Here is a 72,089-nt window from a genome sequence, read left to right as displayed (position 1 = left end):
TACTCTTATTCAGTATGACATGAGATTCTTTTGGAAATGTCCTTCATGCCATGAGAATGTAGTAACAAGAGTTACCTTCCATTCTGGACTTCTTACTTGGCTTTTATGTATTGCAATTATTTATTTAAATTATATTAAATATTATAAAAAAAATTACAAGTCAATTTTCATAAATTATAAAACGTCTTTAAACAAAGTCTGCAAACTACAAGGCTCTTATAACAGCAATCAGCTAAGTGCTAAACATGGTTACATGATGTGGATTGCAGACAGAGCTGTAGCTAGCTCTTTATGCTCCTGAGGCGAGAACAGAAAATGACAGCGATCAGCTAAGTGCTAAACATTGTTACATGATGTGTATTGCAGACAGAGCTGTAGCTAGCTCTTTATGCTCCTGAGGCAAGAACAGAAAAGAACAGTGATCAGCTAAGTGCTAAACATTGTTAAATGATGTGCACTACAGACAGAGCTGTAGCTAGATGAGATGAGAACAGAATATTGTGCCCCCCATTTTGGCTTGGGGCACCCCTTGTAAAAAAAAAAATTAGGGGGACACCCTTATATAATCAGAGCCATTCTCTTTTTTTTTTTCTTCCCCATCTGGCACAGGACATCATGGAACCTGCAACACAAACATATTAGTATTTGGCTCTGCACTTTTCCAGGATTATCCTCCCCTTTTCCCCACAAATGACTCCAGCCTCCTCCAAACACAATGCCACCAGCCTTCCCACAACACACAAGAGGGGGAATTTATTAAAACCTGTGCAGAGGAAAAGTTGCCCAGTTGTCCATAGCAACCAACCAGCTTGCGTCTTTCATTTTTAACAAGGCCTTTGCTAAATAAAATAAGAAATCTGATTAGTTGCTATGGGCAACTGGGCAACTTTTCCTTTTCACAGGTTTTGAAAAAACTCCCCCAATGTTTCCAGTCACACTCAAAAGCCACCAGCCCCCCCCCCCCACCCGCGCCACAAGCACACACTATGCCACCTGCATTACCCCACACAGTGACAGAGGGGTGTACATGGGAGACAGTGGTGTAGAGGGGTATACATGGGTGACAGAGGAGTGTACGGGGTAATTGTGGGGGTGTACAGGGGTGACAGACGGTGTAGAGGGGTGATAGAAGGGTGTACGGGATAACAGAGGGGTGTCCAGGGGTCACAGAGAGGTTACAAGGGGTGACAGAGAGGGGTAGAGGAGTGAAAGAAGGGTAGGGGTGCACTACCTGAAGCTGAGTAGACCTCTGTCAGTGCTGCCCCTGCTCCTTCCCTCAATCCACATCATTCTGCTGAGGGACCAGGGAGAATACAGAGCTGCCCCACAGGAGAGGGAGGATACACGAGGATTGGAGCTGCAGCATCACCCGTCCCGGCACTGCACACAGACTTCCCTCCCGCCTGGCCTGCACGCCTGTGACTCACAGGTGCGCAGGCCTGGGCAGAAAATTCAAAAAATGTTAGTGCTATATTTCCCACCAGAGTGTCCTGGCACCCTGGTTGGGAATCAATGCCTCAGTGTAATGTGTGCTGGACCCCCCTTGCACCCCCTTGCAACAGCGCACCGTAGGCGATCGACTCACTCACCTCATCAGAGCTACAGCCCTGTGAAAAAAGTGCTATCAAAAAAGAGGTAGTATTATATGTGAAAAGGTCATCAAGGGTGGATTTAAAAGGGGGGCAGTTTAAGTTGTAGAAATTTCTGCAACAGTCCGTTCCATAAACCTGAGTGAGGGTAACTCTGAGGACAATGCACTCCAGTATGCTTAAAACAGTATTAGTCTACAACACCAGCAGGTGTGTATTTTTGGCTGGCCTTTCACAGTATCTAGGCCCTTAAGAGTTTAACAGGAACAAAAAAAGTACACCACTGAGATGTACGTATGTGGTATGCACTTATAAGGGGAGGACAATGCACTACAGTATGCTTAAAAAAGTATTTGTGTACAACACCAGCAGTACACAGCAGTGCTGCAGCACACAGTCACTGTGTACTACACCCAAAATTCTCACTCAATCTCACTCCCTTCCCTATCAGTGCTTCTAGGTAAGATTTGGGCTTGAGGTGAATCGCTGCTGTTCTGTGCAACACACTGTACAACACACTGCTCTCTGTCCCTCTCTGTAATAGAACAAATCTTCCTGAAATTTGTAACGAATTTGGATTTGTCAGATTCGATTCACTCATCCCTAGTCACAACCTAACAACATACATAAAAATTAAAGGGTCAAAATACATTGCAAATTATGCTACAAAAAACTAACTAAGCTAAACTAAGATAATGCATGTTTAAAGTGTTAGTATAATTTACTGTATATGTAGATGTCATTTATTAGTATAATAGAAAAGTACTTAAATAGATTCTGGTTAACTATAGCAACTTTCGTAATGTAACATTCAAAGGAATGTTTTACCATTTAAAGGTCGTGTTCACACAGCAGATAAACATCTTTGGTGTTTTTACAGACCAAAATCTTTGCTTTAATTAAAATACAATCTTCAAGGCAGCAATAGGAAAGAAAAACACATAGCACTAACCATTAGATAACAGCTATTCTTCAATCTTTTATTTCATAGTAGAAGCCCCGATGAAACATCCAGTTCAGTGGAAAGGACATACAACAGGTGTACATGGGCGTAAAAGGAGGCAACAGTCTGTTTCGTGTAAACAGAAGCTTTTTCCAGGCAAATTCCGGAAGAAGATTTAAGTTTACTTTATCTCTATTCATTACACATTTGAGAAGCCCAGAAAGTATAAAAAGCTGTGTCATTAATAAGTAGTTATTCTTGTTTTTTGGTAGGAATAGATACAGACAGTGCAGTGCCTGGTCTTTATGTACTAAACAGCAAATTATTTATGAACGCAGCAAAATGTTCTATTTTGAATTGGAATTTTAAAATTCTATATTGAAGGAGAAAAATGTAATTAAAAAGGTAAATGTGTGTGATATAACAGTTTAAAGTCTACAACATTGTTGCAGTGTAAGGATACACTTTTAAGACACCCGTATAACTCTCTAGTCTGCAATTCGATAGACTGCTCACTTTAGCAACGTGCTACAAAGTTGCTGGGAGTTTTAAAAGTGAATTATGTTACCACAACAAGCTTGCAGTTACACTTTTAATACTAAATTATAAAGACAATTTGAAAACACAATTAAAATGATTATATTGCATGGTTTCTGTGAGCCCAATGAGCTCTAAGAAAAATCTGCAAGCATGTATGCATTATAATAAGCTATTGGAAAAAAACAAATCATGAAAGTTACCTTTTTTTACATTTATAAATTAAGAGCTCAGGAAAATAATAACTATTTTACCACAGAACAGATTGTAAATCTGATCAGAATGTCTACAGATCCTGCCTCTTGTAAAAGACAGTTCATATTGACCATCTCCTTCTCTGACGCTAGTCTTATATTATTGTTGTGTTATGTCAGTAGGGTAATGGGAAATTGGAACTAATGGGATTAATTAAAGCTCTGAAAAATACATTTAGATTCAGAACATTAATTGATGCCGAGAGGCTATATACTCGAATACCCCAGGCTCTAATGGTTCAGGTAACAGGCGAATTCCTGCAAGCTGCAGTTAAAAGTAAAAGCTAAATCAATTTTGTTACAGAAGAGTTAAACATGGTACTAAGCAACAAATGTTTTCTTTGTGATAGGGAATGGTATTCCTAAGTGGCAGGCACAGCGATGGGCACGCCAGTGGCGAGAACATTTGCTAATCTATTTCTTGCAGCACTTGAACAACGGATGATATCTAATCCAAATAATCAATTTGTTAAATATCTCAGACTCTACACTCGGTTTGTGGATGATATTTTTATCTCACCGGAGGTTGATGAAGATGAATTGAATGCATTCCTAAACTATCTAAATAGTAAAAACCAAATGAATATGCACTTTACAAGTAAATTGAGTGAAACTGGAATTTTTGGATGTAGAAGTGGAAGGTCTAGGGGAGGGGTAATTACAAACGGATTCTGGAAACCAATGGCCACAAATTCATACTGCAATTTCAGAGCTATCACCCGTTCCATATGAAAAAGTCACTACCATATAGTAAATTTGTAAGGATCAAGAAAATAAATAGCGATTTTTGAAGCTCAAGCTGAAGAATCAACTAAGCGTTTCCTCCAGCGAGATTATCCAAGAGATTTATTATTATGAGCTTTGGAAAAAGTCAGAGAATCACAAATAGAAGATTAGATTTTTAAAAGAAACTGAAAAAAGAAAAAAGTTTGTACGAAGAATAAAAATAGAAGATTTGTATTTTCCTTTTAATTTAGCCCAGTATTCAATGTAATAAAGAAAGCACTTTATAAAAATTGGCATATCCTGGAAAGGGATCCTGTCCTACAAGATGCTGCAAGGCAAAAACCATTAATCACTTTCTGATGGAGTAAAAATTTTAGAAACATGCTGGTTTCATCCTCATTCTCATCAAAATGCAAAACAGAGAATTGGTAAGTGGATAATGAACTTACCAGCAACTTCAGATGTGGCTCCTGTTCACATTGTGCACAGATGAGAAAGGAAGCATTTATCAGGCTGGGCGGAACAGAAATCACTGTGAAAGAATTCATCAACTGCCACTCTGAATGGACGGTCTATGCAATATTATGTCCATGTGACAGATTTTACATAAACTCTACTAAAGGATGCCCATTCTCTAGGTTTAGATAACACAAATGTTCTCTTACAACAGTCTAGGATCAGCAAGATTAATCAATCATATGAAAAACCATCACAATAGCGATGGAAATCTTCTTACCTTTTTCGGACTAGAAAAGGGTTACCATGGGAGGAGGAGACAGAGAAAGGAAATCTGCGGCAGAAAGAAGCTCAATGGATCCTGCGCACAGAAGCACTTAGAATCATAAGACTGAATGACCGCAATTAATTAACAGTATTTCTGTGAACTATATGAAACTACCCCTGAAGGCATATATACTTTATTGAACTTTTATGGTGCTGCAAGGTTTTTATAAATTTATTCTTGTATGGAAGTTTCATCCCCTCCCCATAGATGCGTCAATAGAAATGAGCGAATTTTTAAAAAATTCGATTCGGCCGATTCGCCGAATTTTCTGAAAAAATTTGGTTCGGTCCGAATTTATAAACGGCAAATCGCTATTAAAAACAGCTATTTCTTGCCTACAGAGAGCTTCAGTAGGGGTGTAGAACACTTTGCCTTGCTGTAACATGCATAGGATGTGTGCTGGGTTAGTGAAATAATACTGTTATTCAGTGTGACATGCAGATTAGAGGCGTCGCTATTAGAATCACTGTCTCAGAACGGAACAATGACAGACCCTGGAGTATCAGTATAAGGAGAACATATAGTGGAATAATGACAATACGTGGAGGTGGCAAAAGCATGAGGAGACCATGTAGCTTCAAAAGGGGTGTAGAACACTTTGCCTTGTCCTAACACGCATAAGGAGTGTGCTGTGTTAAACAATACTGTTATTCAGTATGACATGCTGATTACAGGCGTCACTATTACAATTCCTGCTGCAGAGCGTCTGGATGTGGCAGCAGGGAGACCATATGTTGTCAAAATTGAAGAGAATAAAGATAATTTTCAATGTAATTTTTATTTACTTTAATTTGAATTTATTTACATTTTTTGAGTACCCATTCTGGTGAGCATCGAGCTGGTGGTCCTCCGCCAGTCGGGATACTACCTGTTCCAGCCCCTGCCTCTCAGAGCCCCCCTGACTGTAAAAGTGTGAATGTTTCATTTAATCAGTTATGGTTCATTGTTATCGCTCTATATATTTTTGAAATTTAAATTTAAGATTTAACAACAAAATGTGTGGTTACAAAAGACCAAATACAACAAGGAGTCACATGTCACATGTCAGCACAATGACAGAGCCTAGAGGTGGCAGCAGCATGAGGAGACAATAATCTGGCAGAATGAGACAGCCTGGAATTGGCGGCAGCATGAAGAGACAATATAGTGGCTGAATGACATGGCCTCGAGTTGGCTGCCATAGGGCTTTACAATCCCTAAAATTAAAAGATTAATTTTCAAATTTAAATTGAAGATTTATGGTAGCTAGAGCTTCCATAAAAATGTATAGGTAATGTCCCAGCAGCATGAGGAGACCATATAGTGGCTTAATGACATAGCCTGGAGGTGACAGCAGCATGAGGAGACCACATAGTGGCTGAATGACACAGCCTGGAGTTGGTGGCAGAATGAGGAGGAGACAGGTCTTTACAATCCCTAAAACTAAAAGAAGAATTTTCAAATTTAAATCGAGGAGTTATGGTAGCTACTGCTACCATAAAAATGCTTAGGTAATGTCCCAGCAGCATGAGGAGACCATTTAGTGGCTGAATGACACAGCCTGGAGTTGGCGGCAGCATGAGGAGACCATAGGGCCTCACAATCCCTAAGATAAAAATATGTATTTTCACATTTATATAGAAGATTTATGGTTGCTAGTGCTATCATAAAAATGTTTAGGTAATGTCCCAGCAGCATGAGGAGACCATATAGTGGCTGAATGACACAACCAGGAGCTGGCGGCAGCACGAGGAGACCATATAGTGGCTGAATGACACGGCCTGGAGTTGGCAGCACCATTAGGAGGAGACCATAGGGCTTTGCAATCCCTAAATTAAAAGATGAATTTTTAAATTTAAATTGAAGATTTATGGTAGCTAGTGCTCCACATTTTTCATGGACAGACGAGTTCTCCTTGGGGTGACCATGGCCCTGGCTGCACTAAACACCCACTCTGATGGCACACTACTGGCCGGGCAGGACAGTTTTTCCAGGGCAAACTATGCTAGTTGCGGCCACAAATCAAGTTTGGCTGCCCAGAAGTCCAGTGGTTCTTGTTGGCATGGGCATGTCAAGGTATGTCCTGCTCCAGGTCCACCTGCTGCTGATGAGTTGCTTCACTATGCGGATGAAGAAAGGTGCTCATCAGAGACTGTAGACTCAGGCTGCTGCTGATAGAGCTGGTACTGTTCCTGCCACGCCACCCCTCCCCAGAAGCCATGGCAGTGAAAAGTGAGCGCAGAGTGCCCCCCAAGTCAGACCTGCAAGAAGATGGATGATGGTACCTATAGGCATCAGCCAACTGATTTCATAGGATGTCTCTGTAGTAGGCCAGTTTGTCCTCCAACTCAGTGGGTGTAAAAAAGGCCCCATTTTGTGCTGGAAGCGAGGGTCCAATAAGCTGGAGAGCCAGAAGTCATCCGCTACCGAATGGCGACAATTCGGCCATCACTATGCAAACAATTGAGCATGCATCATGCCATTTGTGCAAGTGACTCGGAGGGACTCCCTGCCTCTATCTCCACTGCATACTGCCACGGTATGTCTGGGTCCTCTGTCTTGCCTTCCTCATAACCCTCTAGCTCCTCTGGCTGCTCCTGCTCCTCCTTTCCTTTCAGATAACTAGAAAAACTGTCCATTTCATGATACCTAAACTGTGCTCCACTGTGTCCCTCCCCCTCCTCCAGTTCAGCCCCCACAGAGCTCATGTGGCCATGAGATATAGGCACCACATCTCCAGTGCCCTGACCAGCCATCATTTCATACTTGTTTTGTAGGAAATGAAGCAGTGGAATGATGCAGTTCATCCCATAATCCTGGCGACTGACTAATATTGTGGATTCCTCAAAGGTACTGAGCAAAAGGCCGGTGTCACGTTTGGGCTGCCACTGGTTGACATTGAAGTTAAACAGGGGAGTCCCTCTATCCGCTTGGATCATCAAGAAATCAGTGATGGCTTTTCTCTGTTAGTATAGTCTGTCCAACATATGGAGGGTGGAATTCCAACATGTGGCAATGTTGCAAATCAGACTGTGTTGGGGGGATACCGTTCTGACACTGCAGCTCAAGGAGGGTGTGCTGTGTGGTGTACGAGTGGCTGTAGTGCATGCAAAGTTTCCTTTCCATTGTCAGGATGTCTTGCAAATGGGGGGAACCGCTTGACAACCAGATTGAACACGTGTGCCATGCAGGGCGCATGGCTCAGCCTTCCTTGTCGCAGCACAGACAAGATGTTCTTCCCGTTGTCAGTCCCCATGGTTCCCATTTCCAGTTTTCGTGGAGTAAGCCATGCTCCAATTTCTTTATCAATGACTTTTAGCAGTTACTCTCATGTGTGACTCTTTTCGCCAAGGCAAACCATGTGAAGAACAGCGTGAAACCGCTGTGCCCTGCACACATGGTATGCTGAAGGGGCACTGAGACTTGTCCATGCAGTGGAGTCAGAGGACACAGTAGAGGATGAGGAGGCGGAGTTGCACACTGTCACAGGACCAACGGCCTGAGAGCATGGAGGAGGAAGCAGCGTGACCTGTCCAAGTTGGTGTTGTGGCTGTGCAGGAATCACATTCACCCAGTGGGCCGTAAAGGACATGCATTGTCCCTGACCATAGTTACAGCTCCAGACGTCGGCGCTGCCGTGCACTTTGGTACACACTGACAGGCTCAAAGACTGGCCCACCTTCTTTTCCACAAAATTGTGCAGGGCTGGTACTGCCTTCTTCGCAAAGAAATAACGTCTTGGGACTACATGCAGAGCCATAGCACTGTATTGAGGAATCATGTCGCCCGCCCCTCGGGCCACGATCGGCACGCGCTCTCCAGCAAGCCGAAACGTATCCCTTATCCTTAGGATAGGGGATAAGTTGTTCTACACTGGACTTCTCCTTTAACATTAAAACAAGGCTGCATCTTAAAAGGGTTAATTTATAGTATAGTACAATAATGGAATGTGAGGATTAAAACGGGATTATTGATGTACTGGGTTTGTCAGGTAAATCTGAAAGAAAACATGCAGAAGCAGTGAGGAGGAGTGAACTTACAAATCATGGGGCCCCAGGTAAAAAAGGATGATGGGGTCAGGGGCATCATTACTAATGAGAAGGCTGCTGCTGCGGAACATGTTGGTCTTCTCGTTGGCTAAAGCTGGTAGCAGAAAATCTCAAGATCCAACTTGTGAAGGGGAGACCGGCTCCCACCAAGTCTTAGGGGGAGTTAATCACTCATTTTACCAAAAAATACATGGCAAAGCCAAAAAATAATTATTTGTGGTGCAACAATTGGATGGCATAGAGGAAGGTAAGAGACCTCCGGCACTTGTATTTGTGCACCTTTAAATGCTGAAAATTTGATCACGGCATCTAAAGTGTTAATGCTGGACAATGGCAGTTACGCCGATGTCTGGCATTAGCGTTAAATCAGCTAATCATTGACATTGAAACTAGCACAGCTCCTAAGCTTGTAGTGTCCTCCAAGAAGTTAAAAAAGATATGCGATGATAAAAACAAACTAAATAAATTGCATTACAAATAATGAATGCAAAATGTAGTACGATTACTTCACGTTTGAGCAATTACACTGTCATGAATTATATCACCAAATATCTGCGGCAGCTTCACTGTCGCTGACTGTAGGCTCTCTCACATATGAGGGCTTGTTTTTTTGCACCACTAATTGCACTGCACTTTATGGTCTATGGGGAAGATTTATCAAAACCTGTGCAGAGGAAAAATTTTGCAGATTTCCATAGCAACCAGATTGCCAATCTTTTCAAATAAAGGTTCTGAAAAATAAAAGAAGCAATCTAATTGGTTGCTATGGGAAACTTGTCAACTTTTACTCTGCACAGGACTTGAAAAATTAATTAACAAAAATAAAGAAAATAAATATACTTATTTACATTTCTTAATACTTTTTCTTAATGCTGCTGGTGCCAGTTTCCTATCCTCTGGTGCAGTCTTCTTCCTGCTTCTGTGGACAGATTAGTCACACTACCACTTAGCAATTCGCCTGCTGAAATTATGTTCTGTTTCAGCTGGTGATAAGCTGACTGGCCATGGGGTGTATTGGGCCCTGACACCAGGAAGAAGTACCAGCAGTACAATCCTTTTGCTGCACAACCCCTTTAACTCTTTGTCTGCCCCAGCCTGCTGTGTGTCAGATGATGTGGCCTCCACTAAGCAAAGAGTTAGGAAAGTTCCTCCTGGGTAATTATGGGGGTGATGGGCAGTGACCCCCCTCCCCCCCCCCCCTTAAACAGACGGCCACACTAGACATACAACAGGCAGACAAAATGGGTTAATTAGTTAAGTAAAATGGAGAGAAGCAAAATGAACTTAATGTAAGCACATTTTGCCAGAGCTCAATTATGGTGTAAAAATAGGTGTGACAGGCAGGATGGGCATAAAATGTACCAGGACTAATAGCTGTATATGTCAGCTAAGAGAAGGAATAAGTGTCAGACACAGCATTTTCCAACCAGTGTACCTCCAATACTACAACTTCCAGCATTCCCAGACAGCAAAAGGCTGGTTGGACATGCTGGTAGTCGTAGTGTTTCAACAGCTAAAGGTCTCAATGTTTCCTTGTTAGTCTGAGTATATTTTAAGACCAAACATCAGCTTCTAGTAAACCTTTACTCGGCAACCTGACAATCCTAAGAAGACTTATACTTACCAGCACCTGTTGCTCCGGCTTTGGTCCCGTCCCCTCGTCTTGATTGATGACTCGTGTCACTTCTCTGCTCCATCTGCTTAGGGAGCAGAGCGATGACGCAATCAAGCCAACGGGGAGGGGCCACAGCTGGAGCAATGGGGAGCAACGGGTGCTGGTAAGCATAAGTCCCCGCCCAGGGGACTACTTGTGGGGTGGCCGGGAGGGATTTCATAACTTAATATCTTCACCATCCCTGGGGCCAAAAACATCCCCCGGGGATGGTGAGGATAACAATTTTAGCATATATATAACACATTGTCAAGCGTTAAATATGCTAATATCTGCTGATTGGTTCCCTTTAAGTCATTTGTTTGGGTAGAGACAAGTATCTACAAGCATTTTGCTTTCCTAACATGACTCCATTTACTGGACCGGGGTTTTTTAGATTTTTACACTTTCGTTTTTTGCTCCTTGCCTTTAAAAATCATAACTCTTTCAATTTTGCACCTAAAAATCCATATGATTGCTTATTTTTTGCGCCACCAATTCTACTTTGTAATGACATCAGTCATTTTGCCCAAAAATCTACGGTGAAACGGAAAAAAAAATCATTGTGAGACAAAATTGAAAAAAAAAATGCTGTTTTGTAACTTTTGGGGGCTTCCGTTTCTAGGTAGCAAATTTTTCGGTAAAAATTACACCTTATCTTTATTCTGTAGGTTCATACGATTAAAATGATACCCTACTTATATAGGTTTGATTTTGTTGTACATCTGGAAAAAATCATAACTTCATGCAGGGAAATTAATACGTTTAAAATTGTCATCTTCTGACCCCTATAACTTTTTTATTTTTCCGCGTATGGGGCAGTATGAGGGCTAATTTTTGGCGCCGTGATCTGAAGTTTTTAACGGTACCATTGCATTGATAGGACTTATTGATCGCTTTTTATTCATTTTTTCATGATATAAAAAGTGACCAAAAATGCACTATTTTGGGCTTTGGAATTTTTTTTATAAATTCTGACATTTACGCACGCGGCGATACCATATATGTTTTTTTTTTTTTTTTATTTACACTGGTTTTTTTTTTTAGGGGAAAAGGGGGGTGATTCAAACTTTTAATAGGTGAGGGGTTAAATGATCTTTATTCACTTTTTTTTCCACTTTTTTTTTGCAATGTTATTGCTCCCATAGGGACCTATAACACTGCACACACTGATCTTTTACATTGATCACTGGTTTCTCATAGGAAACCAGTGATTGATGATTCTGCCGCTTGACTGCTCATGCCTGGATCTCAGGCACTGAGCAGTCATTCGGCGATCGGACAGGTAGGGACCCTCCGGCTGTCCTGTAAGCTGTTCGGGATGGCGTGATTTCACCGCGGCTATCCCAAACAGCCCACTGAGCTAACCGGCACTTTTTACTTTCACTTTTAGCCGTGTGGCTCAGCTTTGAGCGCACGGCTAAAGGGATAATAGCACGCGGCACCGCGATCAGTGCCGCGCGATATTAGCGGCGGGTCCCGGCTTCCCTATGATGCCGGGCCCGCCGTGATATGATGTGGGGTCACCGTGGGACCCTGCGTTATATCACGGGAGCGCGACGAAGGACGTACTCATACGTCCTTGGTCCTTAAGAGGTTAAAGTGGTACTCCAATGGAAAACTATTTTTTTTAATCAACTGGTGGTAGAAAGTTAAACAGATTTGTAAATTACTTCTATTTAAAAATCTTAATCCTTCCAGGACTTATCAGCTGCTAAATGCTACATAGGAAGTTGAATAGTTATTTTCTTTCTGTCCACAGTGCTCTCTGCTGACACCTTTGTCCATGTCAGGAACTGTCCAGAGCATTAGAGGTTTGCTATGGGGATTGGCTCCCACTCTGGACAGTTCCTGACATGGACAGAGTTGTCAGCAAAGAGCACTGTGGCCAGACAGAAAAGAACTATACAACTTCCTCTGGAGCGCTGGAAGGATTAAGATTTATAAATAGAAGTAATTTACAAATATGTTAACATTTTTTGGTTGGTTGGTTAGTTGGTTTAAAAAAAATATATAGTTTTCCACTGGAGTACCCCTTTAACTTGACAGCAGAGCCACAGTGGGGAAATAAATAGTGAGGCACTTACTCCGTCAACCCTGGTGTGGTCACATGACATTGCATGGTTACGTGATGTTTGCTACCCAGGCAGTCTCTGTGCCCAAATTAAAAGGTCAGACATTTAGGTGAGTGGGGACACTGGGGGTGGTGTGTGTGGGGGGGGGGGGGGTGGAGGAGGTTGTTGTCGTCAAGGTCATTTTTTGTTGTTATGCCCCTACATTGAAGATAGCAATTTTGCACAGAGAGTCATACAGCCTACGGCAGGTCCTGATTAGAGGTAGACCGGGGAGTTTTGTTTAGCCTCTGTGGCCATGGTATCCCATCATAACTCTACAGTCTCTCATACAGTCAAAATTGTTCACCCCTTAGTAAACCATTCTTCTGAAAAGGAAGAGCATAGGTTTTACCCTCTTACAAGTAAAACTAAGTGTGGAGTTAAAACTTTTTCAGCTTTTAATTACTTTTATTGTCTGAAAAGTTGAACAATCCCTAAGTATGTGGATGGTGAAATAAATGTTGCACTTTCTTTGTTGTATTTAAAAAATGTAACAAAAATACATTTAATGAAATAAAAATAGCGCCATTAGTTAACTGGCGTATCTCCAGGTTTAGGTAATACGTTGTTCCCAGAGGTTGAGTGCTACAGTATTTAAGCAATCCATGCTTTGTTCTGTTGTCATTCTGTGGCCCCCAAGTACTGATATATATATATTCCTATTTTATGTAGTAATTAGTAGGAATACATTACCAAAGAGCCATAATATAGATCATGCCCTTTTTGTAAAACTGTGCAGTTGAACCTCAAGCTAACCAAGCTGTAAGTATATTTTTTTCAGCAAAAATGTAATTTCTTAATAGTTCTTATGCATAATCTACAGTATATCACTACATTCTGTAATTTAGATTTTAAGTCATATTTTTTTAACAATATAGATTATTGAGGTTACTTGCAAATGTAATTTACAAATAGATTAGCATTTATCATATAATTACTGAAAAATAAGTGAATAATATGGTAAAACAAGTAGTGAAATGCTTTAAAAACTTAAACATAAAATGTTGCACAAAAAAAAATTATAGTAATCTAAAATATCAGTGGAAGCAGTATGTAACTGCAAAATGGATGTAGTCTCATTAGTGTGCTCCTTCGATGTGAGGTCTGATGCCCTGAAAGTTTGTAAAACAACCATGTAAGTGCCGTTACATTCTTCTAAGCTGAACTATTGTTTAACTAAAAATACAAAATGTTTTTTTCACATGTATTTACTGCATAAATGTTTTTATGATAGTTAAAGCTTTTCCCTCAGGCTGCGTTCACACGTTCAGGTTTTTTAATTGCAATTATTGAATATAAAGGCAGGAATGAATCTGAAAAGAAAAGACGTCTCAATGATTCCTTTGTGTGTGTCATCTGTTCCAGAATTTGATGTCAAAAATTGCAATTAAACACCTGAATGTGTGAACAGTGCCTTAGGCCTATATATGGTCCATATTTCACATCAAAATCTGCATGCGTTACAGGCAGATTTTGCCTCGGATTGTGCAGTGTTTTCCATGTAAATTTCACTACTATGACATAGTAAGAACTAACAATAACAACAGTAGTATTCTCTGATATCTATGCAGGTTATAAAAACTCCAACCATCTGCAGATTTGCAACAGAGAATCTCCACTTAAAGTCTACAGCAAATGTGCTGCATCTGGGCCCAGCCAAAGAGGGACACAGATAAAAACAGGTTTCAAGGACAAGGACTCTTGTCAATAGACTTTGTCTGGTATTCACAAAGCTGCAATTTCTAACCTCTTTCATCCCAATAATGTTTTTCAATAGGATGTACCATGGCTTTATGATTGATGATGTCTAACTTTTACAACCACCACTGATCCCGAGAGTGAAGGGGACACAGTGTTGGTATATCGGTGCATCCCCTTTACTCTTTTTCCTTTCACAACAACCTGCTGCACAAGGAATTGCAGCATGGCAGCTTCCATGTGAATGGAGATGGTTGCAGATGCCAGGTGGTTGAGAGTGCAACAACACAGGGGAAGATTTAACGATTGTAAGGCATAAACTTAGTATTTTAGACCTTTAATTCTTAGGATCAATGGATGTCTAATAGGTTGAACTTTAAAGGATAAAACTTTTTTTTTATATATCAACTGGCTCCAGAAAGTTAAACAGATCTGTAAATTACTTCTATTACAAAATATTAATCCTTTCCGTACTTATGAGCTTCTGAAGTTGAGTTGTTCTTTTCTGTCTAAGTGCTCTCTGATGACACGTGTCTCGGGAACAGACCAGTTTAGAAGAAAATCCCCATAGCAAACCTCTTCTAAACTGGGCGTTCCCGAGATACATGTCATCAGAGAGCACTTAGCCAGAAAAGAACAACTCGACTTCAGAATCTCATAAGTACTGAAAGGATTAAGATTTATTAATAGAAGTAATTTACAAATCTGTTTAACTTTCTGGAGCCAGTTGATATATATATATAAAAAAGTTTTTTCCTGGATAACCCCTTTAACCTAACATAAAGTGATCTCATACTTTAACAGTGAGCAAAAACTTTAAAAGATTGGGATCCTACCATATCAGACTGACCATAAACCATGAACAAGAGAGACACTCATCCTTGAAATAAACTAAACTAGTTCTGGACAACTCCTGTGAATCCATATTGTGATCTTTACTTTTTTTTCATAATAAAAACAATAATTATATTAAATATAGAAATAAATAAAACTCATTTCTTTATGTTCATATTTATAGATATCATGAATGCAGCAAATCGCACTAGAGTAAAAGAGTTTATTATTCTTGGATTTTCTGATGTCAAGGAGATCCAATTGGCTTTATTTATAATTTTTTTGGTAATGTACATCCTGACATTCACACAGCATGCAGTTATCATCGTGGTCATCCACATGGATTATCATCTTCATACACCCATGTATTTTTACCTCATTAACCTCTCAGTTTTGGAGATAAGTTATGTAACTGTTACTGTGCCCAATATGTTATCTAACTTGTTGTCAAGTACAAAGACAATTTCCATCAATGGATGTTTTTCCCAGTTGTACATTTTCTTCTTTTTAGGTAGCACAGAATGTTTTTTGTTAACTGCTATGGCATATGATCGCTTTTTGGCTATCTGTAACCCTTTACATTACAATGGAATTATGAATAGAAGAGCTTGCATCACACTAGCTGGAAGTTGTTGGTTGACTGGTTTCCTTTCACCACTTATTCCAACAATTTTTATATTTCGACTTCCTTTCTGTCACTCAAATGTTATAAATCATTTTTTCTGTGACTCGCCCCCACTGCTAAAACTCTCATGTCAAAATATTAACACCATTGAAGTCATTAATTTTATATTGGGTTCAATTATTTTACTAATTACTTTGTTATTGACTATGATTTCCTACATCAACATAATTTCAACCATACTGAAAATCCCAACTGCTGAAGGTCGCAAAAAGGCATTTTCTACTTGTGCTTCCCACCTTATAATTGTATCTATATTTTATGGCACCACTATTTTCACATATGTCAGGCCAAGGACCCTAAATGCATTTAACTTCAACAAAACTGTCTCTCTTATTTATTCTGTCATTACCCCTATGATCAATCCTATCATCTACAGTTTAAGAAATAATGACATAAAGCAGGCTCTGAAAAAAGCATTACATTCAAAATAATTCACAAAATGTAGGGGTCTATATAGAAAGAAATGAGGTGGCCTAATAATATTTATTATTATTAATATTATTATTAGCAGAGGCCTCCAATACCACACCATTTCCTCCCCTTAACATAGAGGAGTGACAAGCAGTCTAACTACTTGTTTACCCTTCATATTTCTCTTACATTCTAATATTTTGTTTCCTACCCCTTATTTACACTTAAGGCGGAATGAAGGAATTTAGAATTTCCTTTCCACTAGAACTGAACTTATCTACATTGGCAAGCTATATAGGATGCCTGCTATTGCTTGTTGTTATGGTTATTTAGGTAGTCCATACTGCTATCATGCTATCATTCATTCACTATATGTGGAGTGGAGTTCGTTAGTTCGTTCATTCATTCATTCATTCAGTCAATCCATCAATTAATTTTAGTATGCAACTAATAGTCAATAATTTTGGCCACCAGCAGAGGCTAGTTATTTTGATTCTGAATTGGAGGTTTAAATAAATTCATGTCTAGATAGGGCTGGTCATCATGATTCTGGGCATACTTTCTTATTGTAATAGACCTCTCTATTGGCGAGATATAAACCTTTTTGTTAATATGCAAATGAGGTTCAAGTGTATTCCCCAACATTGCAAGAGACCATGTAAGGCTAGACCATGTTCTATTTATCCAGTGGCCGTCAGTCAAACAGGGTAGGAGTGCAATTAGGCAGTGGGGTGGTGATAAATAGAAGATGGGTTGAACTTATACAATAGCTTTGTGCGCAGCCACTCTCTTTGGAGGCCTCTACATTTGTAATATTTGTAAAACATCCACAGGTATCTGTTCTTTCAAGTATTAATTTTTCTCACTTTGCTGGGTCTCTTTTGCCTTTTAGTTTCCCTTCCCAGGTTTTATTTATTCCCCCTCAAAGGCATCTCTGCCCTCCTTCCAGTATCATCCACCCAATGTCATTTCCTACCCTGTATCATCTTTCTTCCCCCAAAATGATCTCTCCCCAGTATAGTTTCTCTATTCCCAGTATGATCTCTTCCAGTATCATTTTGCCCATAGAGTATAATCTCTCCCTCAAGTATCATCTCTACATCTTCCCTTCAGTCTTATCTTACTTCCCTGTATCATTTCCCCTTCCAGTATAAGTCACGATATCATCCATCCTTCTTTATATCATCTCTCCCCTTCCCACAGTATCATATTTCACTTATCCCAAGTATTTTTACCAGAATCTAACTCCTTTAGTTTTACAGTATCTCTGTTCATGCACCCTGTGTACAGATCTCACACTCCTAATGCTGGTCCTGGCTGTGTAGTGATATAGCATAACCTTTACATAAAGTAAAAAAAAAAAAAAAAAAGGAAAGCATTTATATGAATTAACTTTTTCAGCAGTATATGCTTCTTATGCTTTTAATTATTCCAGTAGCAAACAGTTAACCCTGTTTTTATTATTTAGATGCATGTAGGGCCATTTCCATTTCTCCCGCTTCTCTTGCCTTAAAAGAGCGCCACCCAACGGATTATAATAGGATCCAATGGGACCCCTGTTGCCAAAATGACGGCCATCAAACTCAAAAACTCTCGACTGGGCGCAACTTTATGACCATGCGTCACATAATGACGCGACCATCGGGAAGGTCGGGCCAGGCAGGACAGGCGCATGCGCACACAGCGACATGGTCAGCAGCGGCAAAATCGCCAATACTGACAATAGTAACACTGACACCTGGTGGAACAAAATAGAAAACATCAATAATACATATGATGGACAATTGTAACTTACAATCACAAAGCACATTGTAGTTTCAGTATAGTGGTCAGAACCCTCAATAACAATATAAATAGAGTAGCATAATACATTATAGGACAGCATGTCTTTACATCTAATATATCATCCAACATGGATTAACTTTTTCAGCAGTATATGCTTCTTATGCTTTTAATTATTCCAGTAGCAAACAGTTAACCCTGTTTTTATTATTTAGATGCATGTAGGGCCATTTCCATTTCTCCCGCTTCTCTTGCCTTAAAAGAGCGCCACCCAACGGATTATAATAGGATCCAATGGGACCCCTGTTGCCAAAATGACGGCCATCAAACTCAAAAACTCTCGACTGGGCGCAACTTTATGACCATGCGTCACATAATGACGCGACCATCGGGAAGGTCGGGCCAGGCAGGACAGGCGCATGCGCACACAGCGACATGGTCAGCAGCGGCAAAATCGCCAATACTGACAATAGTAACACTGACACCTGGTGGAACAAAATAGAAAACATCAATAATACATATGATGGACAATTGTAACTTACAATCACAAAGCACATTGTAGTTTCAGTATAGTGGTCAGAACCCTCAATAACAATATAAATAGAGTAGCATAATACATTATAGGACAGCATGTCTTTACATCTAATATATCATCCAACATGGATATGTAATATGATGATATAGTGAAAAACAGTAAATATATAGAATAAATAGTAATGAAGAATAATAATAATAAAATAGTTTGAGGTTAAATTTTATAGTATGTATGTAAATGGCATACAATTGTATATGAATATACAGAGTACTATATATATATATATATATATATATATATATATATATATATATATATAAAAACAAAGAAGTGGCTGCAGCACCTTCTTTGTTTTTGTAAATTTTTGGACCCAGGACCGGGGTCCCTGAGACTGCCTGCACCCACAGATTGTTTTGTCTCTGAGCGTGCTGCTACATTCCCTTTTTATATATATATATATATATATATATATATATATATATATATATATATATATATTACTCTGTATATTCATATACAAATGTATGCCGTTTACATACATACTATTACATTTTACCTCAAACTATTTTATTGCATCAGTGCAGTGTGTGATGTGACAAAAGAAATGATGGAGTGTGATATACAAACAACAAAGTGGTATTAGGGAGTGCTCTCATTATTGCTTAAAAAAATATCTATAATGGAACCACAACTGATTCCATTGACCCATTACCCCACCAAAAAACAAACCAAAAACCAAACCACTGCAAACATGTGTTACAGCCAAAAATATCCAACAAAAAAGAAAATCAAGCACACTCACCACAAATATTGCTTCATTTGTGCTCTTTATTGAAGTCCATACAGAGACAAGGTGCAGGGAGATGACATAGAAGGATGTTTGTGGGCCCAATTACAATATACTGCAGAAGGATAATAGGACGCAGAGCCTGTGTGTGTGTTACAGCAGAGAAAAGCACAGTCCAACAGCATTTAACATCCTCCTAGTCACATCAGTGTTCTTGTGAACAGAGAGCACTGTTTTTTTCACTGAAAATAATTTTTACTTCAGCTGCAGGCATTAACCTCCCAGTCACTTTCTTTGGCATAGTATTACAGAGAGGGACAGATAGCTGTGTGTTGCCTCATACATTTCAACAAGCTGCCTCAACTTCATAAACCTTAGCAGAGGAGGCAGGAATAATTTTTCAGCAAAATTCAGTGTCTTTGTTCCACAAAAAAATAATCTGCTGGTTATACTAGTCTGTAGACAGTATAATACCCAGCAGTCCATTCCTAATAGTCTTTGACAGAGTGCAATTTTGTGTTTAGTACACAGCTTTTTTTGGCTGCAGCACTGTTGTGTACTGCTGGTGTTTTACAAAAATACGTTTTTTTAAGGGTACTGTAGCGCATTTTTCTGCCCCCATAAGTGCATACCATATAAGTACATCTAAGTAGTGTACTATTTTTTACCTGTTAATCTGTCAAGGGCCTACATACTGTGAATAGAGTTAAGCGGCATAGGCCATATTCGAATTTGCGAATATTCACGAATATATGGACAAATAATCATCATATATTCGCTAAATTCGCATATTCGTAATATTCTCGTTTTATTTCCGCATATGCGAAAATTTGCGTATGCGAACATTAACATATGCGAAAATTAGCATACACAAAAATTAGCAAAAGCGAAAATTTGCATATGCAAATTTCCGCATATGCGGAAATTCGCACGCCAGTCTCACACAATAGGATTAGAGCCTTCTTTACACCACACAAGCTGGAAGCAGAGAGGGAGGATTACTGTGATGTGTACAGTGGAAAAAAAAAATAAGAATATTTGAAATTACAAATATATAGTGCTACATTCGCGAATATTTGCGAATTCGCGAATATGCAATATTCGCGAATAAAATTCGCATTGCGAATATTCGCGAGCAACACTAACTGTGAAAGGACAGACAAAAGTAATCAACGACTGGTGTTTTACAAAAATACAGAGTTTTTAGATGTACTGTAGCGCATTTTTCTGCCCTCATAAGTGCATACCACATACGTGCAACTAAGTAGTGTACTATTTTGTACCTGTTAATCTGTCAAGGGCCTACATGCTGTGAAAGGACAGACAAAAGTAACCACCGGCTGGTGTTTTACAAAACTAAATAGTTTTTAGGCTTACTGTAGTGCATTTTTCTTCCCTCATAAGTGCATACCGCATAGGTACATCTAAGTAGTGTACTGTTTTGTACCTGTTAATCTGTCAAGGGCCTACATACTGTGAAAGGACAGACAAAAGTAATCACTGGCTGGTATTTGACAAAAATACTGAGTTTTTAGGCGTACTGTAGCACATATTTCTTCCCTCATAAGTGCATACCAAATACCTACATCTAAGTAGTGTACTATTTTAAACCCGTTAATCTGTCAAGGGCCTAGATACTGTGAAAGTCCAGGCAAAAGTACTCACCGGCTATTGGTGTACTCAAATACTTTTTTAAGTGTACTGTAGCACATTTTTCTCCCCTCATAAGTGCATACCACATACCAACATCTAAGTAGTGCACTAGTTTGTACTTGTTTATCTGTCAAGGGCATAGATACTGTGAAAGGACAGCCAATAGTACACACCTGCTGCTGTTATAGTATACAAATACTGTTTTAAGCGTAGTGAAGCGTATTGTACTCCCCTCATATATGCAATATGTATGTCAGGCAGAGTAGTGCCAGGATGTGCACAGAGGAGTGGCAGAGGCCTAAATTCATCAGGCGCAGGAAGAGGTCGCAGCAGAGTAGGGGTGTGTGGCAGCCAGAATCGCAGCAAGAGGTCTGAGATCCTGGTGTCAGCTAGCAGTCGTGTCGTGACCAGCAGCCCAGCAGCCGTGATTGATCGGTTCACTTGGTCATCCACTTCATCCCCCCCAGTCAACAGTCGGTGGGTTCCTCAGGGCCGGCGTTAGGGTGGGGAAAACCAGGCAATTGCATAGGGCCCCCAGGGGGCCCCCTGCCGGCTGCTCGGCATAGGCCTAATCAAGCCCGGGGGGATCCGCGGTCACCACTGAGCAGCCCACAAGGGGCCCCCATCACATTCTGGACATCCCTGTGTCCCGAAAAATCTTTTCGGGGCACAAGGATGTCCCTGTTACCTTTCTGCGGTGGCCCCCGCGTTAACTTTAAAAACGCTGGGGCATCCGGGAGTTAGCGCATGCAGGGACGTCACTGACATCCCGTGCGTGCGCCCATAGCAACGGAGGAGCGGAGCTGTGAGGAGGACCAGCTGGCAGCACGTCTCTCTTCAGTGTTCCGACCACCGGTCCTCCGGTCCCGGGACCTACTGGTATGGTCTATACACTGTATATGGCTGAAGGCTGTATGTCTGTGGGGGAACTATACTGCACTTAATGTGGAGAACTATACTGCACCTAATGTGGGGAAACTATACTGCACCTAATGTGGGGGAACTATACTGGACCTAATGTGGGGAACTATACTGCACCTAATGAGGGGAAACTATACTGCACCTAATGTGGGGAACTATACTGCACCTAATGTGGGGAACTATACTGCACCTAATGTGGGGAACTATACTGCACATAATGTGGGGGAACTGTACTGCACCTAATGGGGGGGGGGGGGGACTATACTGCACCTAATGTGGGGGAACTGTACTTTACCTAATGTGGGGAGCTATACTGCACCTAATGTGTAATGTGGGGAACTACACTGCACCTAATATGGGGAACTATACTGCACCTTATGTGGGGAACTATACTGCACCTAATGTGGGAAGCTATACTGCACCTAATGTGGGGGAACTATACTCAGGGCTGCCATCAGAAATTTCAGGGCCCCTCACACAGCTCAAGGCCTGCCCCCCCCCCCACCCCCCCCAGCTGGAAGGGGGAATGCCGTACCCAGAACGAAAGCCGGTGATACACGGAGGAGGTGTGCCGTCCGTGGCTTCCTGCAGGGTACAGACGTGCAGGAGAATGGGCCCCCCTGCGATCTATAACTTATCCCCTAACAGCTATTTTTCACCAGACTACTCCTTTAGCAGAGGGGCCTACCCAAACTATGTGGAAGCAACTATTAACAGAGGGGCCTACCCAAGCTATATAGGGGGCTCCATATAGTTTGGGTAGGCCCCTCTGTTAATAGTTGCCCCCATAGGTGTAGCTAGAAACCACAGGGCCAGATGCAAAAAATTACCTCCGGGCTCCCTACCCCTCCCCCTGCCTGTCCATCCCCCCCCAGGGCCATTTTTTTGGTGGGGGTCCGACTGCTGAGACCCCCACCGATCACCTCGGTGTAAGTGGTTCTCCAGCTGTTGGAAAGCTAAAACTCCCATCATGTCTGGAGAGCCTCTGGCAATGGGAGTTGTAGTTTTGTAACAGCTGGAGAGACACAGATTGGACACAGTTTTACCCATCATTACTGCAGAACTTACAAGTGATTACAGCTCTGATGGGACAGTCAGGAGAATACACAATGATATCACTGACCTGAGTGACGTCTTCTGACTTGAGTGATATCTTCTCTGTTATCTTTTCTTCTTCATCGGGTCCAGAGACCAGGTCTTCCTCCAGCTCCATCGTCTCTGCAGAGTCTGACATTCAGACATCATTGGCTCATAACTTTGTCAGCAGATCCTCATCCTCTGCATGAAGACAGTAATTATTATAACCTTGCCAGAAAGTGTACCCTAAATAAAATACTGCCCCACACTGTACCCTGAATATAATACTGCTATGCACTGTACCCACTAAATATAATACTGCCACACACTGTAACCTGAATATAATACTGCCACACACTGTACCCTGAATGTAATACTGCTATACACTATACCCACTAAATATAATACTGCTTTACACTGTACCCACTAAATATAATACTGCCCCACACTGTACCCTGAATATAATACTGCCATACACTGTACCCACTAATATAATACTGCCCCACACTGTAACCTGAATATAATACTGCCACACACTGTACCCTGAATGTAATACTGCTATACACTATACCCACTAAATATAACACTGCTTTACACTGTACCCACTAAATATAATTCTGCCACACACTGTACCCTGAAAATAATACTGCTATACACTGTACCCACTAAATAAAATCCTGCCACACACTGTACCCTGAATATAATACTGCTGTACACTGTACCCTGAATATAATACTGCTATACACTGTACCCACTAAATATAATCCTGCCACACACTGTACCCTGAATATAATACTGCTTTACACTGTACCCACTAAATAAAATCCTGCCCAACACTGCACCCTGAATATTATACTGCTATACACTGTACCCACTAAATATAATCCTGCCACACACTGTACCCGGAATATAATACTGCTGTACACTGTACCCTGAATATAATACTGCTATACACTGTACCCTGAATATAATCCTGCCCCACACTGTTCCCTGAATATAATACTGCCGCACACTGCACCCTGAATATAATCCTTCCACACACTGTACCCTGAATATAATTCTGCCACACACTGTACCCTGAATATAATCCTGCCCCACACTGTACCCACTGAATATAATCCTGCCACACACTGTACCCTGAATATAATCCTGCCACACACTGTACCCACTGAATATAATCCTGCCACACACTGTACCCTGAATATAATCCTGCCACACACTGTACCCACACACTGTCCTCATCACTACTATAACCCCCCCGCACCTCTCCTCCTCATCCCCATAACCCCCCCTGCACCTCTCATCACCCCCATAACCCCCCCTTCACCTCTCATCACCCCCATAACCCCCCTGCTCCTCTCATCACCCCCATAACCCCCTGCACCTCTCATCACCCCCATAATCCCCCTGCACCTCTCATCACCCCATAACACCCCCCTGCACCTCTCGTGACCCCCATAACACCCCCCTGCACCTCTCGTCACCCTCATAACCCCCCCTGCACCTCTTATCACCCCCATAAACCCCCTGCACCTCTTGTCACCCTATAACCCCCTGCACCTCTCGTCACCCCCCATAACCCCTTGCACCCCTCGTCATCCCCATAACCTCCCTGCACCTCTCGTCACCCCATAACCCCCCTGCACCTCTCGTCACCCCCATAACCCCCTGCACCTCTCGTCACCCCCATAACCCCTTTCTCCTTTTATCAACCCCATAACCCCCCCTGCACCTCTTATCACCCCCATAACCCCCCTGCCCCTTTTATCACCCCCATAACCCCCCTGCACCTTTTATCACCCCCATAACCCCCCTGCACCTTTTATCACCCCCACAACACCCCCTGCACCTTTTATCACCCCAACAACACCCCCCTGCACCTTTATCCCCCATAACATCCCCTGCACCTTTTATCACCCCCATAACCCCCTGCACCTTTTATCACCCCATAACCCCCCTGCAGCTTTTATCACCCCACAACACGCCCCTGCACCTTTTATCACCCCCATAACATCCCCTGTATCTCTTATCAACCCCATAACCCCCCTGCACCTTTTATCACCCCCACAACACCCCCCTGCACCCTTTATAACCCACATAACACCCCCCACCCCCGTGCTTTACTTACCATGCCGGGGATCATTGTAGCGGCATGGGGCTGCAGCTGCTCCGTGCGCTGGACGGTGCAGGGACAGGTCAGGTGATTGGAGTGGACGTGTGTGCCTGCGAGGGGCACGTGATGTCTCTATTCCCATCAGCCCCTGACCTGTCCGGTGTAATGAGAAATTCTGTGTCTTGACAAGTTCTGTGTCCCGGTGAGCAGACACACCCTCCCATCAACCAATCACAGTGCAATCACAGTGTCTGTGCTGATCGGGACACAGAACTTGTCAAGACACAGAATTTCTCATTACACCAGCCCTACTATGATTCTTAAGAGGCCCGTGCCCCAGAAATAGATAATTTCATGTGCGGGCCCCTTGACTATGAGACCCGGTCATAATTCTGGCGGGCACCAAGCGGTCAGTGAGTGACAGTCGCAGTCACTCACTGAAAATCCAATTAAAAAAAAAAAGTCCAGGGACATCCGAGCCCCCTGAAGCTCAGGGCCCCGTACAGATGTAGGGGTTGTACCCCCCTGATGGTGGCCCCGACTATACTGCACCTACTATACTGCACCTAATGTGAGGGAACTATACTGCACCTAATGTGGGGGAACTATACTGCATCTAATATGGGAAACTATACTGCACCTAATGTGGGGAACTATACTGCACCTAATGTGAGGGAACTATACTGCACCTAATGTGGGGGAACTGTACTGCACCTAATGTGGGGGAACTATACTGCACCTAATGTGGGGGAACTATACTGCACCTAATGTGAGGGAACTATACTGCACCTAATGTGAGGGAACTATACTGCACCTAATTTGGGTAACTATACTGCATCTAATGTGGGGAACTGTACTGCACCTAATGTGGGGGAACTGTACTGCACCTAATGTGGGGGAACTGTATTGCACCTAATGTGGGGGAACTGTATTGCACCAAATGTGGGGGGAACTGTACTGCACCAAATATGGGGGGAACTGTACTGCACACCTAATGTGGAGTAACTGTACTGCACAAATAATGTGGGGGAACTGTACTGCACACCTAATGTGGGGGAACTATACTGCACACCTAATGTGGGGGGAACTGTACTGCACCTAATGTGGGGGAACTGTACTGCACCTAATGTGGGGGAACTGTACTGCACCTAATGTGGGGGAACTGTACTGAAACTAATGTGGGGGAACTGTACTGCACCAAATGTGGGGGGAACTGTACTGCACCTAATATGGGGGGAACTGTACTGCACCTAATGTGGGGGGAACTGTACTGCACCTAATGTGGGGTGAACTGTACTGCACACCTAATGTGGGGGGAACTGTACTGCACACCTAATGTGGGGGGAACTGTACTGCACACCTAATGTGGGGGAACTGTACTGCCAACCTAATGTGGGGGGAACTGTACTTCCCACCTAATGTGGGGGAAACTATACTGCCAACCTAATGTGGGGGAACTATTCAGCCATCCTAATGTGGGGGAACTATACAAAAATTTAAAATTTTACTGTTCTGATCCCTATAACTTTTTTTTATTTTTCTGTATATGGGGATGTATGAGGGTCATTTTTTGATTTGTAGTTTTTATCGGTACCATTTTTTTTAAATGGGACTTTTCAATAGCTTTTTAGATATTTTTCATGGTATTTGAAGTGACCAAAAATGTGCAAACCACTTTTGATTTTGCCTAGGGCCACGCTAAGCCTAAAACCGGCCCTGGCTGCCACCTGTCATTGTGCCACCATATGGTGTCCTTATGCTGATGCTGCCACCTCCAGGCTCTCTAATTTTGCTACTCTATGATCTCCTCATGCTGCTGCTACCACCTCCAGGCTCTCTTATTGTGCTGCCATGGATACTGAAAAACAGTTAAGGTGATGGTCCCTAGTTTCAGAAATTCCTTGCATTAGGGTCACTTTCAGGACTCCTGATGCCACCTCCAGGCTGTGCCATTCAGCCACTATATTGTATCCTCATGCTTCAGCCACCTCCAGGCTGTGCCATTCAGACACTATATGATCGCTCAATGCTATCACAAACTCCAGGCAGTCATTCAGCCACTATTTGGTCTCCTCATACTGATGCCACCTCCAGGCTCTGTCATTGTGCTGCCATGTGACATATGACTCCATGTTAGATTTGGTTCTTTGGTGTTGGAAGTCCCTAAAGCCGACTCGGTCATGTATGTCTTCGATGGTGTATACCCCATGGGACCTCCAGAAAGGGGGTCAAGCAAGTCAGAGAGGTGTGGGAGTAAACGGTCGAACCAAAGCTGTCTATCTAGCATAGTATCGGTGTAGTTGAGAAGTCTCTTGGAAGCCGACCAAACCTGAGATGCTAGTTTGTGCAGTTGTAACCACGGAGCCCCGGTACCTGATCTTCCCTCCATCACCGGCCACAGTTGAGACAAGTGAAGATAGTGAGCAAGATGGTGTTTTCCGTTAGGGGAAGGGGACATGGATACCCAGTGTCTGAGATATTGCAATTAGCCAGCTAGGTAGTACAAGTATACGTCAGGCAGGGACATGCCAATCCCCCCCCCCCCAGTCTTTGTGCACTGCAAGACAGTCAGTTTGAGTTTAGATCTGTCCTCACCCCACACAAGTGAGGGAAATAAAGCATGTAGCTGCCTAAAAAAGGAAGTCGGCACTGGGGCAGACACTTGCTCTAGGACATACAGACATTTGGGAAGGATCACCATCTTGACCAGGTTAATGTGTCCCCCCACAGAAAATGGCAGGGTAGCCCAGACCCAAAATTTGTCACGGACAAATGGAAGTGATAGTTACACGCTTATCAAGTGGTCATCGCCAAATGCCCGATTCACATGAATACCAAGGTATTTGAAATGGGGGACCACCCGGAGCCCAGGAAAGCAACCCTCCCAGCCGTCAGCTCTCAGGGGCATAAAGGCCGACTTTTCCCAATTGATCTTAAGCCCAGAAAATTGCCCAAACCTATTGATGATCGCTATCCCTATGGGGAGCGTCTCCCTGGGCTGGGACATAAAGAGTATCATGTCATCAGTGTACAGACCCACCCTATCCTCCAGAGAGCCAATAAAAAAGCCTCGATAATCCGACGAATTTGTAGTGCCAAAGGCTCGATGGCAATAGCAAAAATTAGAGGAGAGATAGGGCAGCCCTGCCGCGTGCCTCTAGCTAGGTTGAAATATGGAGATAGTACACTGCTCACTGACAGTCTAGCTTTCGGAAAGCGATACAACAATGATATCCATTTAACGAAATTAGGGCCAAATCTACGCAGGACTTCCAGGAGATAGGGCCATTCCACTGAGTCGAAAGCCTTAGCGGCATCTAGGGAGGCCATAGCCCAATCCTCGTTCCGAGTCCCTCCTATCTGCATCAGAACCTGGACCATACGAATATTGTCCGAAGTAGAGCGGCCAGACATAAAGCCCGGTTGGTGCTCATGTATGAGTTCAAGAATCACCCTATGAAGCCTAGTGGCCAGCATTTTCGTGAGTATTTTATAGTCTAGGTTCAGCAAAGATATAGGTCGCTATGAACCACAGTCCAGAGGATCTTTGTCCAGCTTTAAAATTACCACAATGGAGGCATTATACAGAGATTCGGGGAGTTGATTGGCAAGAAATGCCGCCTGATACATGTTCAACAGACAGGGAGCCAGCTGCTCCCTATACTGTTGATATACCTCAAGTGGGAGGCCATCAGGGCCCGGTGATTTACCTCTCACTAGGGCGCCCAAGGCGTCAGATAATTCCTCCATGGTGAAGTCGGACTCCAATGAAGCCCTGCTGTCGGGGGAGAGTCTGGGAAATTCTACAGTGTCCAGGTAGTCATTCAAAGCAGTTGGGGGGGTAGGTGGCCTGCAAGGCATACAAATCACTGTAAAAGGAGGCAAATCTAGCCGATATGTCGGCGCTAGAGGTCAGAACAGACCCATCCAAGGCCCTGATTTGTAGCACTGTGGGGGACAGCAAGTTTTGGTGAATTAGATGGGCCAAAAGTTTACTTGTGGTTGCCCAGCTCGAAGGCCACCTGCCTATTAAAGAATAGTTTCCGAGCAGCTTTCTCCTGTAAGCAATGTAGATAAAGATGTCCGACTTGTAACCAGTCTTCCCACTTAGTGTCAGTGGGGTCAGTCAAATAATCCCTCTCCAGCTCAGAGCAGCGAGATTCCAGCTCATTCTCCTCATGCACTGCCTCCCGCTTAAGAAAGATGGCGGACTGAAGACAGCCACGCAAAAGGCCTTAACAGATTCCCACACAAGAACCCTATTCCCCTCCACCCGATGGTCAGACATGTACGTCTGCGACTGTATCGGAATCCCATCATGAGGACCCAGAAGGGCCAGCCAATAAGGGTTGAACCTCCAGCTGTGAAGGGACGAGGGCCCCGGCAACTCCAAGGTCAGTAACATGGGTGAATGATCAGACACCCCACTGGTGACATAGGCCACATCCCTCACCGAGGAGATCACCTGGGGGTTGCCCAGCATGTTGTCAATAAGTGAAAGAGAGGCATAGCCCGCCACCTGGCAAGAGAATGTACGAGTGGAGGGGTACAAATGTCTGTAAATGACCATCCATCCCAGTTCCCCAAGGAGTGCGACAAGGGGGGTAGTATTGAGGTTAGAGCCCGAAGCCGGGCCCGCCCTATCCAACGCCGGATCCAGCACAGAGTTAAGATCGCCCATGCAGAGCACCCTGGCCCGAGGGAAGGCTGTAGCAAACACAGCCGCCTGGTGGAGGATTTCTAGAGATCCAGGAGGGGGGTGTAGATACCTAGCACTACATACGGGACATTGTCAATAAGAGATGAAATGAAAACAAACCTACCATCTGGGTCCGTCAGGGTGTGACGCACCTCCCACTTAAGGGATTTATGAACTAGTAGGCTGTAATTGCAGACAATAGTTGAGCGGAGACCTCGCTGAGGGTCAGCTCAGACGACACAGGCTGTGAGAAGGTCACCGGGGGATCTGCAGAGGTCCGGCCGCTGTAAAGGCTGTGAGGAGTCGGCACCATCTTGAGGGTCCAGGCACGCGAACTGCTGCACCCTCGTCGACGCCGCTGGGGTATGTTTATGCTGTGGCATTATGGAGCCTAGAGATCCAGCTCGGTTCCGAAGCCATGAACAGGACAGTCAAGGACAGTTCAATCCGGGGGTCTGACAGCGGGGGCTGCATCAACCCAATGAAGGGCCTCAGTCGGAGAGGGTAAGAACTAAGTTGAGGCCCACCACTCTTAGACAAGCAGGACATAGCATTGAGCCCTTGGCACTCTGCTTCGATCAGAGCTCAGTGAACTGCACCCGCTGCTTACGGAGCTCCATGGAAAAGTCAGGGTAGAAAGGCACTCTGCTCCCATCGCAAATGACCTCCCCCTTGAGTTGTACTGCCTGAAGAACAGCATCCCTGTCCTTTAAGTGTAGAAGTTTGGCCAAGAAGTGACAAGGAGGACCCCCAGGAGGAAGAAGCCTAGCTGGAACTCTATGAGCCCGTTCAACGGAGAAATAAGGAGAGAAGGTGTCTACTGGAAGAATATCCTTCATCCATGTTTCAAGGAATAACACAGGATCCCCTTCCACCTTTTCAGGAAGGCCCACCAGATGAATATTATTGCGCCTCAAGCGGTTCTCCATATCATCCATATGGCTCAAAACTCCCATAACCTGGCGTTGTAGAGAGTCAACCCGCTCTGGCAAGGGATGGACAGTATCCTCCAGGGTTTCCTCTGTTGCTGCTGGGGAGTCGGAGATTACTCAAAAAGTGACAGAGGCGGATGAGGAGAATCGCCCCTAGGACGGTCCTGAGGTCCTGAGAACTGGCTCAGCGCTTTCGCAGCTTGCACAGAAACTTTGATAGCAAGTGGGTTCTGAGCGCCAGGTGAGAAGGGCCACAGGAACGGGAGGACACATCATCAGAAGAGGCTTCCTCCATCAGAGGTCGGCCACGAGGCTTCAGCATATTGTTTGGATTTCTTACTCCTGTGACCACCATAGGGGCCACCCATGGTTGACAGGGCCATGCAAAGAGCAGGTAGAAAGGCACTAGAAACACAGTCCAAGGAGTGCAGGTCACCTCTATAGATATTTCAGTCTTTAGGCACCACAAGTTCCAGCAGACCAGGGCCACACAGAGAGCAGGTAGAGAAGCACTAGTTATATAGGGTAGGTAGTAGGGGGCACCTTACAGGGCTAGGCAATCCACACAAGGCAAGGAGAGCACCACAAGTTCCAGCAGGACAGCACCCAACAGAGTGCAGGTAGAAAGTCACTAGGGATATATTGCAGGCAGTAAGAGGTACCTCAGTGGATAGGCAGTCCACAGAAGACAATCAGAACACTACAAGTCCCAGCAGGGGCCCAGCTAGGGCACAGAGGTACTCACTCAGCAACCCCTTCAGGGCACCAGGAGCCAGCAGCGAGGAGCAGGGGATGCAGAAGGCTCCAGCCCAGTCTCCCAGTGTGACATGAGCAGCCTCTCCTTCCCTTCAACGGGAGCAGCTATGGCCACCAGGGAAGATGGCCCAACACACGAAGGCCGAAGATGGCGCCCATTCTTTTGGATGGCTGAGGGTCCAGAAGCATAGGAGATCCAGGAGAGGCCCCTCCACAGCTCACCACCACACAGCCTGGTTGCAGAGAATCTCCGGCACCAGCCCGCCCCAGCGCCGGACCTCCGCCGCACTCCACCGCCCAGCACCGCAGGACGCAGCCACTGGAGACAGCCCACACTACTTAGAGCCACCGGAGCCGGATCAAAAGCCACATCCCGCAATCCTGCACCCTGGAGGGATCGAAAGCAGGAAGACCAGCAGGGAAGGGTGAGTTTTCAGGGTTAATAGCGGCAGGGCAGCGGGAGCTCCTAGAGCGCACGTCCACTCACACAAGCATCCAAGCCACGCACCACTTGGAGTTAATTTCCGATGCCCACATAGTGGTCAGAGACTTTAATTTAGTTGTGTAACTGTTTGGCGGCATACACATTTGTAGTGGTAATCCATGCCAATGGCAGACAAACAGATAACTGGCAGCCCCCTAAGTCAAGCTGGCTGTAAATCTATGGCATAAGAAAAGCTCCCATAGACACACAACATCCCAGTTTGCTCAGGAAAGAACCAGCAGTCATCTTGACATAACTTGACCTCTATAGAGACAAGTGGTGTTACATACAATCCTCTGGGTCTCAGTTAGAGTTTACAATGTTTAAATGCATTTACCCAGCAAGTATGAAAGAAGTCACACCCCTACCCTTCAATTTCCTGGTTGAACTTGATGGACATATGTCTTTTTTCGACCGTACTAACTATGTAACTATGTAAGTCACCAAGTGTAATGCCAAGTTGTTTGCCAAGTTTAATGCCTTTTTAACTTTTCCAGAAAGAGTAATGGAGAAGCAACCCATGTAGTTCTAAGAAAATTGTTTGTTTATGTGTATAAAAAAAAATTATTGCTAACACAACAATGACAGGAAAGTAGACATTAAATCTATTTCTTTGCAGGGGATTTTAAGTTTTCTTATAACTTTGTATCTATCTATCTATTCCATATCTATCTATGTTATTACATTTTAACGATACTGATACGATACATTGTACAGAGGTAACTCCAGGTCAGCAGTCTACAGGATTACATCATGAAAACTAACAATTTCATTAGTTTAATTTGTCTCTGTGGTTTTCTTACTATTAAGAGAAATCACTACTGTATTGAAACAATACATGACATCTAATTAATTCCTTTGATAAATGTGCTCCAGTACTGGAAAGTATCTCTTGGGTAGCTACCTAATTGACTGGCACTACTGTTATACTGAACACAAAGGGGCCTAAAGAGTAAATTACATCATCTTGTAAAAATGCCATGCTCAGTGCCAACATTCTTGCTTGAAAGTTTGCTTTGTAATATGAAAAAATGTCTTTACTTTTGAAATTTACCTTTGAATAATATAGCATACTATGCCCTGTATACTATACATTAAGTATTTATAAAGCTGAAAACAAAATTAAATTTTTTATCTGGAATAGCAACTCATCACAAAGGGGATGTACACTGTACAAATTTAATTTTAGTAGGTATGCAAACACACAAAAATCCCACTAACATAAAGGGAGGTGTGTTAGTGGCACACACCAAATCCCTCAACATGATATACAACCCACACACTGGAAACACGACTGTACCCCACTGGTCACTATATACAAGAAAGGTTACAATGGATAAGTCATCAATCTATAGAATGACAAGAAATATGTTCTCATCCACTCTTTGTTATTCCCAGATGTGAAGAGTGGGTTTCATGTGATCAGTGGTCTCTAAGTAAAAAAGCAAAAGGATCTTGACACACCTTGTCACTCCTACAATGCACTCTAGAATACTCTAAGGGTCAGTGCTCACAACAGGGTGTCAGTCAAGGGCATGTGGTCTACAATGGAAGATCTCACATGTATAGCAGTAGCATATAGCCTTGACTGGGCATGGGTGAATGGTGGTATTGCAGCTCAGCTCCACTGGATTTAAAGGGGTTATCCAGGAAAAAACTTTTTTTTTTATATATCAACTGGCCCCAGAAAGTTAAACAGATTTGTAAATTACTTCTATTAAAAAATCGTAATCCTTTCAGTACTTATGAGCTGCTGAAGTTGAGTTGTTCTTTTCTGTCTAAGTGCTTTCTGATGACACCTGTCTCTGGAACTGTCCAGAGTAGAAGCAAATCCCCATAGCAAACCTATTCTGCTCTGTGCAGTTCCCAACACAAGCAGAGATGTCAGCAGAGAGCACTGTTGTCAGACAGAAAAGAACAACTCAACTTCAGCAGCTGATAATTATTAGAAGGATTTATTAAATAATTAATAAATAATATATTAATAAGCACTGGCTTTAATACTACACACAAGCATAGGACAGGTATATTCCCATTAAGTGGTGATGTTTGGGAAACACATAAACACATCTGAAAAAACAGAGCTTTGGTTGCAATGGGAATTATCCATTTCTTGGATAAATTTTTATTAATTTTGTGTTCTATCCCTACCTGCTGCTGGTTCTATTGTACAGCAGACAAAGCGAACTAACAATCGGGATTGTAGATAATGATTGAGGCATCTACGTGGTTGGACAGAGGGGACTCCCTCTGGTGTCTCCGACAGCATGCTTCAATAAGGTTTCCATGGCAAGGGGAAGCCTAGTGAAGGTCTTTTGATCTACCATCTTTATATGTTTATTAAGCTCTGCCTCTAACAGTATCATGTTATTTGTCTCTCATGCTAATAAAAATAATAATAATAAATAAATATTTTTAACAACACATTTCCTACCAAAGATGGAATGAAAAGTGATAAAGTACCTCAAGATGGTACAAATGAAAATTACTATATCATCCCATAAAAAACAAACCTCCATAAAACTACATAAAATCATAGAAAAATAAAAATAAAAATCATATATATTTTTTTTTTTACAATTGTTTATTCAGAGAAAGATTTTCATTGAAATGTAAAGTAAAAGTAACAAGAACCACAAAAACTACCATAAGCTTGTGTGAAAGCTTTTCTTTTCTGGACATATGCTGCTCACTAATAGAGGTACCAGAGACCAGTAGTGATGAGGGGCATAGGCCATATTCGAATTCGCGATATTTTGTGAATATATGGACGAATATTCGTCATATATTCGCTAAATTTGCATATTTGTTATATTCAGGTTTTTCGCATATGCGAAAATATATGCGCATATTTGCATATATTGAGCCCTCCCTTCTTTAGTGGTATAGGGAACTGTGACTAGTGCATTAACTCTGTGATTTTTTGCCCATTGAAACCAATAGACCCATTGTGGTCTATGGGGATCTCATGGCATCACAGTCTCGGCAGCACAGTGGATGGGAGACCACCACGGGTTCAAGTCCCGGGGTGGGACAGCGTTTTACAGTGTTGTGGTTCAACACAGGAAATGCTGCTGAGTTGCCCATAGCAACCAATCAGATTGCTTCTTTCATTTTTCACAAGGCCTCTGCAAAATGAAAGAAGCAATCTGATTGGTTGCTATGGGCAACTCAGAAACTTTTCCTGGAAAAGTTTCTGAGTTGCCCATAGCAACCAGATTGCTTCCTTCATTTTTCAGAGGCCTTTTCAAAAATTAAGGAAGCAATCTGGTTGGTTGCTATGGGCAACTGCACAACTCTTCCTCTACGCTGGTTTTGATGAATCTCCCACATAGAGGGAGATTTATCAAAACCTGTCCAGAGGAAAAGTTTCTGAGCTGCCCATAGCAACCAATCAGATTGCTTCTTTCATTTTTCAAAAGCCTTTTCAAAAATGAAGTAAGCAATCTGATTGGTTGCTATGGGCAACTGCATAACTCTTCCTCTACACTGGTTTTCCGCATATACGCATATTCGCGAATATTGAGCCCTCCTTTCTTTAATGTTATAGGGAACTATGACTGGTGCATTAAAGGAAATCTGTCATCAGAATCACCCGCACTAAACCTGTTACACAGGCTTTTTTTTTTCCACTTTTTTTTTTGCAGTGTTATAGCTCCCATAGGGACCTATAACACTGCACACATTGATCTTAATCATTGATCACTGGTTCCTCATAAGAAACCAGTGATCAATGATTCTGCCTCATGACTGCTCATGCCTGGATCTCAGGCACTGAGCAGTCATTCGGCGATCGGACAGCGAGGAGGCAGGTAGGGGCCCTCCCGCTGTCCTGTCAGCTGTTCGGGATGCCGCGATTAGCCGCGGCTATCCCGAACAGCCCGACTGAGCTAGCCGGGATCGGCGCTGCGCGCTATTAGAGGCGGGTCCCGGCTTCACTATGACGCCGGGCCCGCCATGATATGACGCGGGGTTACTGTGTAACCCCGCGTTATATCAGAAGAGCAGGACCAAGGATGTACCGGTATGTCCTTGGTCCTGCAGGGGTTAAAACAGTAAGATAAGCAGGACTGTCTTGGCAGCACAGTTGATGGGAGACCACCACTGGTTTGAGTCCTGGGGTGGGACAGAGTGTTACAGTGTTGTGGTTTAATTTTACTTTCCTGGAAAAGTTGCCCATAGCAACCAATCAGATCGCTTGCTTCATTTATCACAAGGCCTCTGCAAAGTGAAGGAAGCAATCTGATTGGTTGATATGGGCAACTCAGAAACTTTTCCTCTGGACAGGTTTTGATAAATCTCCCTCTATGGGGGAGATTCATCAAAACCAGTGTAGAGAAAGAGTTGTGCAGTTGCCCATAGCAACCAGATTGATTCTTTCATTTTTGAAAAGGCCTCTGAAAAATGAAGGAAGCAATCTGGTTGCTATGGGCAACTCAGAAACTTTTCCAGGAAAAGTTTCCGAGTAGCCCATAGCAACCAATCAGATTGCTTCTTTCATTTTGCAGAGGCCTTGTGAAAAATGATAGAAGCAATCTGATTGGTTGCTATGGGCAACTCAGCAGATTTTCCAGGAAAGTAAAGGTAAACCACAACACTGTAACACTCTGTCCCGCCCCAGGACTCAAACCCGTGGTGGTCTCCCATCCACTGTGCTGCCAAAACAGCCCTGCTTAGCTTACTGTTTTGCATGCCATGAGATCCCCATAGACAACAATGGGCCTATTGGTTTGGATCACAGAGTTGATGCACTAGTCACAGTTCCCTATACCATTAAATAAAGGAAGACTCAATATTCGCAAATATGCGCATATGCACATAAATTTCCGCATATACACATACAATTTCGCATATGCGAAAATAAATGCGATATTCGCGATATGCGATTTTCGCGATTAAAATTCGAATTGCAAATATTCGCGAGCAACACTAGAGACCAGTAGTCGTTCAGTAGAAGAAGAGCAGGGTAGTCAAAAACTAGCAATATCCAAGAAATATAAGGCAATTACCTTATGTTTAGGCAATAGAGAGTTATTACAGCAAATTAGCAAAGGACAGGCACTGTAACATTATCAGCATACTCAACGAATGCACAACAATGTGGCCAACACAGAAAAAATTATTTTAAAAAAGGAGAAAAATACAGTTATTGGAAAAACATACAGCAGTTAAAATAGAAGTAAAACATCTGTGTTAGGTGCCAGCACCTAACAAGGATTTTGCTGACGGCATCTTAGAGAAAGACTTTCCACATGACCACACTGAATCAAAGTAGTCAACTCAAATTCTCGGTGCTGGCAGAGAAATACTCCATTATATAGAAAGAGATGGTCACTTATTCACACCTGGGTGGGTTTTCATGCGTTAAATAGTGAGGGCTCACAAACTCACTTAGAGATCCATGTGCAATAAATAAAACTCCACATAACCATTTTCATTGATCCTTATAAACTTTAGTAGACATTTCTTGCATGTATACAAAGCTCCAAAAGACATTTGGTGCAGGAAAACAATTGCAACGAAATCAAAACAATTTACCCAGGTGCACCTGTTGCGGATACGCTAGGCACTCCTCATGCTGTAGGAATTTTCAGCCCATGCCGGGGCCACCTTTAGCTGAGCAACCTTCCTTTCACGAAGGGGATCAGAGTGGAGCTTGTGTCGATACTACGACGTTTCGGAGGCCACACCTCCTTTTTCAAGTATCCCTATCGTGCTCCTATCACCACTTAAATAGGTATCACAATTCTCGCGAGAACAATAATTCTAAAAACGAGAATGACAGCATTAAAATGAAAGAACACAAAACATACAAAAAATACATGTAAGTGGAAAAAAATCTTCTAGGGGCAGCATAAAAAGATGGTGTCTCACAAAAAAACAATAAAGTTACACGATTCATTTAAAGGGGTACTCCGGTGCTTACAAATCTTATCCCCTATCCAAAAGGATAGTGGATACGATGCCTGATCGCGGGAGTCCCGCAACTGGGGACGCCCGGGATCATGCACGCGGCACCGGGTCTGATTACGGTCGACCGCAGGGCTGGCGGCTTGTGACGTCATGCCCCCGCCCCCGTGTGACATCATGCTCCGCCCCTCAATGAAAGCCTACGGGAGGGGGCGTGATAGCTATCACGCCCCCTCCCGTAGGCTTGTATTAAGGGGTGGAGCGTGACGTCACACGGGTGAAGGGGCATGACGTCACACATCACCCAGCTGCGGGAATCCCGCGATCAGGCATCTTATCCCCTATCCTTTGGATAGGGGATAAGATGTGTAAGCACCGGAGTACCCCTTTAACCCATTCGGGTACAATGCATTCAATGTCTCGATCCAATATTCTTCACGTTGCAATAGTCGTTTCTTAACGTCAGAGTTTATTCTACAGACACAGGTACATCAGAAAGTGAAACAAGCTCTACAGAAAGGAATTCTACATCTCAAACTCAGAAGAATAGGAAAGATTTTTTAGGATTAAATCCAAAAAGGAAAAATGAAAAGAAAAAGAAAAATCCAAATCAAGAAATCGTGGAAGGAAAAACAAGGAGTGCGAAAAAGAAGCAGGAGATCAAGGAGGTGAGCTACTCATTAACATCTCCCCGATAGTATTGACTATAGAACTAAACAAATTAATTAATAAGGGACTTGGGTTTGTGCCCACATTTGAATTGGAAAAGTTTGATTTCAAGGTAAAAAAAATTAAATTTTGCAGGACTTTGAGGTTGAAAATGTTCTTCTATGATTTAAATAGATCAAAATGTGCTGAGATGTTAGATGATGTTCCTATGTCATTGAAAAAACGTAGTCAATTTGATCCTAATGTGAAAAGTCCCTTTCTAGATAGTTTTCAGGAAGCAGTGATCAATGAGGTGTGTGAAAAATGGGATTCGTTTAGCTCTAAATCACAGTATAATCTATCCCCATCGGAGAGAAAGGCCCTAACAGATTTGGTTAGAGATGATAGGGTAATAATAAAAAAGGCCGATAAGGGGGGTGCCACAGTACTTTGGGATAAGCAACTGTATTTAAATGAAGCAGATAAACAACTAACTGATGAATGTGTCTATAAAATACTAAAAGGAGATCCGACTGCTGTGTTTAAAAGAGAAATACAGAGTACATTAGATGAAGCATTAGAGTCAGGAATTATTGATGTTAATACCCATAGAGTGTTAATTAATGACTCCCCTCGCACCCCTATCCTATACCTCTTGCCCAAGGTACATAAGAATATGGAGTCCCCCCCGGGACGTCCCATTGTATCCGGGGTGGACTCCATTCTCTATCCTTTGGCTGTCTATGTAGACGGCTTTTTACAGAAGATTGTCTGAAGACTAAAGGATTGTTTGCGAGACACCAATGACTTTCTAGATCGGGTGGAGGATTTATGTATCAAGGAGGATACTTTACTTTGTACCCTTTATATTAAAAGCCTCTACACGAATATTCCAACAAGTGAAGGGCTAATAGCTGTAAGAGAGGAATTATCTAGGGATGCTTCCCTCGATAATTCTAAAATTCGTTTTGTAATGGACCTATTAGAGATAGTTTTGACTAAAAATTATTTTAGGTTTGGTGAAGACTTTTTTCTGCAATTACAAGGCGTATCGATGGGGTCCACAGTGGCCCCATCGCTTGCCAATATTTTCATGACTAAATTTGAGGAACTGTTTGTGTATTCTATCTCACTGTGTGAACACGTCGTTATAGGGATCCGCTACGTGGACGACGTGTACATGCTGTGGGATGGAACTAAGAGTGAATTAGATCAGTATGTGGAGGGGTTAAACAAATGTCATGAACTTATTGAGTTCACATTGGAAGCCCATCCACAAAGAATTCATTATCTTGATGTTGAGATCTATAGAGAGGGGACTAGGCTTCAGTCCACTCTCTATAGGAAAGAAGCTGAACGTAATAATTTATTGAGCAGAAAGAGCTTTCATGCACCTCAGACTTTTAAAGGAATACCGAAGAGTCAGTTTATTAGGGCTAAATGTATCTGTAGCACAGAGGAAGAATGTATTAAGAATAAAGAGATATTAATTAAGAAATTTGTAGAAAGGGGATACAAGGAGGAGGAAGTCAGAAAAGTGTGAAATTATGTACAAGAGATTCCGAGGCAAGAGTTGAGACAGCGAAAAAAGAAAGATAGGAAGAAAATGACAGACAACTTAGTATACGTTGGTACATATAACAGACATGCATGTCTAATCAAAAAAATCATAAAAAAATACTGGGGTATTTTGAAAGCTGACGATAAGTTCGGCAGGATGTTTGGCAAACTTCCCCGTTTTACATATAAAAAGGGAAAATCTTTAGCTAATAGTCTAGTGAGAGTTGACATAAAGAAAAAGAAAAAATCTAAAACATTTTTGCAAACTAAAAAGAAAGGCACTTTTGCATGCATGGCATGCTCAAGTTGTTCGAGTATTATTAAAAGTGACCATATTGTACATCCTCTATATGGGACTAAATTTCCTGTTAGAGGTTGGTATAGTTGTGAAACTAAACAAATTATCTATCTGCTTAAATGTCCGTGCAGCCGGATTTATGTCGGCCAGACAATGAGATCAGTGAAAATGCTCTGCAATCCGGAATGCGCTAGAAAAAAAGAAAATCAATGAGGATAACAAGTATGGAGAAACGGGAGTTGCCAGACATTTTGTCGAACACAATCATAGAGTAAATGAACTGAGGTGTAGTGTTGCTCGCGAATATTCGCAATACGAATTTTATTCGCGAATATCGCATATTCGCGAATTCGCAAATATTCGCGAATATAGCACTATATATTCGTAATTACGAATATTCTTATATATATATATTTTTTTTTTTACAGTACACATAACAGTGATCATCCCTCTCTGCTTCCAGCTTGTGTGGTGTAAAGAAGGCTCTAATACTACTGTGTGAAACTGGTGTGCGCATTTTCGCATATGCGAAAATTAGCATATGCTAATTTTCGCATATACGAATTTTTGCTTGCACTTATCTTTGTATATGCTAATTTTCGCATATGCGAAAATAAAACGCGAATATTAGCGAATATATGACGAATATTCGTCCATATATTCCCGAATATTTGCGAATTCGAATATGGCCTATGCCGCTCAACACTACTGAGGTGGATGGTAATAGAGGTGGTGCAAGGTACCATAGAAAGTGACGTTAAGAAACCACTATTGCAACGTGAAGTATATTGGATCGAGACATTGAATGCATTGTACCCGAATGGGTTAAATGAATCGTGTAACTTTAGTGTTTTCTTGTGAGACACCATCTTTTTATGCTGCCCCTAGAAGAATTTTTTCCACTTATATGTATTTTTTGTATGTTTTGTATTCTTTGATTTTAATGCTGTCATTCTCGTTTTTAGAATTAATGTTCTTGTGAGAATTGTGATACCTATTTAAGTGGTGATGGAAGCACGATAGGGATACTTGAAAAAGGAGGTGTGTCCTCCGAAACGTCTTAGTATCAACGCAAGCTCCACTCTGATCCCCTTCGTGAGAGGAAGGTTGCTCAGCTAATGGTGGCCCCGGCATGGGCTGAAAACTCCTACAGCATGAGGAGTGTCTAGCGTATCCGCAACAGGTGCACCTGGGTGAATTGTTTTGATTTCTTTGCAATTGTTCTCCTGCACCAAATGTCTTTTGGAACTTTGTATACATGCAAGAATTTTCTACTAAATTTTATAAGGATCAATGAAAATGGTTATGTGGCGTTTTATTTATTGCACAGAGAAATACTCCATTTCACACACATCAGCAAGCCAAGGAGCATTATGCCTTTTCCATTAGGAATCAAACATTTAGCAACAGTTAGAACATGAAGGAAAAACCTGGCTTGCTGAGACCCTTAGGTGGTAGGTTCAACAGATACAGTAGGTGACCGGACCCAAGAGAATTAAGATACCTAAGTGTTTATATAAAAAGGACTGAACTTCACATACTTCCCAATAAGGTTTCAGGTTTTCACAGTCCTTAAAGGGGTACTCAACCCCTAGACATCTTATCCCCTATCCAAAGGATGTCTAATGTCTAATCGCGGGGCTTCCATGGCTGGGACTCCCCGAATCTCTTTTGTGGGCGAGTGTGGCCCACAAATGTGCTCGGCTTCAAAAAAAGTCAGGACCCGGCAACCGGGTATACTCTGAAATATATTCCTACAGAGGCAAAGCTGAGGCCAGGAGACAAAACATGTGTTAAGGTGTAGGAAAAGGAAGGCCAGTAGGCCGCAATGGTCCACTATATCGGCATAGTGAAGCAGCTTCACTGCCACTAATCCCAGGAGTTGCACAGCTACAGTGAAAGGCTTTTCGGTCAATTTATTGAATGCCCACACCCATTAGGGAATTTGTCATTAGTAAACTGCTAGGTAATATTTATGGCATTGTAAAGATGCTGGATGTGGATCCACTGAACTGAGTGGCTGATGACACAGGCCGTATCGGGGAGTCTAAGGTGCTGCTGGTCTTTACCAGAGCCCGACGCAAGGCAGGATGTATTTGCTGCTGCAGGCAACACCCAGGTCGTTACCCCCAATACGACTCGACCACACAGGTAGCTGGGCACAGTAGGATGAGGCAGAGACGCAGTTGGACTTTGCAGAAGGTCAAGGCAGGTGGCAAAGGTGCGTAGTCAAATAACATAGCGAAAGGGTCAGAACACGGGCTAGGCAACAGGCAAAGGGTACGCTTAATCTCAGGCAAATGGCACTGAAGATCCGGCAGGGAAGAGTGGGAGGTGCAGTGACTTATAGAATAGTGTCAGGTGTTTCACATAATTATGGGCATACTGACCCTTTAAATTTCAGAGCTTCGGCGCGTGCGCCCTAGGAGATGGGGACAAGCGCCGGAGCTCAGAGGCAGTGGAAGAAGCAGCAGAGGACCATGGTAAGTGACGGGCTGGGAATCGCATGCGGGCAACAGGGGAGCGGGGGACAGTGTGCTCACGGTCATGGGAAGCGGCCAGTGCACTAGATGTAACAGTACCCCCCCTTTGGTCTCCCCCTCCTTTTTCGGTTCAGAAATTTACATAGTAGGTCATGGTCCAGGATATTTTCTTCAGGCTCCCAAGACCTCTCCTCCGGACCGAATCCTTCCCAATCCACAAGAAAAAAGCATTTTCCTCTGATGAACTTGGAGTCCAAAATCTGTTTAACGACATAAACACCAGAGATGGTACCAGAGATGGGAGTTGGTCAGATGTCTTTTTTAGAGAAGCGGTTGTAGATGAAAGGTTTCAAGAAGCAGACATGGAAGGAATTTGGGATCTGGAGAGAGGATGGCAGATGGAGAGAATAGGCCACAGGATGTAAATGTTTCTCAATTTTATAGGGACCAAGATAGCTAGGGCCCAGTTTATAACTGGGTACTCTGAAGCGGATATACTTGGCAGACAACCAGACTTTGTCACCAGGAGAGAACTCGGGAGGAGAACGTATTTTCTTGTCCACTTGAAGCTTCATTCGACACGTAGCATGCAAAAGAGAGGAACGTGTCTTCTGCCAGATGGTGGAAAAGTTCCGTACTTGCTCATCAACCGCAGGAACTCCGGAAGGAGAGGATAAGGTAAGAGGAGGACTACGAAGAAAGGCAAAGTTAAAGTAGATTCAGAATTCTTATGAATGTATGAGAACTCTGCCCAAGGAAGTAAATCGACCCAGTCGTCTTGACGAGCAGAAATGAAATGGCAAAGATAATCTTCTAGGACCTGATTCACCCTCTCAACCTGCCCATTGGATTGGGTGGTAGGCTGAGGAAAAGTCCAGCTTGGCTTGGAGACGTGAGCAGGGGTCTTATCCCGGGCACAGACCAAACAGGAACGGACAAAATCAACGACATCCTGTCTTAAACTAGGCCACCAATATTGTCTGGAGATGAGCTGGCAGAATGACCAGCCAGAAGAGAGGAATCGCCCCATTTCAAGACTCTGAGTTTTAAATGGGGAGACAGCCAAGGCGGGACATCGCTGCGTCCGGTGATAGGCTGAGCAAACTGTCATGTAAGGAGCCGTCCGGCTCCTTACATGACAGTGCGCTCAGCCTATCACCGGCGGGACATCGCTGCGGCCGGTGATAGGCTGACGCCTGTGAAACGTTCCCGTGAGGCCATTACTGTAACAACGGGGGAACGCAGGAAGGTGAGTCATAGTTTATTTTGTTTATTTTTGCAGCTGGGCACAGGAATATGGAAAATGTTGCAGTACAGATGTCCTTTAACCCTTGCGGGGACATCGCTTTGGGGGGGGGGGGGTGAGAGGGGGGTGGAAGGGCAGGAAGAAGAGCAGTGCCCGCGGGTCAGATATGCTTAGTTCCCTAATGTGGGGACAGCGCTGCGGCTGAAAATTCATTGGGGGGACAAGGAGAGCGGCCCCCGCGGGTCACATGTGTTACGCCGAGCGCTCCGGGTCCCCGCTCCTCCCTGGAGCGCTCACAGCGTTCTCCTGTTCGCAGCACCCCGGTCAGACCCGCTGACCGGGTGCGCTGCGATAATGTCCCTAGCCGGGATGCGATTCGCGATGCGGGACGCGCCCGCTCGCGGTGCGCATCCCGACCCGCTTACCGGTCTCGCTCCCCGTCTATGCGGTCCCGGCGCGCGCTGCCCCGCTCCCTAGGGCGCGCGCCAGTTCTTTGCGATTTAAAGGGCCGGTGCGCCACTGATTGGCGCATGGTTTTTAATTAGTGTGTTCACCTGTGCACTTCCCTATATTACCTCACTTCCCCTGCACTTCCTTGCCGGATCTTGTTGCCATTGTGCCAGTGAAAGCGTTCCTTGTGTATCCCTAGCCAGTGTTCCAGACCTCTTGCCGTTGCCCCTGACTACGATCCTTGCTGCCTGCCCTGACCTTCTGCTACGTCCGACCTTGCTCTTGTCTAATCCCTTGTACCGCGCCTATCTTAGCAGTCAGACAGGTTGAGCCGTTGTCGGTGGATACAACCTGGTTGCTACCGCCGCTGCAAGACCATCCCGCTTTGCGGTGGGCTCTGGTGAATACCAATAGCAACTTAGAACCAGTCCACCGACACGGTCCACGCCAATCCCTCTCTGACACAGAGGATCCACCTCCAGCCTGCCGAATCCTGACAGTAGATCCGGCCATGGATCCCGCTGAGGTCCCGCTGCCAGTTGTCGCTGACCTTACCACGGTGGTTGGCCAGCAGTCGCAACAGATAGCGCAACAAGGCCACCAGCTGTCTCAACTGACTGTGATGCTACAGCAGCTTCTACCACAACTTCAGCAGCCATCTCCTTCGCCAGCTCCTGCACCTCCTCCACAGCGAGTGGCCGCATCCAGCCTCCGTTTATCATTGCCAGGACAAGTTTGATGGGGACTCTAAACTTTGCCGTGGTTTTCTTTCGCAATGTTCCCTGCGTTTTGGAGATGATGTCGGACCAATTTCCAACTGAAAGGTCAAAGGTGGCTTTTGTGGTCAGTCTTCTGTCTGGGAAAGCCCTGTCATGGGCCACACCGCTCTGGGACCGCAATGATCCTGTCACTGCCTCTGTACACTCTTTCTTCACGGAGATTCAAAGTGTCTTCGAGAAACCAGCCCGAGCCTCTTCTGCCGAGACTGCCCTGCTGAACCTGGTCCAGGGTAATTCTTCAGTAGGCGAGTACGCCATCCAATTCCGTACTCTCGCCTCTGAATTGTCCTGGAATAACGAGGCCCTCTTCGCGACTTTCAAAAAAGGCCTTTCCAGTAACATCAAAGATGTGCTGGCCGCACGAAAAATCCCTGCTAACCTGCATGAACTTATTCATCTGGCCACCCGCATTGACATGCGTTTTTCCGAAAGACGTCAGGAGCTCCGCCAGGATATGGACTTTGTTCGCACGAGGCGGTTTCTCTCCCCGGCTCCTCTCTTCTCTGGTCCGCTGCAATCTGTTCCTGTGCCTTCCGCCGTGGAGGCTATGCAAGTAGACCGGTCTCGCCTGACACCTCAAGAGAGGACACGCCGCCGCAATGAGAACCTATGCCTGTACTGTGCCAGTACCGAACACTTCTTGAAGGATTGTCCTATCCGACCTCCACGTCAGGAAAGACGCACTCCGATTCCGCACAAAGGTGAGACAGCTCTAGGTGTGAACTCTGCTTCTCCAGGTCTTACTGTGCCTGTGCGGATTTCTTCTTCTAACTTCTCCTTCTCAGCTGTGGCCTTCTTGGATTCCGGATCTGCAGGAAATTTTATTTTGGCCTCTTTCGTTAACAGGTTCAACATCCCAGTGACCAGTCTCGCCAGACCCCTCTACATCGCCTCTGTTAATGGTGAAAGATTGGACTGTACTGTGCGTTACCACACGGAACCCCTCTTAATGTGCATTGGACCCCATCACGAAAAGATTGAATTTCTGGCACTTTCTAACTGCACCTCTGAAATTCTTCTTGGACTACCTTGGTTGCAACGCCATTCCCCTACCCTTGACTGGACCACCGGGAAAATCAAGAACTGGGGTACTTCTTGCCACAAAAAATGCCTTATGTCTGCTCACAGTCCTGCCAGTCAAAACCCTATGGCTCCTCCGATACCAGATCTCCCCAAGGCATATCTGGACTATGCTGATGTTTTTTGCAAAAAACAAGCAGAGACTTTGCCTCCTCACAGGCCTTATGATTGTCCTATTGATCTCCTCCCTGGTACTACTCCACCCCGGGGCAGAATCTATCCTCTGTTTGCTCCGGAAACACAAGCCATGACGGAGTACATCCAAGAAAATTTAAAAAGGGGATTTATCCGCAAGTCTTCCTCCCCTGCCGGAGCAGGGTTCTTCTTTGTCTCCAAAAAAGACGGTTCCTTACGACCATGCATTGATTACCGCGGTCTTAATAAAATCACTATAAAAAAACACTATCCCCTGCCTCTTATCTCGGAACTCTTTGACCGCCTACGTGGCACCAACATCTTTACCAAATTGCATTTAAGAGGTGCATATAATCTCATCCGCATCAGGGAAGGGGATAAGTGGAAGACTGCGTTTAACACCAGAGATGGACACTTTGAATATCTGGTTATGCCCTTTGGGCTTTGCAACGCCCCTGCCATCTTCCAGGACTTTGTAAATGAAATTTTTTGTGATTTAATATATACCTGTGTTGTGGTCTACCTGGACGATATTTTGATTTTTTCTTCTAACCTAGAAGAACACCACCGGCATGTCCGCATGGTTCTTCAGAGACTCCGGGACAATCAGTTATATGCCAAGATGGAGAAATGTCTCTTTGAATGCTAATCTCTTCCCTTCCTAGGATATTTAGTCTCTGGCCAGGGACTCCAAATGGACCCGGACAAACTATCAGCCGTGTTGGATTGGTCACACCCCTCCGGACTCTGAGCTATCTAACGTTTCTTGGGGTTTGCCAACTACTACAGACAATTTATTCCACATTTTTCCACCATTGTGGCCCCAATTGTGGCCCTAACCAAGAAAAACGCCAACCCTAAGTCCTGGCCTCCTCAAGCGGAAGAGGCATTCAACCGTCTCAAAACTGCCTTTTCTTCTGCTCCCGTACTCTCCAGACCTGATCCATCTAAACCCTTCTCACTGGAGGTAGACGCCTCCTCGGTGGGAGCTGGAGCTGTACTCCTACAGAAAAATTCTTCCGGACATGGTGTCACTTGTGGTTTATTTTCTAGGACCTTCTCTCCGGCGGAGAAAAACTACTCCATTGGTGATCGAGAACTACTAGCCATAAAACTGGCCCTCAAGGAATGGAGGCACCTGCTGGAGGGGTCCAAATACCCAGTTATTATATACACTGATCACAAGAATCTCTCTTATCTTCAGTCTGCCCAACGGCTGAACCCTGGCTAGGCTAGGTGGTTGTTGTTCTTTGCCCGTTTTAACTTTGAGATAAATTTTCGCCCCGCTGACAAGAACATTAGGGCTGACGCCCTCTCTTGTTCCTCGGATGTCTCTGAAATGGAAGCCTCCCTGCAACACATTATTCCTCCTGACTGTCTGATCTCTGCTTCTCCAGCTTCCATCAGACAAACTCCTCCTGGAAAGACCTTCGTCCCTCCACGCCAGCGCCTCAGGATTCTCAGGTGGGGACACTCCTCACACCTCGCCGGCCGTGCTGGCGTCAAAAAATCCGTCCAGCTCATCTCTCGTTTTTATTGGAGGCCTACCCTGGAAGCAGATGTTGCTGATTTTGTTCGGGCTTGTACAGTCTGTGCCCGGGACAAGACTCCTCGCCAGAAGCCTGCCGGTCTCCTTCATCCTCTGCCTGTTCCTGAGCTACCATGGTCTCAGATTGCTATGGACTTTATTACAGACTTACCATTATCCCATGGCAACACAGTTATTTGGGTGGTCGTTGATCGTTTCTCCAAGATGGCACATTTTATTCCTCTTCCAGGTCTTCCTTCTGCGCCACAGTTGGCAAAAAAATTTTTGTGCACATTTTTCGCCTTCACGGGCTTCCTACGCATATCGTCTCGGATAGAGGCATTCAATTTGTGTCAAAATTCTGGAGGGCCCTCTGTAATCAGCTTAAAATCAAATTAAACTTCTCGTCTTCCTATCATCCCCAATCCAATGGGCAAGTGGAGAGAGTTAATCAGGTTCTTGGTGACTATTTGCAACATTTTATTTCTTCCCGCCAGGATGATTGGCCCGATCTCCTACCATGGGCCGAATTCTCGTACAATTTCAAAGTCTCTGAGTCCCCCGCTAAATCCCCATTCTTTTTGGTGTCTTTTCTCCTGGAGACAAAGTGTGGCTCTCCGCCAAGTATATCCGCTTCCGTGTCCCCAGTTATAAACTGGGACCACGTTATCTTGGACCTTTTAAAATCAAATGCCAAATCAACCCTGTTTCCTACAAACTGCTTCTTCCTCCTTCTCTCCGTATTCCCAATGCTTTTCATGTCTCTCTCCTTAAACCACTTATCCTTAACCGCTTCTCTCCTTAGGTTGTTGCTCCTACTCCTGTCTCCGGGTCCTCAGACATCTTCTCGGTTAAAGAAATACTTGCATCCAAGACGGTTAGAGGTAAAAAAAAAATTCTTGTAGATTGGGAGAATTGCGGCCCGGAGGAGAGGTCATGGGAACCCGAGGACAACATCCTTGACAAGGACCTTATCCACAAATTTTTAGGTTCTAAACAGAGGGGGAGACCCAAGGGGGGGGTACTGTTACGCCGAGCGCTCCTGGTCCCCGCTCCTCCCCGGAGCGCTCACAGCGTTCTCCTGTTCGCAGCGCCCCAGTCAGACCCGCTGACCGGGTGCGCTGCGATAATGTCCCTAGCCGGGATGCGATTCGCGATGCGGGACGTGCCCGCTCGCGGTGCGCATCCCGACCCGCTTACCAGACTCGCTCCCCGTCTGTGCTGTCCCGGCGCGCGCGGCCCCGCTCCCTAGGGCGCGCGCGTGCCGGTTCTTTGCGATTTAAAGGGCCGGTGCGCCACTGATTGGCGCATGGTTTTTAATTAGTGTGTTCACCTGTGCACTTCCCTATATTACCTCACTTCCCCTGCACTTCCTTGCCGGATCTTGTTGCCATTGTGCCAGTGAAAGCGTTCCTTGTGTATCCCTAGCCAGTGTTCCAGACCTCTTGCCGTTGCCCCTGACTACGATCCTTGCTGCCTGCCCTGACCTTCTGCTACGTCCGACCTTGCTCTTGTCTAATCCCTTGTACTGCGCCTATCTCAGCAGTCAGAGAGGTTGAGCCGTTGTCGGTGGATACGACCTGGTTGCTACCGCCGCTGCAAGACCAGCCAGCTTTGCGGCGGGCTCTGGTGAATACCAGTAGCAACTTAGAACCGGTCACCGACACGGTCCACGCCAATCCCTCTCTGACACAGAGGATCCACCTCCAGCCTGCAGAATCCTGACAATATGCTTAGTTCCCTAACGTGGGGACAGCGCGCTACAGCTGACAATTCATTCCCTGATGTTGGGACTGCGGGTGAGAAGCTGACGGGGGGAATCATGATAGCTGATACCCCTAAATCCCCCCCGCGGGCGCACGGTCCTCATGGCAGGGAAGGGGTTACGTACATTGTGAGCCAGGTGCAGGGCTGGCTGACAGCGGGAGGAGACATCCATCCTCCCCAACAATTCAATGAATATTCATTACAGGGGTGTGGAAAAGGGGTGAAGCCATTGCAGGAGAAGAAAAAACAGCAACGCCTGCACCACTGACTTCTTGTCCACAACAATGAACATGGCTGGATCTTGCTGTAATGATGCTGGATGTGGATCCACTGACCTGGTGGCTGATGACACAGGCCGTATCAGGGAGCAGAGTCTAAGGTGCCGCTGGTCTTCACCAGAGCCTGCCACAAGGCAGAATGGCCACAAGGCTGCCCCCCATACGACTCGACCACACAGGTAGCTGGGTGAGGCGAAGTACAGTAGGATGAGGCAGAGACGTAGTCGGACTTAGCAGAAGGTCAAGACAGGCAGCAAAGGTGCATAGTCAAATAACGTAGTGGAATGGTCAGAACACGTGCTAGGCAACAGGCAAAGGGTGCGCTTAATCTCAGACAAATAGCACTGAAGATCCGGCAGGGAAGAGTGGGAGGTGCAGGGACTTATAGAATAGTGTCAGGTTTTTCCCATAATTATGGGCGTACTGGCCCTTTAAATTTCAGAGCTCCAGTGGGCGCGCACTAGGAGACGGGGACACGAGCGCCGGAGCTGAGAGGCGGTGGAAGAAGAAGCAGAGGAGTGTGGTAAGTGACGGGCTGGGATTTGCATGCGGGCGTGTCCCACAATGCGAATCCCAGCCCCGCCGGCAACAGGGGAAACAGGGATAGTGCGCTCACGGCCATGGGAAGCGGCCGGATCGCAAGATGTAACAGGCATGGCAACCCAGCATAGACCATCAGAACTGAACTTGACATTCCATGTCTCCAACCCCTCTCCCCACCCCCCATATACACACAAAATTAAATAGAAAAATTGGGAATTTCTTAAGGGCTGCATGGGATGGGAAGAGAGTCTACTACTACCTTAAAGTAGCTGCAACTGGTACTACCTACAGGGGACTACTACTGGTACTGCATAAAGCAGACTACCACTACTACTGATACCACTACTGCTACTTGAAGTGGGCTGCTGCTTTTACTGTCTATAGAAGGCTGCTGCTACTACTACTACCTAAAAGGGGACTGCTCCTACTGTAATCGGGGGGCTGCTCCTCCTATATGGGGGGGCTGCTACTACTATAAGCAGGGGGGCTGAAACTAATATATACGGGGGGCTGCAATTATATACAGGAGACTGCAACTATATACAGGAAGCTAGGGAGTAATCTCTACTTATAGGGGGCAGCTACTGCCTACGGGTAGTAACTCTCTACAGGAGGCAGCTATCTACAGGGGGGGACAAACCAACAGAATGCACCTACTTACTTGAGACGTCTACCTACTTTAGCGGCCTTACTACCTAATGGAGGGACCTACCTACTTTTTCCCTAACTCCCCTATCTACCCGCTCTACTATGTAGGACACCCAGGGGGTTATTATTTCTGTTTGTAGTGCTATAGGTGCTGGAAAAGTGCAGAGTCATAAATGTTTGTTTTGCAGGTTCTGTTGAGAGGAGTGGTGGTTGGAAGAAATTGTCATGAAGATCAAGGTCGAATGGAGAAGAAAAAGAAAAGTGAATGACTCCAATTAGAAAAGACTTCACCTGATGTACTGTATGTAATTACTTATACCAGTGTTTCCCAACCTTTTTTGGGTCGGGGCATACCTCAGAAATTTTTTTTCCCGCAGGGCACCCCTACCGAGGTTCATTGGCAAAAAAAAAAATATATGAACAAATTCCTATGCACACTGCATATATCTTATCTTGCATATATCTTATTTTCCCCTACATTATGTTGGCAGTATAGTTACCCCCACATTAGGTTGGCAGTATAGTTACCCCCACATTAGTTCCCCAACATTAGGTTGTAGTTCCCCCACATTAGGTCCAGTATAGTCCCCCCACATTAGGTGCAGTATAGTTCCCCCACAGACATACAGCCTTCAGCCATACAGTGTATTACTGAAGGCTGTATGCGTGTGTACTGCCCCACTTCGGTGTTCCGAGCACCGCTCCTCCGGTCCGGCTCTAGCAGTAGGTCCCGGGACCGGAGGAGCGGTGCTCGGAACACCAAAGGAGACGCACCGCTGGTAACACTTACCAAGTTGACAGCTCGCGTCCTCCTCGCTGCTCTGGTCCTCCGCGATTGTTGCTATGGGCGCACGCATGGGACGTCAGTGATATCCCTGTGTGCACTACCTCCTGGCGGTCCCCGCATTTTTAAAGTAAACACGGGGCAGCAGGGACTTAATAGAGGCATCCCTGTGTCCCGAAAGCAACTTTCGGGACACAGAGATGTCCTGCGGCAAAAACACCCGGCGGGTGTTTTTCCCACGGCACACCTTACTCTATGTCACGGCACACTAATGTGCCGCTGCACAGTGGTTGAAAAACACTGACTTATATGGTCTGTAGTGCCAGGGTCACCACTATCTGTGTACAGTGGTTTTTATTCAGTATTAGTACTGTTGTTTTATCTTGTTACTATATGGTGTTAATTAAGGATGAGCAAATCGAATCTGAGGAATCCGAATTTGTTACAAATATGTGGGATGACCCTGAATCACATGCAGCATGCATCTTATCAGCAGCCAGTCACCCCTGTGATTTCACAGCCCTATATAATCAGCAGCCATATTGCGGCCAGTCTCTGCAGCCTTTGACTGCAGAGAGATAGATAGGGACAGACAGCGCTGTGTGTTGCACCTCCAAGTGAAATCAGTGTTCTGTTGCAGAGAGGGACAGAGAGAAGGGTGTGTTTCACAGAAAAGCATTCTTACTGCAGCGATTTACCTCCCAGTCACTGTCTACAGCGTTCTATTACAGAGTGCAATGTGTTGCCCAGAAGAACAGCAGTGATTCAGCTCAATCACAAATCCTTCCTAGAGGCACTGATAGGGAAGGAAGTGAGATTGAGAGAGAAAGTGCAATTTTGGGTGCAGTACACAGCAACTGTGTGCTGCAGCACTGGTGTATACTGCCAGTGTTGTGCACAAATACTTTTTTAAGAGTACTGTAGCGCATTTTGTCTGCCCTCATAAATGCATAGTACATACGTACATCTAAGTAGTGTACTATTTTGTTCCTCTTAAAGTCTTAAGGGCCTTGATAATGTGAAAGGCCAGGCAAAAGTACTCACCAGATTGTGTTATACACAAATACTTTTTTAAGCATACTGTAGCACATTTTTATTAAGTGCATACCACATATGCACAACTAAGTGGTGTATTTTGTTCCTGATAAAGTCTCAGAGGTCTAGATACTGTGAAATGCCAGGCAAAAGTACTCACCGGCTGTTTTTTTTACACAAATACTTTTTTAAGCATACTGTAGAGCATTTTTCTCCCCTCATAAGTGCATACCATACGTACATCTAAGTGGTGTACTATTTTGTTCCTGTTAAAGTCTCCAGGGCCTAGATACTGTGAAAGGTCAGGCAAAAGTACTCACTGGCTGGTGTTATACACAAATATTTTTTTAAGCATACTGTTGCACATTTTTCTGCCTCCATAAGTGCATACCACATACGTACATCTAAATGGTGTACTGTTTTGTTCCTATTAAACTCTCAAGGGCCTAGATACTGTGAAAGGCTAGGCAAATGTAATCACCAGCTAATGTTGTACACAAATCCTTTTTCAAGCGTACTGTAGTGTATTTTTCTCCCCTCATAAGTGCATAGCACATATGTACATATAAGTTGTTTACTATTTTGTTCCTGATAAAGTCTCAAGGGCCTTAATACTGTGAAAAGTCCGGCAAAAGCATTCACCAGCTGGTGTTATACACAAATACTTTTTTAAGCGTACTGTAGCACATTTTTCTGTCTTCATAAGTGTATACCACACATGTACATCTAATTGGTGTACCATTTTGTTCCTGTTAAAGTCTCCAGGGTCTAGATACTGTGAAAGGCCAGGCAAAAGTACTCACTGGCCGGTGTTGTACACAAATACTTTTTTAAGTGTACTATAGCGCATTTTTCTGCCCTCATAAGTGCAAACCACATATGTACAACTAAGTGGTGTACTATTTTGTTCCTTTTAAAGTCTCAAGGGTCTAGATACTGTGAAAGGCCAGGCAAAAGTACTCACCTGCTGATGTTATACACAATTACTTTTTTAAGCATAGTGTAGCGCATTTTTCTCCGCTCATAAGTGCATACCACATACGTAGATCTAAGTGGTGTACTATATCGTACCTGTTAAAGTCTCATGGGCCTAGATACTGTGAAAAACCAGGCAAAAGTACTAACCAGCTGGTGTTATACACAAATGCTTTTTTAAGAATACTGTAGCGCATTTTTCTGCCTTCATAATTTCATACCACATATGTACATCTGTGTTGTGTACTATTTTGTTCCTATTAAACTCTCAAGGGCCTAGATAATGTGAAAGGCAAGGCAAAAGTAATCACTGGCTAATGTTGTACACAAATACTTTTTTAAGTGTACTGTAGTGTATTTTTCTCCCCTGATAAATGCATAGTACATATGTACATCTAAGTAGTGTACTATTTTGTTCCTGTTAAAGTCTCAAGGGCCTAGATACTGTGAAAGGCCAGGCAAAAGTACTCACCCGCTGGTGTTATACACAAATACTGTTTTAAGCGTACTGTAGCGCATTTTTCTGCCGTCATAAATACATACCACATACGTACAACTAAGTATTGTACTATTTTGTTCCTGTTAAATTCTCAAGGGCCAAGATACTGTGAAAGGACATCCAAAATGACACACCTGCTGCTGTTCTAGATAAATACTGTTTTAAGCTTCGTGGAGCGCATTCTACTGCCCTCATAAGTGCATACAACATACGTACATCTAAGTGTTGTACCATTTTGTTCCTGATAAAGTCATAAGGGCCTAGTTACTGTAAAAGGTCAGCTAAAAGTTCACACCTGCTGCTGTTCTAAACATACACTGTTTTAAGGGTAGTGAAGCGTATTGTGCTCCCCTCATATATGCACTAGGTATGTCAGGCAGACACGTGCCAGGATGTGCACAGAGGAGTGGCAGAGGCCTAAATTCATCAGGCACAGGCAGAGGTCAGAGCGGACTAGGGGCAAGTGGCAGCAGGAGTTGCAACGTGAGGCCTACTCTCCTGATATCAGCTAGCGGTCGTGTCTCAACTAGCAACCCATTTGCCGTCATGGATTGGTTAACACGGTCATCCACTTCATCACAAGTGACATCTGATACCCCCAGTCAAAAGTCGGTTGGTTCCTCAGACACAAAACTCAGTTAGCATGGCCTAGGAGCAGTCCCTGGTCAACGGCGTCAACATATGCTGCGTCACCACAAAGTGGCCTGAGAGAACTGTGACTCCGATGTGGTGGTCCAGCCTGCTGTATCACCCAGTGGCATGCTGCTCCATGTTTAAGCCAGCCAAGGCTCCACCACCTCAGCCGAAGGGAGCTGTGTGTCATGAATTCCTTCTGTCGCTCCAGATGCTCCTGCTCCTCCTACTTTGAGTCAGTCATTCCGCCAGCAATCCATCGGTGAAGCCATGTCCATGAGACAACAGTATGCGCCCACTCATCCCACGGTGCAGAAGCCGAATGTGCTCCTGTCCAAGTTGCTGGTGTTGCAGTCCCTCCCTTTTCAAGTGGCGGACTCTGCACCTTTCAGAGAACTGTTGGCTTGTGCCGAGCTGAGGTTGATAGTCCCAAGCTGTCATTTCTTTGTAAAGAAGGCAGTACCAGCCCTGCACAATATTTTTGTGGAAGAGAAGGTTGGCCAGTCCATGAGCCTGTCGGTATGTACCAAAGTGCATGGCAGCGCCGACATGTGGAGCTTTAACTATGGTCAGGGAAAATACATGTCCTTTAAGGCCCACTTGGTGAATGTGGTTCCTGCACAACCACAACAGCAACTTGGATAGGTCACGCTGCTTCCTCCTCCATGTTCTCAGGCTGTTGGTCCTGTGACAGTGTGCGACTCCGCCTCCTCATCCTCCACCATGTCCTCAGAGTCACACAGGGGAGAAACTGCTAAAAGTAATTCATAAAGAAATTGGACCATGGCTTAATCCCCAAAAACTGGAAATGGGAACCATGGAGACTGATAATGGGACGAACATCTTGTCTGTGCTGTGACAAGTAAAGCTGAGCCAGCCAAGCACACTGCATGGCACACTTGTTGAATCTGGTTTTCAAGAGGTTCCTGAAGTGCTCCCCCATTTGCAATACATCCGAACAATGGGAAGGAAACTTTGCATACACTTCAGCCACTCATACACCGCAATGCATACCCTACCAGAACGGTATCCCCCCCAACATAGTGTGATTTGCGACGTTGCCACACATTGCAATTTCACCCTCCATATGATGGACCAACTATACAAACAGAGAAAAGCCATCACCAATTTCTTGTTGATCCAAGCAAATAGGGGGACTCCCCTGTGTAACTTCAATTAGTGGCAGCTCATATGTGACACCTGCCGTTTGCTCAGGCCCTTTAAGGAAGCCACATTATTAGTCAGTAGCCAGGATTACAGGATTAACAATGACGTCCTTCCACTGCTTCATTTCCCACAACTTGTGTTGGAAATGATGGCTGGATAGGGCACCGGAGATGTGGCGCCTACATCTCACGGCCACATGAACCCTGTGGGGGATGAACTGGAGGACGAGGGGGAGGGGCACAATAAAGCACAGTATAGGTTTCATTTTTTTCTAGTCATCTGACAGGACAGGAGGAGCAGGAGCAGCCAGAGGAGCTAGAGGGTTATGAGGAAGGCGAGACAGAGGACCGAGACACACCATGGCAGTATGCAGTGGAGATGGAGGCAGGGAGTCCCTGCGAGTCACTTGCACAAATGGCACGATACATGCTCACTAGGTTGCTTACTGACTGCCGAATTGTCAATATTCAGTAGTGGGATGACTTCTGGCTCTCCACCTCATTGGACCCTCCCTTCTGGCACAAAATGGGAGGGAGGACAAACTGACCTACTACAGAGACATCCTACGTAGTAAGTTGGCCGATGCCTAGTGGTGCCATCGTCCATCCTCTCACAGGTTTGACTCGAGGGGCCCTCTGCGCTATCCTTCCACTGCCATGGCTGCTGGGGAGGGGTGGGGTGGCAGAAGCAGTACCAGCTCAATCAGAAGTAGCCTGAATCTACAGTCGCTGATGAGTACCTTTGTTCACCTGTATAGTGAAGCAACTCATCAGCAGCAGGTAGAGCTGGAGCAGGACCTGAACCAGCAGACATCCCTTGACATGCCCATGCCAACACACCTTGAACATCCGCTAGACTTCTGGGCAGCCAAACTTGATATGTGGCCCCAACCAGCAGAGCTTGCCCTGGAAAAGCTGTCCTGCCCGGCCAGTAGTGTGCCATCAGAGCGGATGTTTAGTGCAGCGGGGACCATAGTCACCCCAAGGAGAGCTCGTCCGTCCACAAAAAATGTGGAGAGACTGACCTTTGGGAAGATGAATCAGGCATGGATCAGCCAGGATTTCCACCCACCAATGCCTGACGCATCAGAGTAGATTGACCATGGTGCCACATCAACACTTCACAAATATGTATAGTGCCAAACTGCCTTAAGGCGCTGCTCCCCAGTTACAAGCATTCCTCCACATAAGACCTTTTTTTTACCCACCTTCGTCAACGGGTACTGGTATTGCCACCCATCACACCACTCTGTCACAAGGTCACTTTCTGGACTCCAGATGCTGCTCATTCCACCTCCAGGTTGTCTCATTCTGCCACCATATGTTCTCCTCATGCTAATGCCAGCTCCAGGCTTACTAATTCTTCCACCATATGTTCTCCTCATGCTGATGCCAGCTCCAGGCTGTCTCATTCTGCAATCATATGTCCTCCTCATGCTTCCACCACCTCCAGGCTGTGTCATTCAGACAATATATGGTCTCCTCATGCTGCCGCCACCTTCATGCTGTGTCATTCAGCCACTATATGGTCTCCTCATGCTTCCACCACCTACAGGCTGTGTCATTCAGCCACTATATGGTCTCCTTTTGGTGCCTCCAACTCCAGGCTGTGTCATTCTGCTAGATTATGGTCTCTTCATGCTTCCGCCACCTCCAGGCTGTGTCATTTAGCCACTATATTGTCTCCTTATGCTGCCACCACCTCCAGGATGTGTCATTCGGCCGCCATATGGTCTCCTTATACTGATTCCACCTCAAGGATTATTGTGTCATTGTGCCGCTCTGCGACAGTGATTCTAATAGCAACGCCTGTAATCTGCATGTCATACTGAATAACAGTATTATTTCACTTACACAGCACACTTCCTATGAGTGTTACGACAAGGCAAAGTGATCTACACCCCTATGGAGGCTCACTGTAGCCCAGAAAAAGCCGTTTTTAATAGTGATTTTCTGCAAGAAAATTCGGACCGAATCACATTTTTTTGCAAAATTCTGCAAATTGGCTAAATCTATTTTTTTTTTTTTAAATCTCTAGTGGTTTTAACTGCGCATAATGATTGTGACTGCAACCCGGAGTGGCAGAAGTAAGCATTGGGGTGCAGAAGAAATAGGACTTCCCCCTTAATACTCGTTGCTTTGTCGATTAAATTACTTTCACCATTATCAATGTATAACAATAGACAGTATAGTTACTTGATTTTAAAATGTGAATCTACAGACCTTTTAATAAGACATAGGCCCATGTGTTTGTGTGTTACTGCAGGAGCAGATAATTTACCCCCTGAGAGTTTCATTATATTTTCTCATCTATATAAATACAGCATTACAGTATCTTTCAGCTTATTGTGCAGATGTCAGTTGTACAGTTTTAACAATTAACAAGGTAAGAATTTCTTCAAAGTGTAGTTTCCTTGCATCACAGGCAACGTAACTGTTATGAGTTCCTATTTAGCTACAGATAAATATAAACCAAAAATCTTATCTATGGTATAAATATACTTGTAAGGTACATACTAATTTTAAAGGTAACTTTGGATGTAGACTTGCTGCCTAACTTTAAAGAATAATAAATAGTTTATTTAGGTTGGATTTACACATGCAATCTTTGATGAAGTTTGTCATATGTGGATCTAAAAGGAAAGATAAGTATAAAGATTGATATGCTTGCACTATTTGTACCTACGTCTGTGATGGGCTTTAAATACGTTATTAAAACTCCAGACAACTGTTTGTGTAACTGCAGCTTAAATGGATACTCTGGTGAAAAACTAATAACTAATAACTAAGGGGTACTACGGTGGAATTGTTTTTTTTTTTTTTTTTTAATCAACTGGAGCCAGAGAGTTAAACAGATTTGTAAATTACTTCTATGTAAAAATCTTAATCCTTCCAGTACTTCAGCTGCTGTATTCTACAGAGGAACTTGTTTTCACTGACCACAGTGCTTTCTGTTGATACCTCTGTCCGTGTTAGGAACTGTTCAGAGTAGTATAGGTTTTCTATGGGGATTTGCTCCTGCTCACAGTTCCTGACATGGACAGAGGTATCAGCAGAGAGCACTGTGGTCAGAAAGAAAAGAACTATACAACTTCCTCTGTAGTATACAACAGCTGATAAGTACAGGATGGATTAAGATTCTTCAATAGAAGTAATTTATAAATCTGTTTAACTTTCTGGCACCAGTTGATAAAAAATTTTTTTTTTCCCACCGGTGTACCCCTTTAAACAGATTTGTAAATTACTACTATTTAAAAATCTTAATCCTTCCAATACTTATCAGCTGCTGTATACTACGGAGGAAATTGTGTAGTTATTTTCTTTTTGACCACAGTGCTCTCTGCTGACATCTCTGTCTGGGACTGTCCGAAGCAGGAGAGGTTTGCTATGGGGATTTTGTTCCCTACATGGACAAAGGTGTCAGCAGAGAGCACTGTGGTCAGGCAGAAAATAACTTTACAACTTCCTCTAGAGCATACAGCAGCTGATAAATACTGGAAGGATTAAGATTCTATTTTTGACAACAGTTGATTTAAAAAAAAGTTTTTTTCTACCAGAGTACCCTTTAAGTACATTCCCAACCTTTTGTGCCTTGGGAGTCACATTCAACTTTTAGAGAAATGGAGGAGAGATATATTAAATGGGAAGAAACTGAAAAATATTAAATTTTTAGGCTTTCAGTTTTCATAAATAAGTGTAATACTAGGTCAACTCTGGGGGTCTACCTTAAAGTACATGCAAATATTACCTCCTCATTCTAGGATACAACATTTTTTTTTTCTTATAGTTTTTTTCATCACAGTATTTTAAACCCACAAGGATGCAGGGTTTTTCCGTTTTTTGCATTTTCATTTTTTCCTCATCACCTTCTAAAAATAATAACGTTTTCAATTTTTAACATAAAATTCCATATGATGGCTTATTTTTTGCCCCACAAATTCTATTTTGCAGTAACATTAGTCATTTTACCAAAAAATTCACAGTGAAATGTAAAAAAAATTCATTGTGCGACAAAATTGAAGAAAAAATGTCATTTTGTAAATTTTGGGGGCTTCCATTTCTACGCAGTGCATTTTTCCGTACAAATGACACCTTATCTTTATTCTCTAGGTCCATACAATTAAAATGATACCCTACTTTTATAGGTTGGATTTTGTTGTACTTCAGAAAAAAATCATAACTACATGCAGGAAAATTTAAACGTAAAAAAATTCTCATCTTCTAGCCCCTACAACTTTTACATTTTTCCGCGTACGGCCGGTATGAGGGCTCATTGTTTGCGCTGTTTTCTGAAGTTTGTATCGGTACCATTTTTGTATTGATCGGACTTTTTGATCGCTTTTTATAAATTTTTTCATGATATAAAAAGTGACCAAAAATACGCTATGTTGGACTTTGGGATTTTTTTGCGCTTACGCCATTGACTGTGTGGCTTAATTAACAATAATATTTTTATAGTTCTGTCATTTCTGCATGCGGAGTTATTTTTTATTTATACAGTTTTTATTTTATGGGAAAAGGGGGGTGATTCAAACTTTTATTAGGGAAGGAGTTAAATGACCTTTGTTAACTTTTTTTTTCCCTTTTTTTTTTAAGTGATATAGCTCCCATAAGGACCTATAGCACTGCACACACTGATCTTTTACTCTGATCCCTGCAAAGCCATAGCTGTAGCTCAGGCTTGGAGCAATCAAACGCCGATCGGACGCGACAGAGCAAGGTAAGGGGGTCTCCGCTCGCGTCCTAGCTGTTCGGGACATCGCGATAAAACCCCAACTGAGCTGCCGGGAAGCGTTTACTTTCACTTTCAGAAGCAGCGGTCAAATTTGATTGCCGCGTCTGAAGGGTTAATAGCACGTGGCACAACGATCGGTGCTGAACGCTATTAGCCCAGGGTCCCGGCTATCATTAGCAGCCGGGACTGACCCGTGTGATGCGGGGTCATGGTGTGAACAGGTACGCCCTACGTCCTTAGCAGGTTAAGAGTCATGGGGCATTAGACGTGTCCGGCATTAGACATGGGTCCTGGCTGCCTGTAGCAACTGGGACCCACTGGGTTTAACCTGTTCTCTGCCGGTGAGAACGGTTTAAACCCGCTAAACTGGACCAGCGCGTACAAGTATGCCCTGAGTCCTTCATGGATGCAGGGCATATGCATATGCCCTGCATACCCAAGAGGATATTTTATATTTTCATTGTTTTATATATTTTAGAATAAACTATATAGATTTGGTCTAGAGTCCCACATTTATTGTGAAGAGTACAGACATTCCATCATACATCTATGTCTTAACCCTTTAACGCTGCAGGACGTATATTTACGTCCTGCGCTGGCCCCTGTGATCACTCGGTGACCCCGCATCATATTGAGTCGGTCCCAGTGGCTATCAAAGGCTGGGACCTGTGGCTAATACTGGACATCACCAATTGCTGTGATGCCCGGTATTAACCCTTCAGACTTGGCGATCAAAGCATTCCCAGCAGGTCCGTCGGGCTGATCGGGATCACCATGTTGGAACCGCGGTGTCCCGATCAGCTGTACTGACACGAGGAGGGTCCCTACCTGCATTCTCATTGTCCAATCTCCGAATGACTGCTCCGTGCCTGAGATCCAGGCAGGAGCAGTCGAGCGCCGAAAACACTGATCAGTGCTATGCTTTTTGTTTTTGCGGTAGATTTTTGGTTAAAAAGATTGATGTCATTACAAAGTAGAATTGGTGGCGCAAAAAAAAAAAACCCTCATATGAGTCTATAAATTGAAGGGGTTATGATTTTTAAAAGGTGAGGAGGAAAAAACGAAAGTGCAAAAATGGAAAAACTCTGAGTCCTCAAGGGGTTAATAGGTGGTATGCTGAGGACTATTTCAGTTCACCACACATATTTATCACTGTGAGCTGCACCATTAGATTTCCTTTATAGAAATGGGAGATACTTATGCAACATTTTGGTGAAACTGAGATTGGCAATAGAAAAATATAATTAAATGTAAGTTATTTATTAATTCAATCTAAATGTTTTTTGTTACCAGATCATGAAAAGCAATGAGACAGACCTCAGCGTCAGAGAATTCATGATGACCGGATTCGAAATCCCTCGCTCATTTAAGACCTTCCTGTTTGTTGTTTTCCTGATCACATACGTTTTTACAATTTCTGGAAACCTTCTGATCATTGCGTTGGTATTCACTTGTCAACAACTTAGTAACCCCATGTATTTTTTCCTTTCCAATTTGGCTGCCTGTGAAATCCTTTTGACCACAAATATCATACCAAATATGTTATACATATTAATAGTAGACCAAAGTGCAATTTCTGTTTCCAAATGCCTTGTGCAGTTTTACTTTTTTGGAACGGCAGCAACTACTGAATGCATTCTTCTTGCTGTAATGGCTTATGACCGTTATTTAGCCATCTGCAGGCCACTGCATTATACTTCAATCATGGACCATAGATTTTGTGTCTGCATTTCGCTGTGCATATGGCTTGTTGGTTTCATGGCTACTATTGGAACAATTATACTTATGGGCAGACTGCAGTTTTGTGACTCTGCTATCATTAATCATTATTTCTGTGACCGCGAGCCTATCTTAAGCCTTTCTTGTTCAGACGTCACAGATGTTAAAGTAGTATCTCTTGTCTTCTCATTTTTTATTACATTATGGCCATTTATAGCTATTATCTGGTCATATGGTAAAATTATTCTTACAATTGTTAGAATGACTACATCAAATGAGAGACATAAAACATTTTCTACTTGCAGTTCCCACCTCATAGTAGTAGGGATGTATTATGGAACATTAATTGTTATGTATGTAGTTCCTTCCAGTGGACAGTCATTTAATGTTAACAAACTACTATCTTTATTGTATATTGTAGTCACCCCATTGCTTAATCCGGTAATATACAGCTTAAGAAATCTAGAACTAAGAAATGCATTGAAAAATGTGTTACAAAGATATCAACTGATAAAGCCTAATTTCTGATTTATTATCTCAACTGTTCAAAGTTATAATTAGTGATGAGTGAACTTTTGAAAAGTTCACAAAACTTTTACAAAATTGTCGTTTCGATTCAGCACTGTATAACACAAACTGACAATAAAATAAAACCCTAACACTGCCTCTAATGAGGCTCTAAAACCCTGTAAATCACTGCTAGGAATGTATTCAAGTAGTTTTAAAATGTTTTTAATGCTCAGTTATGGCAACATGCGGTAACCATTGGTAATTAACAGCTTCTTTAATCCACTTGCAGATTTGTTTAGGCTTATTCACAAAAAAAAAAGCAGCATAAACTATCCCTGGTTGTTTTTAGATGCCTGCCAATGTTAAAATGCACACAGAGGTATCGAAAGCCCCAATGGCTTTTTTCAAGTGTTCCAAAAATTATCCTTTTTTGGGAGTAGCAACAGATTTTTAGTCAGCCAAGCAAAGATAAAGTTACATTGTTACATAGTTCTTAAGATTGAAAAAAGACCAGAGTCCATCAAGTTCAACCTATAACCTTATTTTGTCTCTCCTGTGTTGATCCAGAAGAAGGCAAAAAAACCCTTATGAGGCTGATGTCCAAATATGGCAATCAAAATAAATCCCTGGATTAATGTTCAGTCCCTATATATCTATTATCCATAACCTCTAATGTCATTACTCTCCAGAAACAGGCCTCTCCAGGCCTCTTTTGAACTCTTTTATTGTGTTCACCACTTTCTTTGGCAGAGAGTTCCAAAGTCTCACTGTTCTAACAGTAAAGACCCCCGTCTGTGCTGATGTAGAAACCTTCTTTTCTCTAGACATAGAGGATGCCCCCTTGTAATATATACAGTCCTGGGTATAAATAGATCATGGGAGAGATCTCTGTACTGCCCTCTGATATGCTTATACAGTTATTACCGTATTTATCGGGGTATACCACCCACCGGCCTATAACACGCACCCTCATTTTACCAAGGATATTTGGATAGAAAAAGTTTTTTACCCAAATATTCTTGGTAAAATGAGGGTGCGTGGGTGTGCGTGTGTATACCCTGATACACTGTTTCTTACCCTGCAGAAGCTCCCAGGAAAGGCAGGGGGAGAGAGGCCGCTGCTGCCCGCTTCTCTCCCCCTGCCTTTCCTGGGGTCTAGAGCCCTGCTACCGCTGCTTCTCTCCCCCCTGGCTATCGGTGCTGCTGCCCCTTCTCTCCCCCTGTGTATCGGTGTCGCTGCCCCATTGCCGGCGCCGACAGACAGGGGGAGAGAAGGGGCAGCGGCACCCATTGCCGGTGCCGCTGCCCCGTTGCCTCCCCCATCCCCGGTTGTATAATTACCTGTTGCCAGGGTCGGGTCCACGCTGCTTCAGGCCTCCAGTGTGCGTCCCCTGCGTCGTTGCTATGCGCTGTGAGATGCAGTGATGAGTGACGTCACTCGTCATTGCGCCGCGCCGTGCAGCGCATAGTAACAACGCAGGGGACGCACACCAGAGGCCTGAAGCAGCGCAGACCCGACCCCGGCAACAGGTAATTATACAACCGGGGATAGGGGAGGAAACGGGGCAGTGGCGCCGGCAATGGGTGCCTCTGCCCCTTCTCTCCCCTGTCTGTCGGCGCCGCTGCCCCATTGCCGGTGCCGCTTCTCTCCCCCCTGGCTATCGGCGCCGGCAATGGGGCAGGGGCAGCGGCACCGATAGACAGGGGGAGAGAAGGGGCAGCGGCACCGATAGACAGGGGGAGAGCAGGGGCAGCGGCGCCGATAGCAGGCGGAGAGAAGCGGCGGCCGCAGGGATCCCAGGACCGGCAGGGGCAGAAAAGCTGGCAGCGGTGGTGGTCTCTGCACCTCCAAAAGCCACTGCAGTTCTTTGATTTAAAGCGCTCGCTTTAAATCATTTAACTGCGGCGGCTTATCGGCGTATAACACGCAGGTAGACTTTAGGCTGAAATTTTTTGCCTAAAAATGCGATAAATACGGTATTTATTAGGTCACCCCAAAGCCATCTTTTTTCTAAACTAAATAACCCTAATTCTGATAATCTTTCTGGGTACTGTAGTCTTCCCATTCCCCATATTACTCTGCTTGCCCATCTTTGAACCCTCTCCAGCTCCACAATATATTTCTTGTACACTGGTACCCAGTACTGTACACAGTATTCTATGTGAAGTCTGATTGATTTGCGCAGTAAAGTCACCGAGTAGTCGTCCTCATGATCAATACAAAATATTGTTTAAAATATAACTTTTAATGTACTACAGACTAAAATTAGAAGATGATAATTGAACTAAGGTATGTGCTACTTGTACTAAATAGTGCTAGGGAGCCCGGGGGTGTGCAGACCCAAATCTTGAGGATAGATAAGTGAACCACGCCTATAGTAGATATAGATGGATGATCTAAGATAGGAGCGACTAAGTTCCTGTATTAGAGGATGTAAATGTATGATTATTCAACAATGAAATGATTCAAGGATTAGAGAGATGGAGGGATATGTGCCCACTATGATAAATAAGCCCATCCCTCTTTCCCTGCCTTTTGAGGGACCCACCTCCTTAACAGGGTGGCCTCAACCACGGTGACGTTTCCTGCTCTCACTAAGTGAGGGGAAAAAACAACAAAATGAGACAATAAATAGAAGGGGATAGGGCTGCACAACCCAAGGCTCCAAAAACAAAGTGTGTGTGATAACCACAATAGTGCAAAAACAATCAAAAAATAACCCAACTCCAACGCGTTTCACCTGTCAAATTTAAACAGGATCATCAGGGAGAAACGTGGCACCAAACATAAACATTAGTGATAGTGATAGCACCAATTTAAAAGACAGGGCACTTATGATGACCAAGTATTCCCTAAGAGCGCAGCGAACCAGACCCAGATAGTAGCTAATTCCTCCAAATTTGCCCTCCTAGTGTGGGATGTACACTAGGTGCATGAGGTATGCCACATATAATAAATTGTGCCCTATGCAAAGTAGAGGCTATTAATAGCCATGATGTTTACTCATTACAGCCATGTACACAAACAACAAAAAAAATTGTTTTTCTTTGCATAATTTGCTAGCATAGATATAGATGCAAAAATATACATATACCTAAGTACTCTAGATTATTAAAGTAGATACAAGTGGTGACGTAATAGACAATATCACCATTAACCATTACCAGAAAATATGCATAGGTACCATGAAGTAGTTGTGATTGGTCAGAGATACGTCAGGGGGTGACTTAGTGTTAGTGCACTAGCAGATGGGTGCACTACACACAATGATAGCAACGCGATAGGAGCTACCACTAAATAAACATAAATACATAAACTGCCTAGCCTGGCAGGTATATTGAGTATAGCCAATAAATCACAAACTGGGACCAGAATGTTGGATATCTGGCATAGATATTCAAGATATTCAAAGATGTAGAAAAAGGCTAGTGGAGTGTAATGGCACCCCAGCAGCAGGTATACTTAGCACCCCCAGACGATGGTACACTTAGGGCATCCGGTCTTACTGGGCTGGCGACATGCTCAGATGTGTTAAACAGAGTGTACCAGCTGGTTTTAAATAGTGCGCATCTTACCTGGCGACCAGTCAGAGCCAGTGGCGCATATTGTGACGTCAGACGCCGGGCGCAAGCAGCGCATCACTGATCTGTAAATGTCAGTGAAGCGGTCACATGCGTTTACGAGGATGCGGCACTATGGCGCATGCGCGGTATAGCCGCGCCTCCAGACAGGAACTGAATACAATCCAGAGACGCATCACGTGACCTACTTAGGTCACGTGAGCGTTCCAAATGCCGGAAATGGGTTCCGGAAGGTATGTGACATGTAAATAAAGCAAATACTAATTCCATAGCCACCCAAATTATGCAATCCTATATTTGGAGCTAATGTTTTGCATAGAGATGAAAAATTGGTGTTGTTATGTGAATGATCGCTGCTATATATGATGCACTTAAAGTACAACAAAAGTTATTAAAAGATAGACTGACCAGACAATGATGTCAGTCAGTAAGTCCCTATTTTTTAGTATGATAATAGGATAAAAAAAGGGGGACAATTCTAGATAAGCTGTCAATAATAGTTAATTCTGATGAAATATCAATCTTAAAAATGATAATCCAAGAGGGAGGTCTAGCTATCAGCATATAGTAAATACGTATATATGTATTAATTGATGACCAAAAATTACTAAAAGATTGGGGGATTACTCCCCAATATGAGAAAGAAGGGGGGGCAAATTTTAACCAGATAAAGGGATTGCCATCTGTTCGGGTGTATTATTAAATAAAGGAGGTAAATGACAAATGTTCATTCAGCCCCTCAGGGGATACAGTCCCCAATCTGTAAATCCACTGAGTTTCTTTTTGTAGGAGGCGATGATCAATGTCGCCACCCCTTACATTAGCGTGTACTACCTCCAACACTTGGAAAGAGATAGCACAAGGTGTAGACGCATGTACAGATCTCATATGATTAGAGATGGGTTTGTCTCTCTGATGATTAATGTCTCCTATATGCTCTAATATGCGACGGCGTAGTTCTCTCTTAGTTTTTCCCACGTATACAAGGGGACAGGGGCATAGGCATGCATAGATCACATTAGAGGTTTTGCAATTAGCAAAATCCCGACTAATGTATCTTTGTCCATTATGTGGGCTCTGTAGATATTTTGTCACCTTAATGTACTCGCAGCCTTTGCATTTACCACATCTATATGTTCCTACCACTTTCCGATCAAGCCAGGTCCCTTTGGCTGATGGTGGTGTAAAGTGACTATGTATTAATCTGTCACCTAGGTTTCTACCACGTCGATAGGTGATCTGTGGGCGTTCACCCACCAGACCAGATATCAACGGGTCTGATGTCAAGATAGGCCAAAACTGAGTGATAATGTTACGTATAGATGTGGCTGCTGTATCATACGTCCCAATTATTCGGAGACAGTTGTTCTCTTTTTTAGGGCGAGGGATAAGTAACGAACTTCGATTACATTTCCTTACTTCATTATATGCTTTAGTAAGAATACTGTTGGGATATCCCCTCTCTCTAAACCTTCGTCTCAACTTGATTTGCGCAGTAGTAAAACTATTTCCTTGTACTGGCCATCTATGCCCCTTTTGATGCATCCCATGATTTTTTTTTGCCCTGGTAGCAGCTGTCTGACACTGGTCACTACAAGTAAATTTACTGTTCACTTAAACTTTTAAGTCCTTTTCCATATCAGTCGTTCCCAATGTTTACCATTTAATACATAATCCCAGCCTGGATTTTTCCTCCCCATGTGCATAACGTTAAATTTTTTTGTTGAACCCCATCTGCCACTTCCCAGCCCAAACCTCCAACCTATTCAGATCCGTTTGTAACAGTGGCTGTCCTCTATTGTGTTAACCACTTTAGCGCTTAGTATCATCTGCAAAGATTGATACTTTATTATACAATCGCTTGGCAAGGTCATTAACCCCTTAGTGACCGCGGACGTAAATATTCGTCCTGGTGCGGAGGAATTTCGCGCACCAGGACATACTTTTACGTCCTGTACATGACCGCGAGCATCGGAGGGGTGCTCCTGTCATGCACTGTAGGTCCCGGCGTATGATAGCAGCCGGGGACCCACCGGTAATGGCAGACATCAGCGATCGTGCTAATGTCTGCCATTAACCCCCCCAGATGTTGTGATCAATACAGATCAAGGTATCTCCGGCAATGCGAGTGTTTGAATGGATCCGGTCATTTAAAATGGCAGCCGGAGGTCCCCTTACCGGCCTCCAGTCATCTCCTAGGATCTTATGCTCTGGTCTGAGATTGAGCAGACCAGAGCAGAAGATCGCCGATAATACTGATCAGTGCTATGCCCCATGTATAGCACTGAACAGTATTAGCAATCAAGTGATTGCTATAGATAGTCCCCTATGGGGACATAAAAAGTGAAAAATCCCCTCCCCCAATAAAAATGGAAATTGTCCCTTTTTCCCATTTTACCAACAAAAAGTGTTTTTATAAACATATTTGGTATTGTCATGTGCGTAAATGTCCAAAATATCAAAATATAGTGTTAATGATCCCGTATGGTGAATGGCGTTAATGTAAAAAAATTAAGAAAAAAAAAAGTCCAAAATTGTTGCTTTTTTGTCTCATTTTATTCCCCCAAAAAATAAAGAAAAAGTAATTGAAAAGTTTCATATATGCAGATATGGTATTGATAAAAAGTACAGATCACAGCACAAGAAAGGAGCCCTCATACCGCCCCATATACAGAAAAGAGTTATAGGTGGTCAAAATAGGGCGATTTGAAACATACTGATTTTGTACAAAAAGTTTGTATGTAACCATGGATATTATTTTAATCGTATTGACCCACAGGATAAAGAAAACCTGTCATTTGTACTGTAAAGTGTACAGTGTGAAAACAAAACCCTCCAAAATAAAATTTAAAATTAATTAAAAATAATTTTTGGGGTTTGCCGTACATTTTATGGAAAAATGAGAGGTGTCATTACAAAGTACAATAGGTCACACAAAAAACATGCCCTTATATGGGTCTGTAGATTGAAATATAAGAGAGTTATGGAATTTAGAAGGTGAGGAGGAGGAGAAGATGAAAACGCAAAAATAAAATTGGGACGGAGCCCATTATGACCCTAAGAACGGAAGCATTTTTTGCAAATCTGACCACTGTCACTTTAAGCATTAATAACTCTGGGATGCTTTTACTTATAAATTTGATTCCGAGATAGTTTTTTCGAGACATATTCTACTTTATGGTAGTGGTAAATTTTCGTCGATACTTGCATCATTTCCCGGTGAAAAATGCTAAAATTTGATGAAAAATTTGAAAATTTTGCATTTTTCTAACTTTGAAGCTCTCTGCTTGTTAGGAAAATAGACATTCCAAATAAATTATATATTGATTCACATATACAATATGTCTACTTTATGTTTCCATCATAAAGTTGACATGTTTTTTCTTTTGGGCTTCAAAGTTCAGCAGCAATTTCCCAATTTTTCACATAATTTTCAAAATCGGAATTTTTCAGGGACCAGTTCTGTTTTGAAGTGGATTTGAAGGGCCTTAAAATAAGAAATACCCCACAAATGAACCAATTATAAAAACTGCACCCCTCAAAGTATCCAAAATGACATTCAGTAAGTTTGTTAACCCTTTAGGTGTTTCACAGGAATGGGAGCAAAGTGAAGGAGAAAATTCAAAATTTTCATTTTTCACACTCGTATGTTCTTGTAGACCCAGTTTTTGAATTTTTACAAGTGGTAATAGGAGAAAAAGCCCCCCAAATTTGTAACCCAATTTATCTCGATTAAGGAAATACCTCATATATGCATGTCAAGTGTTCGGCGGGCGCAGTAAAGGGCTCAGAAGGGAAGGAGCAACAATGGGATTTTGGAGAGTGAATTTTGCAGAAATTGTTTTTGGGGGGCATGTCACATTTAGAAATCCCCTATGGTGCCAAAGCAGCAGAAAACCCCACATGGCATACTATTTTGGAAACTACACCCCACAAGGCACGTAACAAGGGGTCCAGTGAGCCTTAACACCTCACAGGTCACATGTGGGGGGTTCCATTGTTCTGGCACTATGGGGGCTTTGTAAACACATGTGGCCTTCAATTCCGGACACATTTTCTCTTCAAAATCCTAATGGCGCTCCTTCTCTTCTGAGCATTGTAGTGCGCCAGCAGAGAACTTTACATCCACACATGGGGTATGTTCTTACTCAGAAGAAATGGGGCTACACATTTTGGTGGGCTTTTTCCCTATTTTCCCTTGTGAAAATAAAAAATGTAGGGTAACACCAGCATTTTAGTGAAAACTTTTTTCTTTTTTTTACATTTTCCCATCCAAATTTAATGAAAATTCGTCAAACACCTGTGGGATGTTAAGGCTCACTATACCCCTTGTCACATTCAGTGAGGGGTGTAGTTTCCAAAATGGGGTCACATGTGGGTGTTTATGTTTTTGCGTTTATGTCAGAACCGCTGTAAAATCAGCCACCCCTATGCGAATCACCAATTTAGGCCTCAAATGTACATGGTGCGCTCTCACTCCTGAGCCTTGTTGTGCGCCCGCAGAGCATTTTACACCCACATATGGGGTATTAACGTACTCAGGAGAAATGACGTTACAAATTTTGGGGGTCTTTTTTTCCTTTTACTGCTTGTGAAAATAAAAAGTATGGGGCAACACAAGCATGTTAGTGTAAAATGTTTTATTTTTTTACACTAACAGGCTGGTGTAGCCCCCAACTTTTCCTTTTCATAAGGGGTAAAAGGAGAAAAAGCCCCCCCAAAATTTGTAGTGCAATTTCTCCCGAGTAGTAAATACCCCATATGTGGCCCTAAACTGTTGCCTTGAAATACGAGAGGGCTCCGAAATGAGAGAGGACTAAACTCATTTGAGGACTAAATTAGGGATTGCATAGGAGTGGACATAGGGGTATTCTACGCCAGTGATTCCCAAACAGGGTGCCTCCAGCTGTTGCTAAACTCCCAGCATGCCTGGACAGTCAGTGGCTGTCCAGAAATGCTGGGAGTTGTTGTTTTGCAACAGCTGGAGGCTCCGTTTTGGAAACACTGCCGTACAACACGTTTTTTTTTTTTTTTGTTTGTTTTTTTTGGGGGGGGGGGGGACAGTGTAAGGGGGTGTATATGTAGTGTTTTACCCTTTATTATGTG

At 43.7% G+C, this 72,089-nt stretch overlaps 1 protein-coding gene across 1 annotated transcript; it reads left to right on the top strand.

The window, feature by feature from the left end:
* Positions 1-14,240: 14,240 nt before the first annotated feature.
* On the top strand, positions 14,241-63,420 carry LOC130369586 (olfactory receptor 6B1-like). The gene is made up of 3 exons (XM_056575037.1): positions 14,241-14,308; positions 38,384-38,571; positions 62,467-63,420. The coding sequence occupies exon 3, from the start codon at positions 62,470-62,472 to the stop codon at positions 63,418-63,420; it is 951 nt and encodes a 316-aa protein (XP_056431012.1). The 5' UTR covers positions 14,241-14,308; positions 38,384-38,571; positions 62,467-62,469.
* Positions 63,421-72,089: the final 8,669 nt, after the last annotated feature.

The sequence above is a fragment of the Hyla sarda genome, chromosome 1 (genome assembly GCF_029499605.1).
Source record: "Hyla sarda isolate aHylSar1 chromosome 1, aHylSar1.hap1, whole genome shotgun sequence".
NCBI lineage: Eukaryota > Metazoa > Chordata > Amphibia > Anura > Hylidae > Hyla > Hyla sarda.
Note: the sequence above shows the minus strand (reverse complement) of the source record. Positions and strands in the feature narration are given on the sequence as shown.

Excerpts from the sequence above, each read along its gene's own strand:
- LOC130369586 (XM_056575037.1), top strand. The coding sequence starts at position 62,470 with ATGAAAAGCAATGAGACAGACCTCAGCGTCAGAGAATTCATGATGACC.